The sequence below is a fragment of the Setaria viridis genome, chromosome 3 (genome assembly GCF_005286985.2).
Source record: "Setaria viridis chromosome 3, Setaria_viridis_v4.0, whole genome shotgun sequence".
NCBI classification, from domain to species: Eukaryota; Viridiplantae; Streptophyta; class Magnoliopsida; order Poales; family Poaceae; genus Setaria; species Setaria viridis.
The window spans coordinates 26,700,488-26,772,576 of record NC_048265.2 but is presented as its reverse complement, the minus strand read 5'-3'; the positions used below and the strand labels follow the sequence as shown (position 1 = coordinate 26,772,576).

General features: G+C 43.6%; 3 protein-coding genes and 1 pseudogene across 5 annotated transcripts; 2 read left to right on the top strand and 2 right to left on the bottom strand.

The window, feature by feature from the left end:
* Positions 1-25,211: 25,211 nt before the first annotated feature.
* LOC117851033 (uncharacterized) lies at positions 25,212-29,787 on the top strand. The gene is made up of 6 exons (XM_034732932.2): positions 25,212-25,616; positions 26,568-26,676; positions 27,321-27,412; positions 27,507-27,765; positions 28,492-28,635; positions 29,547-29,787. Exons 1-6 carry the CDS (start codon positions 25,270-25,272, stop codon positions 29,634-29,636), a joined length of 1,041 nt encoding a protein of 346 aa, XP_034588823.1. The 5' UTR covers positions 25,212-25,269; the 3' UTR covers positions 29,637-29,787.
* A 6,773-nt stretch (positions 29,788-36,560) lies between these two features.
* On the bottom strand, positions 36,561-40,217 carry LOC117849189 (putative MO25-like protein At5g47540). The gene is made up of 11 exons (XM_034730765.1): positions 40,059-40,217; positions 39,197-39,364; positions 38,936-39,054; positions 38,600-38,674; positions 38,222-38,315; positions 37,901-37,960; positions 37,441-37,509; positions 37,163-37,261; positions 36,895-36,939; positions 36,697-36,799; positions 36,561-36,619 (listed from the first exon to the last, which is right to left on the bottom strand). The coding sequence occupies exons 1-11, from the start codon at positions 40,215-40,217 to the stop codon at positions 36,561-36,563; spliced, it is 1,050 nt and encodes a 349-aa protein (XP_034586656.1).
* Positions 40,218-47,157: 6,940 nt separating this feature from the next.
* On the top strand, positions 47,158-50,036 carry LOC117849188 (uncharacterized; annotated as a pseudogene).
* Positions 50,037-50,191: 155 nt separating this feature from the next.
* LOC117847070 (uncharacterized) lies at positions 50,192-55,528 on the bottom strand. 3 transcript variants are annotated; one of them, XM_034728226.2, is made up of 5 exons: positions 52,621-55,528; positions 51,727-51,838; positions 51,009-51,188; positions 50,788-50,898; positions 50,192-50,712 (listed from the first exon to the last, which is right to left on the bottom strand). In XM_034728226.2, exon 1 carries the CDS (start codon positions 55,284-55,286, stop codon positions 52,794-52,796), a length of 2,493 nt encoding a protein of 830 aa, XP_034584117.1. In that variant the 5' UTR covers positions 55,287-55,528; the 3' UTR covers positions 50,192-50,712; positions 50,788-50,898; positions 51,009-51,188; positions 51,727-51,838; positions 52,621-52,793. The 3 variants fall into 3 exon arrangements, with proteins under 3 accessions (XP_034584117.1, XP_034584121.1, XP_034584120.1); XM_034728230.2 differs by having other exon boundaries at positions 50,192-50,676; XM_034728229.2 differs by lacking the exon at positions 51,727-51,838.
* Between the last annotated feature and the right edge of the window lie 16,561 nt (positions 55,529-72,089).

Genomic DNA, 72,089 nt, shown 5'->3' with positions numbered 1-72,089 from the left:
GTGCTGGTATATCGAAGGTGGAATGGCCTGATGCTGAGTGAAAGTAGGTGGCATCTGAGTGAAAGCCAGCTGTGTATTCAGGGTCGGCTATTTGAATGAGCCACTCGTCTCATCGTAGAGTACGAGCTCCGCTGCTTTGCTCATCTCTGGTGCGACAGGCTGGTACGGCGGCATGGTTGGTCAAGTGGCTGCTTGGAAAGATGCCTGGAATTGGGGACTTCCCTGACCGACCGATTGATCCTGAACGGCCGTAGCTGATGGTGCCCCCCAAGGCGCTGGGCTAACTGGAGGGAACGGCACAGAGGACAGCTGGATGGGGCGTGGCTGAAGGTGTTGTGTGCCACTATACCCCATAGGAACTGATGATGATGAAGCGCCTGAACCCCCAACAGGAAATTGGATCGGCTGAGAAGCCGAATTCAAATAACCCTTGTTCGGTGGAATCGGCTGAGTATAAGCCGGTCCCTTGTATCCTTGAGGTACCCCATTAGCGAAGGAGCTGATGACAGCATTGTACACCGTATTTGCAAGCACCGGGGATTGATCAATGAAGGCGTGGTAGACGGACTGTTGGACCATCTCGGCCATCCTGTCCGAGTCCTCGGTGATTGTGATCTGGCGGGGAGTTGGAAACGGAGATTTTTTGATAGTCTCCCCGCTTCTGGTGCGACTGAAGGACTGCAGGCAAACTTTCCGGTATTGTGCCATCTGTTTCTCGAGTTCTTCCTTCTGGTCGTCCCTGAGATCTGCCTCTGTTACTTCGATGACGTTATCTTCGGAGACTTCAGCAGCTTTCGACATGGTGGCGGTTGTATTGGTCCCACCGAGCGTGCCAAAATGTGTCGACGCAAAATCCCGATGGTGGTGGACCCTGCATCAGCACATGAGGACCTGGGAGATCTGCTTAACTCCAGTGCAAAATCCAAATCGGCGCGCGTGGTGTGCGCGGGCGTGCCAGTCAGTTTGACCATTCAACTGACAAGGTGGAGATAATTCTCTCGAAGTTCGATGGAGTCGGCCGATCGGGCCGATTTAATATAATTTACAATAACCATCAGCCATACGGCCGATAGGAAACACGATGCTGTTGAGTTGTTGCTCCACCGTAGCTAGAGCCACAAGCCGATGAGATCTAAACTAACATCACCACCAATATTTCTAGGTGAAACCACAGCGATGCGCTCGGTAGTTGCGGTCTAGAAATATTTAGCAGGACGTTAATCTGAACCCCGCCAGCCAATGAATCCAATCACAACAGAACTTACTCCCAACAGCACTCGAAGGGGTAACCAAGATTAAGATGCAACAGGCTATTAAATGATCTATCGTCTATGATGAACCGATCTAAAGCTAATTAAAGCAAATTGAACGGCAAGACAAAAGAACAAATAAATATCAGCCGATGCAAGCTTAATCAAGGCGGGATAACTGGTGAATACCGTAGATCGAGACAGAAGCGATGCGCCGTAAGTCAAAGATCCAAGATACTCGATAACTGGTAGATGAAACTAGACGAAACCACAGCGATGCGCCCGGTGGTTAAAGCCTAGAACACCAGGTGACGGAACTTGCAGCTCGCCGGAGATCGAGGTCGATGCAGCCCAGCTTGCTAGAAGGAACTCGTCGAGAATCTACATTACTCCTACTCCTAGGGCAATGGCGTCAAGCCGAAAGGTAAAGGTAAATATGTTGTATTATTGATCGTGTGATGATTCTTTACAATGGCCACGTCCCTTTATATTTATAGGGCGGACGTTACATAATTGATATCTAACCACGCACAAGGCAAGTCACGTACACAATCTTTTCTAATAAAAAACTCTATCTCTAACTAACCCAACTCTATCTCTAAAATATTTTATTCTATGAAACAACCTCCCGTACATGCACAGATCGGCCACATGCATAATTATTCTAGAAGCCTCCCACGCATGGCATGCAAAGTGCACCAGAATCCATGTTGTATATTCTAATCATTTTTATCCATACGTGCTGGCCTTTCTTTTATATCATCCTTGCCTCTTCTTGCCGATCAATCGAATGAAGCCGATTTTGACTCTGTGCCCATGTGCACGCATGCTAGCTTCTTATTGCTGTACGTGACTCCAATTATCTTGTACTCCGAATTTATAGGATTGGTCAAAATCCGGTGTCAACACAGGCCCCCCAGTTTCGGAGTATGAATGTTTCATGTTCCGAAACTAATTATAGAAGTCTGATACTTGTCTTCAGAGCTAATGACATCTGATTGCAATATCTAAAGCCACGTCGACTCCTCTTGAAATATAAAGAACCCCATCGGCTTGATGCCTTGATCCCATTGTGAGCCAATGAATTCGTTGGCAGTGGAAACAAAAGATCAAGTATGTTGACACCAAAACTTGGTGCAGTAACCAGCAAGCTTTTGTTGTCAACACATAGGCCCCCCTAATTTCGAAGTATGAATACTTCATGCTTCGAAATTAATATCCGATATATTCTATAAGCAGCCGATACTATCTTGTTTGAACCAATCAGCCGATGCAATTTTGCTTGAACCAATCGGCTGGAAGAGCTTTCATATCAGTAGCTGGAATTTGGCTTCATCGGCTGAAATATGGCAAGCAAGTAGTATTATCGGCTGAAAAAATGGCAAGTAGCAATCGGCTGAATTCCTTCCATCCGCTGACTTTTTTTTTTTGTTGCCGGTTGGTTGGAGTCTCCATCGGCTAGCTGCTTCCCCTTATTTTTTTCTTCTTTTATTTATTCCTTTGCCCATCGGCTGAACTCCTATCGGCTGCTCTCCTTTTCCTCTTTTATTTACTTCTCTTCAATATCCCATCGGCCATTATACCTGCCGATAATTGTTTTCTTTGGAAATTTTTTTTTTCATCGGCTCTTTCCATCGGCCAGCTGATGCATGCTTTCCTTTGAACTGGCCAATAACAAAAAAACTACATTAGCTATTTATATGGCCAGCCAATCGTTAGCAATTCCATGGGCTGAAAAATATTGCATCGGCTGAAAAATCTTCCATCTCCCCCATCAGCTGTGGGAGAATATTAAATAGGCAGCCGATGCTTGAGCAGCCGATTCAACTCCCCTTTTTTATCTAAATCGGCATATGCACTTTTTTCAATTAGCCGATACCCTTTTTTTTATATATCCCAATCGGCTGATGTATTTAATTAGCCGATGCTTCCCTTATCTCAATCGGCCGATGCATCTTTTGAACCAGTCAGCTGATGCTTTCCTTATTTCAATCAGCCGATGTGTATATATATATATATATATTTTAATTAGCTGATACAACTTTTGATCGGCCGATCCAATTTTCAATCGGCCGATTTTTTTATCAATAAGGATACGCACGAATGGCCGATGCCCCACTTTTTTCTTTCTTTCTTTCTTTTTTTTTCAATCGGCTGAACCAATTTTCCATCGGCCGATGCCACGCGGTCTCTTTTTTTTTTCCTTCAATCGGAAATACCAATTTTCCATCGGCCGATGCCACTTTTATTTTCTTCCAATTCCAACTGGCTGACGCTAATCGGCCGATGCCTTTCTCTACAATCGGCCGTTGTATTTTTTTTTAACCAATCCGCCGATGCTTCTCTTCAACCGGCCGATGCACTCGATACAGCTGCCGAATATACTCTTTTTATCTGAATAAACATGTGAGTCTTATAAACGTGTCCCACCAGGCGTGCCAAAAGTGTGTTGGCGCTAGAAATCGGTCAACCGAATCCCCAGCGTCCGACACACGACCCGGGAGAATCTGCTTAACTCCTGTTCGGGTGATTGCCCTGGTGCGGTTCGCGCGGCGTGCCAGCCAATCTGACCTGTTGATTGGCAAGGAAGAGTACGTGTCAGATTCAAAAGTCACGATCGGCTAAATTTCCGATCTCGAGGAAGCTTATCAGCGAATCGGCCGATTTGCTGTAATAAAGAAATCGGCTATGGAGCAGCCGACTATCAAGCAGCGTGAACGATGACTAGTCTGAAGTAATCGGTACAACGCTACAGTAGCAACCCTAGGAACAGATCTAATCGGCTATGCGTGGGATAAATAAGTTAAATAGCAGAATGTGAGAAAAGCCGAAACTGCCGATTCCTAATTGGATAACTGGTGATAAAAACTAGAAGAACAGGTAAAACCTACAATTCTAGTAAATATCGATAACTGGTGAATAAATCTAAACGAAATAACAGCGATGCGCCCGAAGTTAAAGCTTAGAATTTACTCGATAAACGGAACTTACAAGATCGGCCGGAGGTCAAGTTGATGCAGCCCTGCCAACCCGTACGAACTTGTAAAAAAGAAGAAAGTATTTGGCAAAGTCGCCTGCTTGAAAGTAAGTGCGAGGAAATAGTAATTGGTTGTATTGAATAGTTGATGATTACAGATCTACAAAGGTAGCTATTTATAGCCCTGTACAGACGACTCCTTATCTGACTAGAACTCTATCCCTAATTCAAATAGAAAAATGAATATTTACAAGTACGATTCGTACTAGGTTGGTTATTATACGCTTCTCGGGCTGATCTCCCCTTCATCCTTCTATTCCTTTCCAAGCCCATACCGGCCCAATTATTCCAACCTCCTAATCGGCCGATTCCTCATCGCAAAAGGGTAACCGATCAGGAACTTGGCGTGTCCGATCCGAACCCCAAGGGTTAAGCGAGGCAGAAGTCATCGGCCGATCCCGTACTGTAGCATCATTCAGCTGATTTCTAACTGTACTTTCCCATTTCCTCTTCTCCTGGCGCCGATTTCACTTGTGACGAAATCTGGCATCAACAAGTTCATAGCTCAAACTTAGCGGAGAAGTAAATGATAGTCTAACGTTGATACAATAGTACCATGGTGAACTCTGCCATGATATCAACCACCACGATCCTCGCCGAGTAAGGATGGGTCCCACTCAGAGTCCAACCTAGAGGGAGTTGAGATGGCTGAGTCACACTAGCAACCAAGTCAACAACAACACTTGAAAAACATAGCCACAAGCAAGGCTGAGTATACTAATACTCAACAAGGCTTACCCGTCAGGTGGTAACTACTCCACCGACTCCTAGACATGCAAGGTTTTTTAGCTGAGGGGTTTGTTTTGCTAAAAGCATCTAAATTGGATCCTTACTTTCAAGTTTAGCAGCAAGTTCTAGTTGATTATCCATTCTAGGAGCACCTATTCTAAGCAAGTATGGTAAACAAACAATTTAATTCAAGCATGAATATTGATCATCGTTCTTGTTCCTCTTCTTACTCAGTGCAGAAGTGCGGGCAAGCAGTCTCAAACTATGAGAGGCAGATGATTCGAATCGAGTTTTTAAACCTTGTTAGGTGAACCTAACCCCTGACATCCGCGTACCACAATAGGTCCACTTCACTTGTCAGCTGTCCCCATCAATCCCCGAGCACATGGATAGGGCCACTTCCCTTGGATACAAGGCCCCACAGTCTCGGACGACGCCGTATCATGACTGTCCTTGTACCCACATGCTGCAGCAAGGGAAACTCCGTTCTAGAGACAGTGGGGTAGTCTGCTCACGCCCCGGTTCAATCAGGTACTAGGCTTCCCTATCCCATACTAGGTATGAGATTAGTACTTTCAAACACTTTACCACAGCTCTAAACACATTTTGACCTTAGCAGCTTTCTTATAGACAGACAAGGCAATCCACCCATTCAGAACCAATTGCCTAGCCCCGCTCGTCATCCTTATGGTTTCAACATAAGTAAACAAGCAACTCCTATAACTCGTGAGTGATAGGAAATCACTCGACTTTTACCGAGTCCCTATTTAGCATTGCAACTACTTGTCTTAACATACTAGTATTCAGCACATAGGTACCTAGGATCATGCAACTAGGGTTTCAAGCAACTCCTATGAACTTAATTCACAAACATAACTAGTATAAGTAGTGCATAATTTTAGAAAACTAGGTTATGCTCTGGGGCATGCCTTCTTGCCTTAACTCAGCCTTGGGCTCTTCTGAACTTGATTCAGGCCTTCATTACGTTCAGCTCAGCAGACAACCTTCTACTTCGCGTTCCAGGCCGAGCTCGTACGTTCTGTCAGCACGGTTAGCTTCTACACGAGATGCACATGCAAGATTTCAAAAACAAGCTTTTATGTGTAGGTTGCATTTCATTAACATTGTAAAAGCTTAGGTGTGTTTTGGACCACATTTACTTAGACAAGTTTATAGACATTTCTTTGCTTTTGGTCACATTCACCTAGACTAGGTTATACCCATTCCTTTTCTTGTAAAGTAAGGTGTGATGTGAATAAAACTCGTGCTTTACTTTGGTGGTGATTGTGTACACATATAAGGTTTAAAAAACTTAAAATTCATAAAAGAAAGGAGGTGTCATTTAGTGTTTCTTGGAATTCATTTTGAAAGTTATCCTGTTACTGAATTTTTAAACAACTTAAACATGTTCCAGTTATTTTGCATTCACTGACTTGTTTATTTAAAAAGCTCTTAGCTTAAGTTGCTTCATGTGTTAACTTGTGAACTTTTGGTTGTTGCAACTTCTACACACTGCCCAATTCTTGTATCCAACATTACCAATTATGTTCATTTGTTTTAACAACATTAAAGAACCTTATTAGAAAAGGTGTTGATTAGCCTTGTTGGGATACGAGGTAGGCTACACTAGCGCAAATCAAAATTTCTACCGCGTATAACCAGGAAGAACTGCCGTATAAGGATCACGGGATTACCACTCGACGCACTACTGGTGCGGAAGATGTAGATATGCGTTGATGCAGTGAAGACGATCACGTAGTCGTACGTGGTCGATTAACGTAGTCGATCACGTCCAGCAGCTCCTCAGCAACTCGTCCACGTGCAGCAAGATCGCCTCCGGTACCGCGGCTCGTCGTCGGCTCGTCGTGGCTCGTCGGCGGCTCGTCGGCGGCTCGTCCAAGTGCTGCAGGCGCAACACCTCCAAGGTATCCACACGTGCAGGGAGGAAGCGTCGCAAGTCGGACTGCTAGATCCGCGAGTTGCAACAGGCGAGGGCATGGGAGGCGCGGCAGGTGTGTTTCGCCAAAGAGGTGTAAACCCTAGGGCGCCCCCACCCCTCTATTTATAGAGGTTCCTGATGGGCCTCTGGATCCGAGGCCCATTAGTACTCCTAAACCTAATCCAACTCGGATCAGATCCGAATTGGGCTTCCAGCCCCTTAAGTGTGTGACCCTATGGGTTCGGATACGTATAGACATGGCCCGAGTACTCCTACTCGGCCCAATAGTCGGTAGCGGCCTCTAGCAAGACGTGCCAACTCCTATACGCACACGAAGATCATATCAGACGAACCATCACAACATAATATACATGCTATTCCCTTTGCCTCACGATATTTGGTCTAGCTTCAAGCCGACCGCTCTTTCTCGATCCTGTGATTCGGAATCCCTTTGTAGGTTAACTCTTAACCGTACGTAGCATGGCCATGCATTTTCGGATCCGATCACTCGAGGGGCCCAGAGATATCACTCTCAATCAGAGAGGGGCAAATCCCATCTTGATTGACCATGTCTCATAGCATGCTTCTTGACAAACCCGAAAACTACCTTTATAACTACCCTGTTACAGTGTAGCGTTTGATAGCCCCTAAGTAGGTCGATCCACATCTAGAAAACATGCGACAATCTCAGGTCTAAGGACAAAGCGTATATGTTGTTTTAAAGAGAGAACTACTTCTCGTGTTGAGTCAGTCCTAACACATGTCTCCACATGTGTCCACATTATTAGTTCAACATCTCCATGTCCATGACTTGTGAAACATAGTCATCAACTAATACATGTGCTAGTCTAATATTCATGTGTGTCCTCACATGAACTCCGACTAGGGACAACTTTAGAATAACCATACAAGTAAAGAGTTTCACATACAATTCACATAATTGCAAATCAATTCAAGTAGCCTTTAATGGATATTCAATGAACACAATATACAAATCATGGATACAAATGGAATATCATCATCTCTATGATTGCCTCTAGGGCATACCTCCAACAAGCCTATGACCATTTCTTTTACTAAGTCATCATTTTATGACTAAGCATGACTATGCAAGATTAAGTTATTATGACCTAAAGCAATGCATAGTAACAACTTCGTTTTAAAAAGTAGGACACAAACATGTTTAGCGGCTTGCATTGGTTCTCTTTGGTTCCAAACTAGATTTCTATGCCAACCTCGGCTGTGGGTTCAAAGGTCACGTTCTCCGACAAATTGCTCTCTAACAGAATGAAATGCGTGCATGCATTAGAGATGATGCTATGAGTGCAAATGCTCATGAAATGCATGGAATGATAAATGAAACAGTAAGAAATCAATGAGTAACAAAACAACTTTGCTAACAACAATTCGAAATCACACAAGAATGACAAAAGAAACCATTTTGCACGAAATCAGGAACCAAACAACAGCAAAGATCTATATGTTGAAGATGAGCACAAATGGATTACCAAAGAAAACCCTGAGATAACATGGTTGGCATTATTTTTAAAAGACAGGACAAGCATAAAAAAAAATCGGGATTTGGTTCCACAATTAGCTAAGCACACACTAAGTTAGACATGCCTATGAGTCTTGTAGGAAAAAAAATCAACCACATCTCATGACCAAGTATATTTCTAACATAAAGAAAAAAGTTTTAGTGCAACACAGGACTAGTCTCAGGTAACTAGGAGGTATGCCTACTTAACTAAGGATTTCAATCATGCATGAAGACTAACACAAGTGAGTTCATAGTTTTCCTTTATATACCATTGTTTTAGTGTGATTAATTTGAGCATAAAGCCAAGTCACATTTGGTCATGAACAAAGATCCGATCATGCTAGTTAGAAAATTCTTAAGTGGGATGACAGGGCATAGTAGAGCTACAACACAAGCTCGAGAGCTTCTGAAATCTAGCTATAAACCATACCAAAACATGTCATAACGAAGAGACAAACTAATTGCATGATAAACTAGATAAGCATGAAATTACCTTCACTAACAGAAGATAATCAATACAAAATCATGAGAGTTGGATTCACTTCAAAATCAATTTTTAATGTGGAGATATAGATTAAATAAGTTAAACTACCATTAAGCATATTAAATCTAAAAAGGTTTGTAAATCAACCAGACAAGTATCAACAACACTTTACCTAGATTCTATGTGGAACACAAAGGCTAAAAGAGGTGGTATCATCATTTTATCAATTTTCCACTATTTATCATGCACTTAGCAATATTAACATAGCAAGTAAGCATTTAAATCTAAAACAGTAGGAACACCATGTATTCTACTAACACAAGTTATGGATCTGAAACATGCATGTTAAAAGGAGGCTAACAAAAGAGATTTCACAATTTTTAGAGCACTATGTGATTTATAAAAGATTTAATGGCTTTCACACAAAATAAATCATATCACAAAATCTAAAACAGCAACGTGCACAAAATAATTTTTGAAATAAACTAGCGCCTTGGGCTCCACCATCTTGCAGATGGCCTGGCGCGTCTGCCGCCTAACAAGAGCCGTGCCCCTAGCCTCTGTCCTGCTACCCTGGACTGGTACGTCCTCGCCAGAGTTGTCAAAATAGGAGTCTGACTCCGAGTCCAAGGCAGCAGGTAGCTGGTTGGTCTTAGTGGTTGGGCGAATCTTGGGTCGCTGTTGTTCGCCCCTTCTAGGAAGCTGTTAACACCAAAATTTGGAAATATGCTGTGAAAGGAAGGAATCGGCCGATGATGCAAAAAATGACAAAATCTCCTAACTAAGGCTATTTGCGAGCTGGCCGTAGAGATCAGGAACATGTGCATGAAGAAAGAGAAAGCAAGAAAGCTAGAAGATTAAAAGAAGTCAACGCACACATGTACACGGCAAGAGTTCCAACAGTTTGGCATCCAAGGGAAGCGCACGTACGGGAGGTTGTTTTATAGAATAAAATATTTTGGAGATAGAGTTGGTTAGGGATAAGCTTGATTAGAGATAGAGTTGGGTTAGTTAGAGATAGAGTTTTGATTAGAAAATATTATGTACGTGACTTGCCTTGTATGTGATTAAAATGCCAATTATGTAACGTCAAAGGCTATCCGCCCTATAAATAAATATAAAGGGTCCTGGCCATTGTAACTATCATCACACGATCAATAAACAAACATATTTACCTTTACCTTTCGGCTCCACGCCATTGCCCTAGGAGTAGGAGTAATGTAGTTTCTCGACGAGTTCCTTCTAGCAAGCTGGGCTGCATCGACCTCGATCTCTGGCGAGCTGCAAGTTCTATCACCAGGTGTTCTAGGCTTTAACCACCAGGCGCATCGCTGTGGTTTCGTCTAGTTTCATCTACCAGTTATCGAGTATCTTGGATCTTTGACTTACGGCGCATCGCTTCTGTCTCGATCTAAGGTATTCACCAGTTATCCCGCCTTGATTAAGCTTGCATCGGCTGATATTTGTCTGTTCTATTGTCTTGCCGTTTACGACATATTAATTGTTATTAATTCTGTCGGAATAGACGATAGATCTATTCTTAATAGCTTGTTGCATCTTAATCTTGGCTACCCTTTCGAGTGCTGTTGGGATTAAGTTTCGTTATGATTGGATTCATCGGCTGGCGAGGTTCAGATTAACATCCTGCTAAATATTTCTAGACTGCAACTACCGGGCGCATCGCTGTGGTTTCACCTAGAGATATTGGTGGAGAGTTTAGTTTAGATCTCATCGGCTTGTAGCTCTAGCTATGGTGGAGCAGCAGCTCAACAGCATCCTGTTTTCTATCAGCCGTCTGGCTGATGGTTATTGTAAATTATATTAAATCGGCCCGATCGGCCGACTCCATCGAACTTCGAGAGAATTATCTCCACCTTGTTAGTTGAATGGTCAAACTGACTGGCACGCCCGCGCACACCATGCACGCCGATTTGGATTCTGCACTGGAGTTAAGCAGATCTCCCAGGTCCTCATGTGGTGATGCAGGGTCCACCATCATTAGGATTGTCAATAGAAGCGGTGCCTGATAGAAAAACTCACACCCTTGGCTCTAAAAAGTAAAATAGTATCAAGCAAAAATAGATGCAAAAGCGAAGAAAATAAGCCAAATGATGAAATCAATAACTTACCAAATTGGCCAGCCTCAGGAGGGAGTACACCTTGGGGCAGTGTTTGTTCTTGGTGATGCCATCGAAGAACTCGCAAACCCAGCCGGTGACCTCTTCCGAGGTAACCTTCCGCTGTACTTCCCGGGTCGGATCCAGTGGTCCCGAGTATTCGTACGCTGGATGGACCTTGTCCTTGATTAGTTGTGTTAATCTTTGGGAGAAATTGATGCTCACAGCTCCTGCTATGAGCCCACATCTCTTCAGGTCGGCAATCTCCTTTAGCAGCTGGTTGAACTGGACCATCTCCTCAGAGGTTAGCTGGTTCGACCATTCCGGCCTTGTCACAAGTGCATACCCGACACGAGGCGGCAACTCGGGCTTCTGGTTGGCAACAAGGAACCACTCCTTGTGCCACCCCTTGTTTGAATCTTTGAGCTACAGGTCAAAATACTCGATGACCCTCTTCGGCCGCAGCAAAAATCCATAACCACCGATTACCCTTGGTTTCCCCTTCGTCGTCACCGGTTTCAATTGGTACATATATCTCCACATATTAAAATGGGGGGGGATTCCGAGAAATGCTTCGCACAAATGGATAAACACAATGATGTCGAGTATGGAGTTAGGGTTCAGATGCACTAACTCAATCTTGTCGTACTCCAGCAATCCACGGAAGAAATCCCCATCGTGATCCCGAATCCCCACTCGAAGAACGCCACAAAGATGACGGCCTCGGCCTTATCCTCGATTGGGAATTCCTAGCCCTCGATCACCTTCCAGTCCAGGAGGGATTTGGGTTCAAGCAGGCTAAGATCAACGAGGGCCTAGATCCGTTCCTCAGTCATCACGGACTTCATCCAGTAGGTGGATGGATACGGTGCCTGCTCCACCACCATTTCTTCGGTTTCTAACCCTTGCGATGCAGATCGAATGTAGGCAGGCCGCTTAGTTCACATACAGCGGGGAATAGCGGCGTGGTGGTAGTGATTATAGCCTTCGGGTGGAGGAGCGATGGATGTGGTTTACAGATGCAGCGGCGTGACTAGGGCTCTGTCACACCCTAAAATTTTTGAATTTCAGGATGTGATGAAAAGGAATAATTAAACAATGATTTTCTCAAAATTTTAAATTTTTCCCAACATTTATTTTCTTGACAGGAAATGTAGTATAGGAAAAATAATTGGTTGTTTTTCTGAATTAAATAAAATCTAGGTATTTCTTGAGTGAAAAAGGTTTTAATATGCATTTATATGATGTCCAGACCCTTCCGAGAATTTTCTAGCTTTTTCTAGAATTTATTCTCCTTTTTCTAAGAGCTAAATCTATTTATTAGAAGGCTCTATATTCCTTTCATAGATTCCAAGTATTTTATATGGATTCCTTGTGTCCCAATCCAACTCTGACATTTATCTCGGAATTTTTGGAAGTTTCTATATATTTTTCTCGCTTTACAAAATGAGTCCGGCTATTTCTGGAATTGTTTTCGTGCAGATAAATAAGTCCAAAAATTCAGAAAATAGAAAAGTCGACCCAAAAATAACTCTTTCTGAACCCGTCCTATATATGTGTGTGTGTGTGTGTGTGTGTGTGTGTGTGTGTGTGTGTGTCTCGCCGCGAGGATAACCTTTACGCGAGTTGGCTCTCCTAGCTCCGTAGATACTTCAAAGTTCAATCTTCGTCAAACTCCAGTGAGCTTTTCCGACGAAACCATGGACTTCCGGTGAAAACTGACACCACTATGGAGCTCCACTCTTCGAGCTCTACGCCATGGTGTGGTGGATTGTGCGAATCCGATGACGGCTCCGTCATCCTCCCCAACTCTGGTGAGCTCCTCTCCAACTCTGGCGACCAAATCCAGCAAAATCGTAAGTCTTCGGCCGAAGGTGAGCACACCATCACGTTCGTATCGTCGTTCTCGATCCATTTTGCCATTCAAGCACGAGTTTGAACTCCGTCCCTAGCAATCCCCTCTTTCTATATCTTCTTCCTATGCCGTTCACCGCCAGCCATGGCTTGGGCCCTGTGCGCCGCCGCCGCGAGCCGCGCACCACCGCCGCCTAGCGTCACCCCTGTCCCGGCCGCCGCCGCCAAGTGCCCCCCCTCTTGGCCCAAGCGCCGCTGGCAGACTAGCCGACCGAGTGGCTAGGGCCGGCCGGGGGTTGAAGATAAGCTATTTTTGCACTTAGCCCCCTAAAAGATCCTTTAATCTTTAGTAGTTTCTTTGTGTCTTGGCAAACCTACAAATAACCCCCTGAAGAAGTTAGATCTTTTCAACTGAACCCAAGTTGTGAACTTATGCAGATCTAACTCCGACCTTAGATCTATTCACAAGCACTGTGCCATGTGTCTTGTTAATCTTCCTTGCTAGACGCTGAAGTCTATAGTTAATCACATCTAGGTCCTTCCAATCCTGTTTAGCTCACAGAATCTATGTTTTAGCTTCGTTTTAATCCGTTCAAGTTGTGTTAGGCTCATGATAACATAAATTATATGATAGTGGTGATGTTTTTCATCATGCATGTCTTCAAAAATAAATTTAATATTAATTTTATTAATGCCTATTTGAATGCCTTTTCTTAATGAGAATTTAAGTAGTGTCTACATCGATTTTTCATAAACAATATTAACTGGACTAATACTATTTAATTGAGTTTTCTAAATCAAATTAATATAGAGTGTATCTCGGCTTTTCATAACCATACTTAATTTGATTAATGTTCAAATCAACTTTCCTAAATAAAAGATGATTAGGTTTTTACACCGGCTTTTATAAATAAATCTTAACATGATTAATACCAATGTGAATATGTTTTCAATAACAATTTGATCCACTAGAATCATAAAGCATACGTTAGATGTTTCATATAGTTTAGCCTTTCTAAACTATATGGTATAATCTATACTTCAATATTTGTAATTAAAATACGGTTAAGTTATAACTCAGTTTTTCTTAAGTATTGATAAAATGACTAATGTCAATATGAAATGTGTTTTCTAAATAAAGTTTGTTTAGCCAACACGACATATGTGTTTATTCGATTAGTTGTTCTCACCTTTCTAATGTTAAGTGTGCAATGGGTATAATTTATCACAGATATTTATGAATAAAACTTGACTATGGTTTACCTCGGTCTTTGCAAATAAAGTATAAATTGCATTAATTCCAACTTAGGGTATTTTCTTTCTGAAATATCCTTTACATATGTTTTGCAAAATTAAAATAAACCTAGCATCTAGTCTTTTGTGCTGTCATAAACATAAATCGTTCGATAGCCATTCTTTGTCAGCTTTAGCTCAGTATCACTTCTGAAGATCTAGTATTTTGTAAAGCTTTAGATCTTTTCAATTCCAGTTTCAGCTCAGACCCTGTTTCTTCTATACATCTAACCAAGCTTTTCCTTTTCAAGCATAGTTGCTTTAGTGATCCAAATAGTTTATCTTAGAGTTTTTGTTCTACCTAGTAGTCTGATCATGCTTGTCCCTATTTTTCCTATAATCCTATATCCATTTCATAGCTGTCCTATATCCTAGTTGTCTTGTTGTGAGTCAGCTATGTTCTTTATGGCTAAACCTTTTGCAACCATCTCTTTAGAGCCAATCTTGTTAGTTTGTTTCTCCTCTAACTAGTTCAGTTTAGCTTTGACTAGTTTGTTGCCCGTGCGGCCTAGTTGTTCTCTCCGTAGACTAGTCTTTCCTAAACTATAGTTTATGCTTTTCTTCTATGCTCTAGAGTAGTCTGTTTGTGTTGTTCTCATTTGTTTCACCTTAACTTATGCGCTAGCAGTGTGTGTTTACATGTTGCTTGATTTTAAAATCAAAGTTAAATGTGAACTTGACTAATTCTTATTCAATTAGTTTTCTAAATAAAAGTTGATTAGGTTCTATCCCGATTTTCATAAACTAAGATTTAAATGATTAATTCCTATTTATAACTAGCTCTTCTAAATAAAATATATCTAGTGTTATACATTGGTTTTCATAAATAAAGTTAATATGTTTAATGATATTATAAATGCCTTTTCCACATTAACATGTTTAGTTGAACACGAAATACTAAGTTGTTCAATTAGATGTCTTATATACATGCTCTGGGTTTCTAAAGTTAATTGTTAAATTGGCACAACTTATACTTGAGTATTTACAAATAAAATATGATTAAGTTTATCGTGTTTTCAATGATTAAATATAACTTGCTCAATTCCAAATAGGGTATTTCTCTGAAATAACCTATGTGCATGCTTTTATTTAATTAAAATGGATCAAGCATATAGTCTTTTTATTTCTTTTATAAATCAAACCTCTTGATAGTTTTGCCTTGTCGGCTATAGTTCCGTTCTCAGCGTTTCCAGCATTTGCATGATCCTAGAATTGAGCTCTATCCTTTAGTACGCTCTTTTAAAGCTTTTCTTTGAGTAGTGTATTGTTCTTAGTTGTACTTGTTTGTTTGCTTGTATGTTTGTGCCAGTGATTGCATCAAGTAGAAGGATCGTTGTTTGAAAGATTTGAAGATTAAGAGAGCAAGAGCTGAAGAGCAGTAAGAATAACTTTACGTTGGAGAAAGGAAAGTGTCCCTAACCATCCTTGTACCTATGCTTTGTTCATAATATCATGATAATTTTAATTGGAACATGGAGCGACCACCTTGGAAAACAGTGCAACCACGAGAACTATATGGCTCTTGTCTTGGCTAATTAATTAGAAACTCTAGTTCGTGGTAGTTTTACCCAAAAGGGGCAAGAGGGGGAGACAGTAGTAGGTGTATAACCCGGCCCTCTTGGCAAGGGACCTTTGCTAAGACCCTATGCCCACTAGAGAGGTTTATGCATTGCGCTGATCATGAAAACTTAGCGAGCTATCCTTACTAGGGAATCTTTGTAAAGGCCTCGTAGCGTCCCTATGCAGTCACACCTCGGTAGTGTGATGAGTGCCTGATCAGCACAACATGGTTGCGTCTAAAGTTCTTCTAAACTTTTACACGACTTGTGGTGAAAGTGTACAACCTCTGCAGAGTGTAATACTGATCGATCAGCCATGCTCACGGTCAAGAGTGGGCTGGACCCTCACATGATTAATCAAACTTGAAGATGGACTTAAATCGTTATTCTAGTTATTTCTTGTGGCCTTGCTGAGTACCAACCGTAAGTGTACTCACCCTTGCTTACTGCTGCTCAGAAGAGGAAGGTGTGTGAAGTTTTCTGAAGATGATGCTAAGTTCTAGGCGTACGCAGCCCCAGTCGATTGCCTGTGAAGTTTGGAGTCTCTGTTTTCAAGATTAAGCTATATTTCTCTGATAGACTTGTAAGTCTTTATTTATATTTCTTTATGTGATATTGTTGTTGTGATTCACTTATGATGTCACTATATGTATGAAACTAGATTCTGGCATACATATTGATAGCACTTGGTTTTGTTTTAAAACCGGGTGTGACAGGCTCTCAGGAGCGGCGGTGATGGTGTTGGCGGTGTTGGTGTTTGAGTGCGAGTGGAGTGGAAATGAAAATGGAACTGTGCCCCTTTGGCTTTTGAAGAAGTTGATGGTGTAAACCTAGCAACAAAATCCATGGATCCCTTGTTATGGTGCACGTGATAGACGGAATCCGTGGGTTTTCTGTTAAGTCTCACGGTGTGCCTCTGTGGCTCCTCCAGTCCTCGCACTCGGGGTCCTGTTAAGTCTCACGGTGTGCCTCTGTGGCTCCTCCAGTCCTCGCACTCGGGGGCTGGACGCCTATCTTAGGTCAGCGTGCCTCCATGGCTCTGCCAGTCCTCACGTTCAGGGGTTGGGTACCTATCTCTGATCAGGGTGCTTCCGTGGCTCTGCCAGTCCTCGTGCTCGGGGGCTGGGTGCCTAATTTCAGGTCAACGTGCCTCCGTGGCTCCGCTAGTCCACCTGCTCGGAGGCTAGGTGCCTAATTTCAGGTCAGCGTGCCTCTGAGGCTCCGCCAGCCCTCACGCTCAGGTGCTGGGCGCCTATCTTAGGTCGGCGTGCCTCCATGGCTCTAGCTCTACTAGTCCTCGCGCTCGAGGGCTGAGCACCTATCTCAGGTTGGCATGCCTCGGTGGCTTCGCCAGTCCTCGCACTCGGTGGTTGGGTGCCAATCTCAGGTTATCGTGCCTCCGTGGCTCTGCTAGTCCTCATGCTTTGGGGCTGGACGCTTAATTTTAGGTCAACGTGCCTCCGTGGCTCTGCCAATCCTCACGCTCAGGGGCTGGGTGCCTATCTCAAGTTAGCGTACCTCGGTGGCTCCGCCAGTCCTCCCTTTCTATGGCTAGGCGCCTATCTTAGGTTAGCGTGACTCTATGTCTCTGCTAATTCTCGTGTTCGGGGGCTGGACGCCTATCTTAGGTTGGCGTGCCTCCATAGCTCCCCTAGTCCTCGCGCTTGCGGGCTGGGTGCCTTCCGCCGACTAGGACAACTCAGACGGTCCAGCATCAATGTCGGCTCAGCAAAATTGGCCTCGAGGTGAGTCTTGACTCGATTCTCTTCATCAATATCCACCCATCACAACAACCAAGATGGAGCCAGACTGAAAGGACAACGACGATCATTCCACCTCGGCACGAATCAAGCTATGTCCTATTTTCAATTAAATATTGTATGGCTTCTATAAATCTTCATACTCCTTGGTTCTCCTATGTTTCTTTGACTTTCGTCGACCACCCTGGTCATACCCTAGTCATACCCTGACCGCTTATATAGCTTGGTCCATCAACTAAATGGGCAGTCGAGGTTGCGCCCAACAAATGCTCAGTGCATGCTTCCATTTTTCTGCACAGTTCCGACAGTTTTGCAGCTTGTCTATCTCTCTTAATAGTTGTTAAAGTACTCGGGTAGCACACGCTTTAATTCGTGAGATGGTGGAGAGGTATAGCTGCAATGTTTCTTGGTTTGCTCGGGCCGTCAGGACGGGAGGGGTAGAAAGGAATGTTTTGAGTTCCTCGAGGGCCTTGCGGGCCTCATCATCCTACTTGAACTTGTCTGCCTTCTTGAGCAACTTGAAGAGGGGAGTCCCTTTTCGCCGAGCTTGCTAATGAAGCGGCTAAGGGCCACCATCATGCCTATAAGCTTCATGAAGTCTTTCTTGCCAGCTACCTGCACCATGTTTCTGATGGTGTCCACCTTGCCAGGGTTGGCTTTGATGCTGTGTTGGCTGACCAAGAAGCCTAGGAGCTTTCTAGATGGGACACCAAAGATGCATTTGCCCGCGTAGAGTTCCCAACGATAGGCCCGAAGGCTATCGAAGGTTTGGGCAACGTCAGCGATGAAGTTTTGTTCATCTTTGGTCTTGACGACCACATCATCGACATAAGCCTCTATGTTTTTGCCAAGTTGATTCTTGAGGCAACCCTGGATTACCTTGTGGTAGGTGGCACCGGTGTTTTTTAACCCAAAGGTCATGGTGTTGTAGCACTAGATGTTGTAGGGCATTATGAACACAGTCCTATCTTGGTTGGCGGGGTTGAGGGCAATATGGTGATAGCCCAAGTAGCAATTGAGGAAGCATAGCAGGGTGCAACTAGCCGTGGAGTCCACAACTCTGGTCGATGTGAGGAAGAAGGAAGGCGTCTTTAGGGCAGTGCCTGTTGAGATCGGTGTAGTCGATACAAATTCTCCATTCACCGGTTTTATTTTTTATAAGGACTAGATTTGCTAACCAGTTGGGGTGCTTACATTCATGGATGAAACCAGCAGCTAAGAGCTTATTTATTTCTACCCTAATGGCCTCCTTGAGATCTTTAGCGAAATGGTGAAGCTTCTGCTTGACCGGCCTTTCTGTCTTGCTCAGGTCCAAGGAGTGCTCAGCCAGCTCCCGCGGGACACCGGGCATATCGACTGGTTTCCACGCGAATATGTCTGAGTTGTCCCAGAGCAAACTGGTGAGTGCGTCTTTCTATTTGGGGGTGAGGCCGGCCCCGATGAGGGCCGTCTTGGAGGGGTCTTCCAAGCCGAGGCTGATCTTCTTGACTTGCTGGTCAGGCTGCAGCGCCATGGGCATTGGGCTCACCTCTAGGATCGTCAACTAACTCTGGTCTACCTACTTGGACTCGGTGAGCATCATGGTTGCATTGGCTGAGTATTCTAGGGTCTCGGTGAGCTGCATGGCTTCTGTGTCACACTTGTAGGACGTTTCAGCATCGCCAAAGATGGAGAGGATGCCGTTTGGAGTCGGCTTCTTGAGGATGAGGTAGGTATGGTTGGGAATTTCCATGAACCTTGCTAGCATTTGCCTGCCAAAGATGGCATGGTAGGAGGTCTTGAAGTTGGCAACCTTGAAGGGGAGGTGCTCAGTGTGATAGTTGTCAGGGGTACCGAAAGTGACCAGCAGGATGACTCTCCCAATAGGATAGGATCCTTTGCCGTGTACTATGCCGTAGAACAAGTCTTCATAGGGAATGAGCCGCTCCAAGTTGAAGTCCATGCATTTTAGGGTCCTGATGAAGATGATGTTCAGGCCGCTGTCGACATCGATCAGCACCTTGGAGAGGAGGACTCTGTCTATGGTGGGACACACCACTAGCGAGTAAGACCTGGGGTCCTGGAGGTGCACCCAATGATCCTTCCTAAAGAAGGTTATGGGCATCTCCGACCAGCGCAGATACTGGACTGGTGTGACGGAAACGAAGTGCACTTCCCACCTTTGCAACTTGTGCTTGCGGTTGCTACAGAAAGCTTTAGGGCCACCGATGATGATGTTCACTTCCCGCTCGATGTGCTGGAACTCACCGTTGTTGTTTTCAGCGCCCTGATTGGCATCGGGGTTGGGCTGGTCATGGTGCTCTTCTCTGCGTTGGTCATCACGGTCATCACGATGGAGGTTGTCGCGGTCGTCGCGACGGTGATTGTCGCGGTAGTTATCTTCCTAGCAGTAGTCGTTCCGGCGAGGCCACTTATATTTCACCAGGGCACCGAGCTATTTCTTGAGGACCGTGCAATCCTGAAGATTGTGGCATGTGTCCTTGTGGAAGGGGCATAGGGCATTCAACGTATCATCAAACTCCTCCTGAAGGAAGGTTGTCTGCCTCACAGGGTCAGCTTCGGCGGCGAGGACCTCAAGGGCCATGTTCCGACGTCGAAAGGGCTCCGACCGGGGCTAGTGCTGGTGGTCTTGATGGGTCAGCGGTTCGTAGTCGTTGTTATGGTGATTCTTGTCATCCTCGAATTGGACGTTATCAGCCTTATCTGTGTCGGCTTGAAGGTTGACAATCTGCATCATGTGTCCGACCATCTTGGGAGCAGCCTGGAACATGGTGCAGAACATCGAGCGGTTCTTGATGCCGGTGCAGAAGTACTAGATGACATTGCGGTCTTCAACGCGCCTGTTGCAGTTGTCGAAGAAGCGGTTGAAATACTCGTGGAGAGTTTCGTTACTCTGCTGGTGGACTTGGGCGAGGTTTTCCGTGTTTCTAGGTCGGGTGTAAGTAGCCTGATAATTCTAGGTGAGGGATTTGGCGAGCTGACCCCAAGTGTTGATGCAGCCTTGTGAGAGGTTCTCGAGCCATAGGAGAGGTACGCTTCCTATCACCACCGGGAAGTAGGCGGCCATCTGGTCGTAGGTGCCATTAGCAGCCTTAATTGCGGTGCAGTGCATCTTTAGCCAGATCGTCAGGTCGGAATGACCATCGTACTTCTCATTGATGGCTTGTTTGAAGGTGGGTGGCCACTGGACAGCCCTAAGGCGAGGGGTGAACGCGACGAACCCGTCGATGTCCATGTCATCATCTTCCATGAGGTGGTATTGTACCAGCGTGGCCTTGGGGCGTGCACTGTTATCATGCTGGGTGGATTGTAGGCATTGCTAGGGGTGCCGTAGCAACAGTCGTACTCGTTAAGACGGCGTAGCTCTTCCTCCTGGCGGTTGCGGGCTTATCGCTCCACGTCATGATTTGGCTAGTTGCCGACCCTTGGAGCGCCAAAGTCATGGTCATACTGGGCACGCCGGTAGATCTCCGCCTCGTCCCGCTCCTAGTGATGGTTATTGAGCTCACCACGATGGTCACGGCGGTTGTCATGGAGGTCGCAGTCAGGTGGCTGACCAGGCCGGCCACGGCATTCGCCGTCTCCTCATCCATCGCGGCAACGGTTGTTGCGGTTGTGGTTATTTGGTCAGCGATCGTCATCATCGGGGTGGTGGTTGTTGCTTTGGGATTGGTCCACCTCCTCCTTCTGAATGGGTTCCAGCCAACCTTCCCTGCGGCTGCCGTGATCGGCTCGGCTGCGATCGGATCTACTCTGGGTAGATCAGCTTCGGGAGTGTCGGGTAGATGTAGATTTTGAGTGTGAAGATCGGCTTCTTGAGCATTATGGGGCCTAGGCCCTTTCCTCGATCTGGGTGTTGGCGACGCGGATGCATGTCCGGATCCACTGCAGTTGCTCCAAGTTTGGAAGGTTTTCCAGGTCAGAAAAAATAGCCCCCAGGTTGGCCTAGGTTTGGTGAATACGTCATGACCGGCCTGCTCGAGGTCGGCCTATAGATTGCGGGCACGTAAGGGACGCCTGCTTCAACCTCCAGCGTCATTGTAGCCACCATTGATGGCGCAGTGGGGTGCCGACGGGATGGGCGGTACGTTGACAGATGACGAACGTGCTCGGCTCATTCCTGTTAGTGGCGTCTGCGGCGGTCCTGGTTCCTCTCGTTGCGCCCTTCCTCCTAGGAGGAAGTTTCACCATCACGAGGAGGTTCGTCGGCAGAGACAGCGAAGACTTCCCAATCTTGTAACGTAGAGCTTCCATCATCACCCTCGCCGTAAGGGTTTGGGGTTAGGGCGAAGCGAGGGACCTGGAACTTGCCGCAGTCGAGAAACTAGGTGGGTTCGGGTGGGTCGTCAGATTGGATCTTGAAAGACTGCATGAGTTTTTTGAAAAATACAACATCTGAGTTCTTGATGCCAAAAGGGGCATGGGGAGAGCCCTATGCCAACTTTTGGGGGTGTAGTGCTACCTCAAAGAGATTGATGCACTCAGCAATGGTGTTGCTGATGCGATCGAGCCCCGCGATTAGATCGGAGGGTGTCGGTGGACGGGTTGCTGCGAGGATGTGTGGGACCCTCTCTGAGAGAGAGAAATCGCCAACCTTCTAGGCAAGCGGCGTGATGATCCTCGGGTGAAGACCTTGCTCCGTTGAAGTAGATCCAACGGATGCCGAGCTGGCGGCGGACGCTGAGTCGGCGAAGGAGGCCGTGGAGTCAAAGTCCACTGGCATGCTCCTGAAGCGGAGCTGGGTTGGATTGGCGAGGAAGTCCTTCATGCTCTTAGGGAAGATGACGCGCGGGGCGGGATGCCATCGAGTCATTGCAGAGGATCTCACGATCACCCCTACATGGCGCGCCAACTGTCAGATTTGGTGACCGGTAGTCCATCAGGGGGTTACCCAGGTGGTAGATTTGTAGGCGGGGGAGATCGTAAGACCAAGAACTCGAATGGTGATGTAGAGACGCAGGGTTTAGACAGGTTCAGGCCTCCGAAGAGTAATACCCTACGTCCCGTGTTCTGGTGGTTTGTATTGCTGATCGCAGGTGCGAAGAGTTAACATGAGGTGGGATAACCTACCCTCAGGAAGGTGCCCCTAGCCGCCTTATATAGGCTGATGACTTAGGCTTACAATCCGATAGGATCTAATCCTAGTCAGTTGTTACATGGAAAACAATTTGAGTCGATTTACAATAAGTATCTTGTGATATCCGGACTGAATTGATTCACCCGACCTGCTGGCTTGTGCTCCAAATGTCTTCATGCCTTGGTCCGCACGGCGTGGTCGGGTGGACACCCTTGTCAGGGCCGGCCAATATCCTGGTCAGTGGGACCTGTGGGTACTCTTATCCCTCAAAAATTTATCCTTTTTGTTTCTCCATGCACATGTGGAGTTTAAGTTAAAATTTTGGATGATGATAGTAGACATCATAGCACATGTTAGAAAAATTCATTGTGAAATTTTTATCAATATATTGATAGGATACGATATTTAATAATAAATTAATTCTTGGGATACAAAATTAAATAAAAATAATGATGAAAAATTCATAATATAATTTTTAACATACATTGTTGCGTCCACTACCACCCTACAAAATTTTAAATTGAAATTGAACTTGTGTATGAAGAAAAATATAAATTGTGTTAAGGGTAAATTGAACTGAGTAGCATAGTTTAGGGATATATTGAACTAAAGAATACTTTAGGGGTACGAAGAAGACATGCTCATTTCTATATTGAACTAAAGAATACTTTAGGGGGACGAAGAAGACATGCTCATTTCTTTTGGCCCGAGATGAGAACAGGCATGGGAGCATTTATTGCCCATTACACAATGTCAAAAGGCTAAATCACAACTTAATCCTTATAGTTTGCATATGCATATTCCTATTCCTAGTGCACCTAGGAAGGATATTTTTATAGACTTTGATTTCGGATTGCGTAGGGAGGGATAACATTTTGTTGTTATGCTGATTTGTTCTTTCATGAAATAGTTCACTTGCATTGAGTGCCCAGTACTATAGTTTCTTATTTGTGAAACTAAATTTCTTACCAATTTTGGAGCTTTACGGAGCAAATTGGAGCCTCATTTTTGTTCTATACTACTTTTCATCCCAAACTGATTGACAAACCGATTGACTATCTTTGTTTTTAAAGAGAACATATGTGATAGGAGCACATGGCCCATGTTGAGCTTTCTTATAATCGTTCACAACATTCTAATGCTAAGATGTGCCCTTTTGATATTTTTTATGATTTTGTGCCACGTGCTCCTACTGATTTGTTTCCTCTTTCATCTTTGAAAAGATTGAATTTTGATGCAAAACAATATGCTGGACTTATGTTAAATACAGCATGAGACCACTAAAGAGACCATAAAATGCATGAATGCTAAATAAAAACTTTCTGGTAGTAAGCACTTAAATGATATAATTTGACAATATGTCGGGTAAACCGCTGAATATCTCGATCAAAACATACACCACGAATCTCACGCGATGGTGCGCATATATAATTCAAACAACACAGAGTTAACAAAAATTAAGGTATAACACTTAGCTTTTACAAGAATGATACATAGCTTTAAAATGCACAGCGGAAAGAAAATTGAAATTAGGATAAATTAAGATAGAAGAAAGATAGAAACAATGACGAGTAGAGGACAACACATTGAGCCCATCAATGTGCCATCACAAGGAACCAACACCACCTGAAATAGGGTCACAAACAACAACTCTAAATATACTAATACTCAGCAAGGCTTACCCGACTAGGGACAAATAAGTTATGTACACAATTGAGAAGCAACATGATCACGATCAAAAAATTTTATTGATAAAAATTAAGAATTACTAATTGGATGAAAATTCACATGTCCATCTATTTTGCTTAATACGTTATAATTGTAATGTTTGGACTGTAGATGTACCAATTTAGCAAGTTATTGCATTAAATTCAGTATTTTACAAGTTGTTGGACCAATCTGCACCTAGTATCAAGTCGTTATATTAAATTGAGCATTTTATAAGTTGTTGGACTAATTTGTACTCATCTGCCAAATTACCGTATGGTGGATGCAATTTACTCTAGTCAAGCCATCAACATCCATCAAATTAAAGTTTTCCCCTCTCAGCAAAAGGCCGGAAACACACTAGTAACTACTCATAGTCAGCCAGACAATAAACATTTACAAATAGATTCACGCCACAACAAACAAAAACATGTTAATGGAACATGAAACATATGCTTGAAAGCATACTTGTACAATATTTCGTATTATGGATAGAAAAGTAGCTTAATCAGTTTGGCTAATTCAACTAATTCATTTTTAATGTTAGAAAGAGAAATGATATAGTAATTGGTTAAGCTGAATAAATTAGAATTTTGATTATATTAGTTTGATTTTATGGTTCATTTTTTCTAAACTTTTAAACAGAGAAAGTTCGGGCCTTCTTTTTTATTAAAAAAATATATAAAGTTTGCCTGAAGTTTCCGACTTGTAGTATCCAGGTGTTCAGAAAAGCGAGTTCCCAGTGTTATTCCTTGCAAAGACATGTGCATGACATGCGCACACGAAGTGCAAATGCGTTTATTTGATGTCTCGAATGCTGCTGTAGCTCCTCTGTTTTGCGTTTAAAGCAGAGAAACGTCCTCTGTTCTCGTTCAGTTCCAAATCCAACCGTCCAAGAGTCAGCCCCACGCCCAGGCGAGAAAATGGAGGCGCTCGTGGTGCGGCGGCTTGGTGAACCCACGGCGGCCCCCGGCGGCGAGGCCTCCCCGTTCGCCGCAGTATCCGGAGACCATCCGGTGCCGGAGCTCTCGTCGCCGACTGCCGTTCGGGTGCGTGTCGCGGCGACCAGCCTCAACTTCGCCACATTCCTCCAGGTGCAGGGCAGGTACCAGGAGCGGCCCCCGCTGCCGTTCGTGCCCGGCTCCGACTACGCCGGCGTCGTCGATGCCGTCGGGCCCGGCGTACGCGGGCTCCGCCCCGGCGACCGCGTCTGCTCCTTTGCGGGCCTCGGATCCTTCGCCGACTTCATTGTCGCCGAGGAGAAGCAGCTGTGAGTTTGTTTCTTCTGATATCTTTTGGCTTAGAAGCTTCGAGTTGCTGTTTGATGTTGCGGTGGTTCGATCAGAACCTCGATTCGGGGTCTCTAGGGATAGAGTTTTAATGGAACACGGGTCCTTGGAAGATTAGGTGCGGAAAGGGGATCTCAGGAGCATAGGCGATATTCACTGTCTTATTGAAACTGATCAATATCTTGGTACTTTGTGTAGTAGGTTCCATAAATTGCGGGCTTAACAGTGAACATGAACATGTATCTGTTGAGTTCACAATCCAAAGATGGTCCTCCTTGTTTGATACAGTATTAATTGTGTTAGCTTGGAACTTGCATTGCAAATATATAACTGAAGATCGGGGTTTGTGTTCTTGTAGATATTAGGTAGGCAATGTACAGATAAACAGATAATACCTTTCTTCACCATACTCTGCTGTTAAGAAATAATAACAATGCAAATTACTGTTTTTTTCGACGAACAATGGAGGAGAGTTGTGTGTCATTTCATTAAGAGAGAACATGTACAACAAGTCATGTTACCATAACCCAACCCGAATACAAAACCCACTCCAGTTAACTTGGTCAAGCTCAAGCATCAACATTGTTATGGTTTTCTCAAAAATGGATGCTGCTAATCTTGTAGTGGATGTTTGGTATCCCCATTTGTTTGGTGTTTATTTTTAGTTCAGAACTTCCAGCAGCTGAACCATATCACAAGGACGCTTCCTGTTAATAATCAAGGATATGGCTTTTATCTTAGTAATACTTAATATGCATAACGACTGACATAGTACATAACATAATCAGTTCAAACTGAATTACTGCTGTCACTTCTGTTTGATGTAAATGTGTGCATGGAATCGAAACAAATGTTGTGTCATTTATGTATTAGTTATTTTATTTCTTTTATGAGATCTGCTGCTCAATCGGTATCATGTTTTTGTGAATCAGATTTTTAGTGCCTGATGGATGTGACCTGGTCGCTGCTGGGGCTTTACCTGTTGCATTTGGTACATCACATTTGGCCCTCGTTCACAGAGCTCAACTGAAGGCTGGCCAGGTCTCCTTTCTTCCATGTGATATGATATCTTTTTTTCTCAATTACGCAAGAGAGCTGAATATCATTGCATTAAGAGGAGGAAAAGTACATAGAGAACATGTAATATGGCATATGTTTTGAACTGGTGGGATCTGTGATATGATATCTTTTGGGCATTTTGATATTAATTCTTAGTTGGAAATACATCTCGAAATGTATTACTAGATTAAATTCCTTCTACTGTCCATGTCCTAGACTAACATTTGGATCGCAGGGATTATAAGTCTGTGTACTATGATGTTTATTCTGTGAATTCTGTAGACACCAGAGTAACAGACTAGTCAAGGTGTGGAGTTTTTGCAGTGTAGACTTGAAGTTGCCCATACAGTATGCATCTGTTCATTATCACAATGCTTTGCTGTGGTTGATAGAAACTCACAGGATTTTTTCTCATGTAGTTCAGTGAACTAATGCCTTGCACATCACCTAATATTAGCTGATAAGAATATGAAGGTTGGTTGTGATGCTCATTGTGTGTTGCTTGTCTTAATACTTATGATACATGTAAATACCCTTGATAGATGTAAATGAAAAGCTAATATGTGACAATGTGACCTATGTATCCCAGTACTTCATTTATTCTCATTTGGTTGTTGTAATTTCAGGTGCTACTTGTTCTTGGTGCTGCTGGTGGTGTCGGGGTATCTGCTGTGCAAATAGGAAAAGTTTGTGGTGCTGTTGTTATTGCAGTTGCTAGGTGATTGCCCTAGTGTGATTATTATTTCGCAATTTGGAATCTTTGTCGACCGTGTAGTGTTTGATGTCTAACTATACCTTCTCGTTGACTTTAGGGGGGTTGAAAAATTGCAATATCTCAAGTCCATAGGAGCCGATCATGTAATTGACTCAAGCAAGGATAATGTTATAGAAAGTGCCAAGTTCTTCTTAAAGGCTAGAGGCCTGAAAGGTGTTGATGTTTTGTATGACCCTGTTGGGGGAAAACTTACTCAAGATAGCCTGAAACTTCTCAATTGGGGTGCGCACATTCTGGTCATTGGATTTGCCAGTGGTGATGTACCAGTTATTCGAGCGAATATTGCTCTTGTTAAGGTGCGCTTATGCTCTTGCTAAGGTGTGCTTATGCATCAAAATATCAAGAATGTGGTTTTTCAGATTATCTTTATACTGTATTTTGGCTATCAGCACTTCTGCTGTGCCCCCTGTTTAAATTCACTACATTCTTAGAACGTAGTGTTTCTGACACACAAATCTAGAATTTGTATGTTCTTTTTGTCTGTCTTTTCTTGGTAAATTAAAAGGAAAACTAGAAAAACCTAGGAGGAACTAGGTGGCTTTGTATTAAGAAGAGAATAGGCAACCTCAACCAACTGAGCTAGGCTCAGATTCGTTCTTTTATTGGTAAATTGAAAAGAGGGTTCTGAATATGGAAATTACTACAAGATAACATTTGAGCTAGTTGAAAACTAATCATGTAATCAGTAGCGAACTTAAAGTAATGCTGGTTGCACCAGAATGTTTGTGGCAAGAAATAAGAGAAACAGTGTAATCAGTTAGTTGATGGCACATATACTGAATTTGAAGTTGGTATAAGGGGTCATTGGTGCTGGTGAAGAGAAATGCTTAATATCTAAGCAGTAAAGGGAAATTTCTGGAATAAGGATACTTACTGAAGACACAATTATTTTATTCACAAAGCTTCTGAAATAAGGATACTTACTGATGATACAATTATTTTATTCACAAATTATCTGTATTAATCACTAATAACTGCTCTAAAAGAAGAAACAACAAACTAACTTGTGCTTGCTGCTTCAGAACTGGACAATTCATGGTCTGTACTGGGGAAGCTACTCAACTCATCAGCCACGAGTACTCATTGACTCCCTCAATGAACTCTTGTCATGGCTTTCAAAGGGTCTTATAACTGTTCAAATTTCACACTGCTACAGGCTTGCTGAGGTAAGCAACATTGAATGGTTATCATGTTTCACATCGCACGGCCCAAAGGCACCAAGTTAGTACTAGGGTGGTCTAACTTGTAAGCACACACTATATTGCTTTCTATATTGTTAGTTACTTACTCCATCCATCCCAAAAAACAAGTCATTCTGGGATCCAAAATTTGTTCCAAAAAACAAGTCATTTTACCTTGTTCATTATATGCATGTGCATGTGGCAGTCAATTAGTGCCAAATATGTCTAATAAATAGGAGGCAACCAAGGTCATTTTACTTCCTTGTTAATCCGTAATAAAATTCCTACAGTGACTTGTTTTGTTGGGATGGAGGGAGTAGGTAACATGTTGTTTCTGGTGTCAAAATTGCTCTTCAGTCTTCATTATACTTATCAAGCTACTACTTTGGGCAATGTTAACATGGTAATGCTATGCAGCTGGAGCATACTATCTAGACAACAGCCCTTCTCCAGCTGAATGAATAATTATGTGTTTTGTTAAATTTCTTCGAACAGAGTTTCAATGAATGTATGCCAATCATCTCGAATAAAGAATGTATGTGAAGGAAGGGGAATGGGGTATGGGAAAGAACGGGTGTGGGTGGTGCAGGAAGGAGAATCGGGTAAGGGAGAGAGGACAGAGGAGGTTGCAGGGTTTATACCAGTGGTGCGGGCGGGACCCTGAACTTGATAGGGAAGTACATACTTGGGATGGTGGGGAGCGGGTGCTGGAGCTGGGAGCGCTGCCAAACATGGTTTTAAGTCATTATGTTGGAGTGGGATATGGGGAGTACATGGCTTTATCATACTTAGTAATGATTATTATGCATTGGTTCATTATCTAAAATAGATTGTGGTTGAGCTTTGGAATATCTGTAATCTGAGCCAATTCTTTTCTGGGGTGTAATTTTCCACAGGCCCATCTCGCTTTTGCTGCCCTGAGGGATAGGAAGGCGGTTGGCAAAGTAATGATTGTAATGGCCTCGTCAGCAAAATCAAGGCTCTGATATCCTTCAGCACAAGATTATGAAGCATCTACTGTGTATCTCTTGTATCAATTGTAGAACACAAGATTATCTGAGACTGAAGTAGTTTCCCTGTCAATGCGTGTACAATATTGACAAAAGCAATCGAAGAAATAAACAGTTTACCTTCTCACATGTTTAGCTGCAGATACATCTGATGGGAAATAACTCTGCAATGCCATTGTTGTGAGTAGTGGCAAGTAAAATGAATACAATCTGAATAATCAGCATCTAGGTGGCAGCTGGAGAGGAAACTACACCTTTTACTATGGTCTGTCTGTCTGCCCGACTTGAGTTCTGGGCTTCTGGCAATGGGGGGAACCCATGACCAACAACAGAGGCATGTACCTGCTTTAATGCTTATGTTCAGTCATCGAAGTTGGAAGCTCGTTAGCTCATTTGTTATGCTGAAATTGAGGCTGTTCGCAATACTCTGGAGTTCCGATGGCAAATCTGAAACGCTACCATTATATGGCTCTTCCCAACTCGGTAATAGACAGATGCCATTATATGGCTCTTCCCAACTTGGTAATAGACAGAGTTGTGTTCTTGTTGCGAGAGAGCTAGGGTTAGGGAGAGGAGAGGAGAGGCTTAGATCCACTAAATCCATCCAATAGAAACTAAAATCCGTGACGGATTTTGAGCCTCCCTATTCTTGTTGGCTTCCACATCTTGTACTGCTTCTTCATATAGTGGGTTGCTCGCTGCCGCCCATGATTTTTCCACGCAAGAGGTTTCCACGTAAATCTTGGTGTCTACTCTTGATTTGGTATTTCCCTTGCCATATGTGTTGATTAAGTCATCATCTTGCTTGCTATTGATCCATATGTGAAGTGGTTGCTTGTATGGATGAGTCGGCATAAGAGGCATGTGTGTTCTTTGATATGTTGATATGAGATGATGGGGATTGATATTCTAGTGAGCTACCTGCTGCAAGTATTTTGTTATTGAATCATTGGACAGCTTGTGGTTTGAAAGTTTGAAGCATAGTTGCTATTTTGTTCATGCTTACGAGGTGTTCGGTGAAATGCTTGTGACAAGTTAGTTTGCTAATTTGATTATTCCGCTGCTCCATTGTTATCACAAGTGGTATCAGGGCTCTAATTATCAAAGTCACAAATTAATCTTGCTGATTTGGTTCAATATGTCAGCATTAGAAGTGAGCAAGTTTGATGGTAATGGTGACTTTAGGTTATGGCAAGTGAAAATGCAATCTGTCCTAGTTGACAAGAGTTTAGATATTACTTTGGAAGAAACTGATCTAGATTTGGCTAACACATCAAAAGATGAGTTGAAGAAGATAGATAAGAAGGCATTGGTAGTGTTCCGTTTAGCTCTTGCTGATAATGTTATGATGCAAGTTTGTGAGGAAAAATCTGCTATGGCACTTTGGAAGAAAATGGAATCTGTCTATTTGGATAAGTCACTCTCAAGTCGTTCCTACCTCATGATGCGCTTGTTTAGGATGTGTATGCAAAAAGACACTCCTATCAAGCAATATATTGATGAGTTTAACAAGGCAGTGCTTGATTATCAGAATGTTGCCAACTCTATGGATACAGATCATTTGTCTATTTTGTTCTTGTGTTCACTCCGAGATTCTTATGATAGCATCAAAGATCAGATCCTTCATGGCACAAATTCTGTTTCTATGGATGATATCACTTCTATACTTTTGTCTAAGGATTTGCTCAAGAAGTCTCATATGGAGAGTCATGGCCAAAGCGATGGTCTTGTTGTGAGTCGTGGGAGATCCATAGAGCGTTGTCATAGTAGTGGTAATGCTTCTGACAGTGGTAGGAGTAAATCTAAGGGCCATTCAAAGTCACGTCCGGGCAGCAAAGGCATTGCAAGGAATTTGGTCATTCAAGTGGGATTGTTCCATATTGAAGAAAAAGAGGGACAAGCAAGGTGATGGCAACAAGGGTGAGAATTCTTTAGCAGCTAGTGTGGTAGTAGAAGATGGTGATTCGGTTGGTTCTAGTGAGTTACTTGTTGTCAGTGCAGATATTTCTTTAATTGGGCAGTGTGCTTCTAGTGTTCAGCTGGTTGTGATATGAGCTTCAACACTAGTTGAATTTTTTATTCTGCTTGTTCTTACCATATGTGTCCATAGAGGGAGTGGTTTGCTACCTATGAGCCATTGAATGATGGCTCAGTTTCTATGGGCAATGACACAAAGTGCAGACTTGTTGGTATTGGCACAATCAGATTCAGGATGTTTGATGGTATTGTTCGTACACTCATAGATGTTCACCATGTGGTTGGGATGAAGAAGAATTTGATCTCTTTCAAGGTACTTGATCGGAAAGGCTACAAGTTTGTGATTCATAGCTATCAGATCAAGATTTTTAGGGGTTCCTTATGTGTGATGAAGGCTCTTACTACTTCAGATACAGATGACTTGTATTTCTTGTAGGGCAATTTGCTTACTAGGTCAGCAGCAGTGCCTTGTAGTTCCCAGGTTGATGATGACACTATGGCTGCATTGTGGTATATGAGATTGGGGTACATGTTAGAGCGTGGTATGGCAGAGTTGAGTCGCCATGGTCTGTTGGGCAGTCGAAAGACAGGTAGTTTGCAGTTCTATGAGCATTGTGTTTTTGAGAAGCAAACTCGTTTGAGCTTCAGTAGGTCAGTCCACATGACGAGGGCCATTCTTGACTATGTGCATAAAGATTTGTGGGGTGATGCACCGGTAACATCTATTGGAGGTGGAAAATATTTGCTAACCTTTGGTGCTGAAATGATTTCAGCGGGAAGGTTTGGGTCTACATCTTGAAGTCCAAAGATGAGACATTTGCTCATTTCCATCAGTGGAAGGCTATGGTGGAAACACAAATAGAAAGAAAGGTCAAATATTTGAGATTAGATAATGGTACTGAGTTCCGCTTGGAAAAATTTGAGAAGTATTGTCGAGACGTTGGCATTATTCGACACTACACCACAGTTGGCACTCCACAGCAAAATGGAGTAGCGGAACGTATGAACAAGACACTGTTATAGAGGACTTGTTGCATGCTCTCTCATGCCGGGTTACCACAGAGTCTTTGGGTAGAGGCAGTTACCACATTATGCTACTTGGTTAATTGCTTGGCTTCGAAACTATCGAGTGTAAGACACCAGAGGAGGTGTGGTCTAGCAAGCCACCTCCGTATGATCACTTGAGGGTATTTGGTTGTCCGGCATATGCACACATTCGTTAGAACAAGTTGGAACCTTGAGCTTTGAAGTGTGTCTTTCTTGGTTATGGTGATGGAGTTAAGGGGTATCGTTTGTGATGTAAAGATTCTAGACCCCCTAAGGTGATCGTCAGTAGAGATGTGACCTTTGATGAGATGGTGATTGTTACTCCAGCTTGTCGGTAGTCGGAAGAGACTTCTACTTCAGGTGGAACTTCTTCAGGTGGTGGTTCAGGAGCAGAGCAGGTAGCACAGAGGGTAACATTTGAGGTGAAGACTCCAGTGACTGAGTCTACTATAATTAACAGTCAGCAGCAGCAACCATTATTGTCAGAGTCTGCAAATGGTGTTCAAGGTGACACAAATGAGGCAGATTTGAGTTAGATGTAGCTGATGGTCAGTTAGTGGATACAGTTTCAAGTGGAGCTTCATATGCTCCAGACTCTCCCATGGTACATCATTCATAGAGACAGAGGAACCCAACAAATTTCTATGGAGAGTGGGTCACACCAGTAGCGAGAGGCAGAGGTACAGCTGCCTTCACTTTGATAGTTGTTGAGGATATTGTTCATGATGAGCCTAGCACTTACAGAGAGGCACTTAGTAGTCCTCAGGCAGCTAGTTGGGTCCAGGCTATGACAAAGGAGATGGAATCATTGCATAAAAATAATACTTGGGACATGGTGTTGCCGCCCAAGGGGCGCAAGATTGTTGGTTGTAAATAGGTGTTTAAGCTCAAAGATGCTTCTCCAGATGTTATTGCTCCAAGGTACAAAGCTAGATTGGTGGCTAAGGGCTTCAGTCAGAAGGAGGGAATTTATTACCATGAGGTATTTTCTCCAGTTGTGAAGCATACTTCAATTTGTGCTTTGCTACCTTTGGTTGCTCTATTTGATTTGGAATTAGAGCAAATGGATGTGAAGACAATATTTCTTCATGGTGAGCTGAAGGCAAAGAAAACCATGTTTGTTTTCTAAAGAAGTCATTGTATGGCTTGAAGCGGTCTCCAAGGCAATGGTACTATCATTTTGATTCTTATGTTAGTAGCCATGGTTTAAGTTCATATGATGCGTGTATGTTTTAGCAGGTGCTTGCAGATGGCTCAAGGGTGTACATATTGCTTTATGTTGATGACATCCTTATTGTAGGAAAGAATTGTTCTGCTATTGATGAAAGAAAAGCCATGCTCAAGAGTGAGTTTGAGATGAAGGATTTGGGTGCAGCCAGGAGGTTGTTGAGATGGATATTCGCTGTGACAGGTCTATGGGAAGACTTTGGCTTCACATGTCACAAGCGAAACCTGTTGCTACTCCTTTGCCAGCACATTTCAGGTTGTCTACTTCATTAGGGCCATTAGATACAGAGGAGGAAAGGTACATGTCTAGAGTTCCTTATGCTTGTGTCATTGGCAGTTTGATATATGCAATGGTTTGCACACATCCGGATATTGCACATGCAGTTAGTATTGTGAGCCATTTTATGTCAAATCCAAGCAAAGAACATTGGAAGCCAGCACAGTGGATCCTCAGGTATCTTAGAGGCAGAAGCAAATATGGTTTGATGTTTAATAAGAGGACAACAAATCTGGGACAAGTTGTTGGTTATTCTTATTTTGATTTTGCTGGGGATCTTAATGAGAGGTGCTCCCTCACTGGTTATGTATTTCAGCTTTGTGGGTCTTGTGTTACCTGGAGGGCAACCTTGCAGCATACAATGCTCAACTTGGGAGCTAACTTGGGAAAGAACAAATACCAACCAAGTTCAAGCAATGCTCAAACTTGGCCTTTGGGACCACCTTGGTTAACATATGAGCTGGTTGTCTTTTGTGCCAATTTTCTCAACATACAAAACTTTCTTTTTCACATGAAACCGAATAAAGAAATTTCGCACATCAATATGCTTAGTCCTCTCATGAAACTTTTCATCATTTGCAAGGTGAATCACACTTTGATTATCACAAAAGACAACACGATCAACTTGCTCAATGTCAAATCACCAAGAAAATTATGCAACCAAATAGCCTCCTTCACTTCCTAAGTTAAAGACATAAACTCAGCTTCTATGGTAGATAAACTAACTGGTGGCGATGAGTTTGTTACATGTTGATTTACTCACTTGAAGATGAAGCATTTGAAGATTGAACTTTTTGGCATCAAGAAGCTTGATGTGTTTGCTCTATAGTTCATTTGTCGCTGAGGTGGAGAATTGTAATGTGCAGCTCCTAATTCACCAAATTTGGAACACATTAGCTCATTTGTTATGCAAAACAAAACCTGTACATGTTGTATGCTGAAATTAGGGCTGTTCGTAATATTCTGGAGCTCCGACGGCAAATCTAAAAAGCTACCATTATATGGCTCTTCCCAACTCAGGAATAGACAGAGAGTTGTGTTCTTCTTGTTAGGAGAGAGCTAGGGTTATGGAGAGGAGAGGAGAGGCTTAGATCTACCAAATCCATCCAATAGAAATTGAAATCCGTGGGGGATTTTGAGCCTCCCCATTTTTGTTGGCTCCCACCTCTTGTATTGCTTCTTCATATAGTGGATTGCTCGCCGCCGCCTGTGGTTTTTCTCCGCAAGGGGTTTCCACATAAATCTTGGTATCTACTCTTGATTTGGTATTTCCCTTGCTATATGTGTTGATTAAATCACCATCTTGCTTACTATTGATGCATATGTGATGTGGTTGCTTGTATAGATGAGTTGGCATGAGAGGCATATGTGTGTTCTTCGGTATGTTGATATGAGATGATGGGGATTGATATTCTAGTGAGCTAGCTGCTACAAGTATTTTGTTATTGAATCATTGGACAACTTGTGGTTTGAAAGTTTGAAGCATAGTTGCTATTTTGTTCATGCTCAAGAGGTGTTCGGTGAAATGCTTGTGCTAATTTGATTATTCCGTTGCTCCATTGTTATCACACTTAATCATATATCATTGCTTTGACTAATAAAATAAAATAATGGAATGTCATAAACTCCTAATGAACTCTTCTTTCTTCTTTCTTCTATTATAAAAAAGCGAACTTTTCTTCTAGTTTGTTGAAGTGAATATTTCTCAAACCAAGGTTACATTTGTACATAGGCTTTTCTTCCAGCAACTGCACTGTTCTTGAAATTGGTCTTTTACAATTTATAGCGAATGGCTTTGCTCCTTGTCCCTATATGCAATTTAAACTAGCTGGGTAGATAGTGCAATAAGTAGTAGGTGTGGTGACTCATGAGTGAACAATACGGGTTACCATTGACACAAGAGTTCACAACACTGAACTACTTCTGTCCAAAATCAAACTTAGTTCTTTGCAAACAACATGAATCATGTACTTTGCCAATTTGGAGCTTCTTGAGGAGCTTTATCAAAAATACGTATTACTTGTGGGGTAGATTGTAACCACATACATGCGAGTCACATGTCAATTGCAAGAGACAAGTGGGTCCTAAGTATGAAATTTGTACCCATCCAAAGAAATCCCACATCGATAAATCTAATCAAGATGTTTGGTGCTGAATTACTTCTTCTCCTAAGTATGAAGCTAATTTTAAGATTGCTTTTAAATCAGCATAAGTTAGGGAAATTTACTCTTAACTTCATAGGTGAAGATCCATGTGCCACATCATGTTCCTCGTGGCCCAAAATGAGCAGGGAAGAACAACTTTACACTAATTTAGTTTGACACCAACAAAAACAGACACCACTACACATGTCCAGTTCTCCAATTCTTCAGTTATAGCATCGAGATCTCTGCAATGACCTTAGCTTTGTCGATCTCAAATTGTTGATCCTCTAGTAAAACATGAGAAATTTATCTTAGGAGACCAACTTCTTTATGACTATAGAAATAATTATGGTATAACTTTTACCTTTGTCTAGAGAGAAGTCTGCTAAAAACCTAATAAGCTTGGTTTTGTTGGCGGACAGTATGCCGACAATCTCAGGTGGCTTGTCTTGATTGGCGGCAAACAACTAATTTGTAGGCAAACAGATGTTTAATTACTTCTCTAATTGAAGAAAAATAAAGTTATCATGTTTATGGAAAGATGGTTGATGGGATACTATACTTTGAAGACATGAAAAGCCTCGAGTTGAATAGCCTTGCTTTGTTCCTGGTAGTAGTAGAAAATAAAAATGAGAGCACAGTGAAAACATATTTCCATACATTGACATTTCTAACTGAACACACTAAGGATTTTTAGAGGAAAAACAACACACATAAGGGATATAGCACACAGAGTTCACAGACAGCAAAAGCACGTGCTTTTGGTTTAGCAGCGTAACAGTTTAGCAGCATTATCCATGTATACTTAAGATGAAGAAACAATATCTTACCCTTAGAAGGTTCATTAGAATTATAAGGTTCTCCTTTGAACTAACATAGCAAATCATCACTGGAATGTTTGACCTATCCAGAAGAATGTCTCCCAAGAGCTGAAAAAGATGCAAAATGGCATAGGACAAATCAGCTAATACCAGCAATCATCTAGAAATTACTGTTGTGGATGAGAGCATAACTAAAAGTTCACCCCCAAGAGTTTGCTAATACTTTATATCTACCAAGCTCCAAAAAAATGACTTTACAAAATGAGAAAAGAAGATAAATAACGTACCTGAGTAGCTTGCCTTCGGATGATATAGTTGGGAGATGATAACAATTTGAAGTTAAATTCTGAAAAGAACTGATACGTAACATCAATTAGAAATGATGAATGTCCATAATGATAATTAATTGTATCGAGAAGGCCTTAGAAGGCTATCAAAGCATCCTCGTGCTAATAACTGAATACAGTTCCTTATGTGCAGATTCGCACAAAAATAACACAAATGGTTTAGCTCATGACAGGATAAATATCAAGTCGTCAACTCCTTAATTTAATATTAAGGCTGCATGGACTATTATTGGTATGTAGATCTCCATATCTATGATGAGAAAGCTTTGAATATGCAAATTACCGGCTATGTCTTGTTGCTACACACGTGTCTTGTGTTAACATCACACAAAGAAACATGCCAAGCACATAAGTTAGCAGTGATGGGTAAATATTCAAATAATCAGCTAAAAATATTTACCCAATCATAATTTCTGGAAAAGAACTCAGCGGCGCTTGATTTATGCCTTGTCAGTAGTTCCTGTTACAAGTTAAACAGATATCGATTGGTATTACTTACACACCACAACAATATTTCACCTTGGAATCTACTATATTCTTTGTCTATAGTGATGTGCCATAGATCAATGGTTTTACTTAAGTAAATTTTGAAATTCTTAGAAAATGCAGAACAGAATGAATAGAATGAATAGACAAATGCTATATGTGTCATATGAATTTACTTTGCAAACTTGTTCCCTTTTTCTACTTGACATGTTGAATTTGACAACCACATAGTCACCTTAAAAGTCCTGAAGGCATCTGATGCTATGTTGAAGTCAGGAAGCTGTATGTAATCAAAGAACTTCTTCATGTGTTGAGAGTCTAATATATATCTACAAAAGTTAAAATGTCTAAATTAGACATCCTAAAACAAAAATTAATCCCTAGCAAGTAGAGAGGTAGCCAACTTCGGTCAAAAAAGTAGAGAGGTAGCCATGAATGAAAATGATTGTGTTTTGAATAAATAGGATAGATAATGGTATCAAAATAATTGTTAGGATTTTATACTATGTTCAATGTTCTACCCACAATAAAACTAGATAATTTTGGTAAATATGTTTGTAGGGACATATCTCCCTTTTTTGAATGAGACGACATTGAAAAAAGGTGGTAATACCGAGCAGCAACTTGGTGGCGTAGGCAGTCCCTCAATATAGTGCTATAATGTATTGCAATCTCCACATTGTCATATCTGCATACATACATGTTAGAATAGTACAAAACTTATTTTTGCTAATTCCAAATAATAAATTAGCATAAGATGCCAAAAGTATGTCAAAATATCATATTCTTCAATAGAAAAGATAATTGAGGTCCTCAATGGTTTAACCAATATAGCACACAACTTAGTGTAAGTGCACAAAAACAGTTTAGAACAAAGTACATGGAAAGATACATGAAGAAAACTTGAAATAAATAGATGCGAGTATTAGCTGGCTAGCTAATTACTTACCCAGACATTAGAATGTCCAAAAGGTCTTTGTTTGCTTCCAAATAGTTGGATGCAATAATCCTCGAATCAACCTTTTGCCTTTGTAGATTTGCAATAATTTGAGTAACATCCTTTTGAGTCTATACAAGCAAAAGAATGAGAACATCTAAATTCATGTATAGTATAAATAGCTCCTGACATATGTCATGCTATTATGCATTGTTCAAATTGGATACAAAGCAAGTTATTCAACAAAGATGAACATGAAATTCCTTAACATACTTCTAAGTCCAAATAGGGAAGGCAAACAATTAGTAGACGCATGGTGTTCATATTCTCTTTGAAGAATTCCTTGGTCAAGTTTGTGCAAGCTTCAGTGACAGGCTCCGCATCACCATTGCCATAGAGAATACACTTCATCTCCCTTATGCTTTTTCTTAGATCTGCCATCTGCAAAGCAATGCAACTATGGATTTAAAGCACAAGGGGGTAAGTAGAACAAGCATACAAACATATACTTTTAATTCAAGGAATTACACATCGTTTATGATGTAGCATACAGCAGGAAATTGCAGCTTTGAATCATGCAAGAAACTGTTGAATTGGGATAAGAGATTCACCATACCAAGTGAATTACCATGAATCATTAACAATGGCATTTTCATAGTAATATCAAATCCTAGGCCTCGACTTGTCATTGATTATTCTGTAATCCAAATCTGAAACACCCATTGAGCAGTTGATCACCCCCACTCATTGGTTTCATGATTACTTGTTTGAACATATATAAAGATCATATATTTAATCTCAATGTAGATGGTGTTTCAGTTGACAGATCTGCACACTGAAAAATAGAATAAAAAGTAGCACTGTAATAGCTGCAATTTTTCCAACAACTATCATGAACAATCGCATGAAAAATGTGCCTGAGCCTGGGCAAACAAACAAATATAAAGAGAAAAGGAAGAATCACACACTGGACAGAATGAGTGTAAACTCAAATAAAGTAATGAAACCCACATCACACAATAAAACGTCCCTAGAGAAAATGTTGATGAAAAGTCACATTACATACGGCTTCTTTAGGACAAAATTTGATAAATAGAAAAGAGAGACATAGAGAACAACAGATGAAATGGCATACCACTTTTTGTTCACGCTTGGGGTCATGATTGTTGCTGCAAGCTTCTCGATCTTCTAAAACATTGCTAAGCAAGTCCCTTGAATGACGCACCACATCCACTGGGCACCTCACCTTTGATCGGAACAGCCACCATCCCCTCCTTCCTGTTCCACTCCCCATCGCAGCGGCTGTAGTTGTGGCAATGGTGGCAGCGGCACAAGGCCACAGGCACCCCGTCATCTTCCCCAATTAGACTTCCCTTCTTCTAGATTTTGGTCTCCGGTGAGGCCCTCGCCAAAGGCGATGTCGGCCCCACTGGACCTTCTCAACGCCTATGATCCACGGTCATTTTCTGATTTTTTTTATTTATTCTTCTCCTATCTATGTATGCATGCATGCTGTGCTTGCCTTATTTTTGTCCCATCCACACCTTGTCAAGGATCAATCCATAATTAGGGGTGAGGTGAGGAAATTTTAGCTACCTGGCTATTTTTTTCGGTTTGATTGATTCTATTTTTGTCATCTTCCTATATCTGGCTCATTTTTTATATAATTTTTGCATGGTGGCCATTGAATAGCATGTGCTGTAACATTACCTTTGTTACCATATACCTTTATAATTTTCACATGCCGTGATTCCATTTTGGTAGGTTCAAGTGGCATTTTGATTGGTACTTGTAGCATCATGATTTTCTCCAGTTATCTAATTCTTTGGTAGCAATTGTATTTCTTGCAATTGGCCTATCCTAAATAACCCAAATAGGGATCACTAAAAAGCATCCATTGAAGTGTTGGTTCCCCTTGACATGTTCAATCGGAATGTTATCTACCCAGAACTGGGTATTTTGCAAATGACACAATGGATTCTTCTAATCATCCTTATAGTTCAGCAATCAAGATACCACAGAATTAAATCTCCAAAATTGTATCATAAACACACTAAAAGTACTGGGAGTCAGACTGAAACCATCACTACTGGCCATTGTTGGTATAATTACAATGCGAATAAATCCTCAAGTGCACCAATACCGTTGTAACTTTCACCTCAGAGTATTCCAAGGGTATCGAATCCAAGGGAACATGTGTGTATACCTATGACTCTAGTATCCAAGGACAACAATGATAAAGGTAGGCGAAGGGTACAGAGGATTCCTAAGGATAGCACTTCAGCTAAGTTAGTGGTCGATCTCTTGGTTAAAGATACTTGTTTCGAGCACCAGCTTACCTACATCAAGTTAGTGGTCGATCTCTTGGTTAAAGGCTTTTTAAATTTTCAAATAAATTTTCCATGCATTTAAACATCAAGAGCGAAGATCATGTCATCAAACCATATCACAAACATCAACAACTTAGATGGGCATGCTGTCCTAAATATTTTTGTTCCCAAGCATCAAGATGATAAGCATGGAATAAAACATATGCAAGCCAACCATAAGAAGCATGAAGAGTAGGTGGAACATGTTGATTAATTTTTGTCCAATCAGATTCAAAATTCATTCAAACTCATGAATCAGGGAGATCAGGGAGTTAGAGACACAAACTGACGTGGTGGACGAAGATGAGCTTGAGTGGGCCACCCTCTAGGTTAGCCAAACCATGGGTTCGGCCGAACCCTTATGGGCTCGGCTCTAGTTCCCCTTTCACGTACGTGCTGGTGCAGCATGGTTTGCTCTATTTGTGGGTGTTTGGTGCATCGTGTCAGCACTGGAGAGTCTGTGGTTCTCCCCCACACCTGTTTGTACCTATGTGCTTCTTCCAACAAAGACAAGCAAGTGATGCAAAGGACTGTACCGAGTTGGATGACTGGTGAGCTAAAACTTTATTGAATTCAAAATTGAGGCTCTTGCAAATCTGATTGGAAAATAAATGAAAGAAAATAAACCTAACTAAAAGCACCTAACGGAAAGATACTAGGGGCACATCTATGGTGCGGCATCGTAAAGATCGTCGTGCCCCATGGTCTTGTACAAGCACTTCATCTTAGTGCAAAGACCGTGGTGGAGGGTTCAAAACTCATCCTTAAGTTCCTCCATTTCTAATTTCCTCTCCACTAAGCCTCCTATTTTCTAAGGGCAAATCTACGATCATGGAGGATAGATGCTTAACTATGTGGGCCTTGGAGATTTCTCATCACTACCCTAAAAGTGGCCCTCTAGCCTTCTGATTGGCGGCGGTGAAAGGTGCCACCTGACCTTGCCACCTCTCGGAGATGACTTGAAGAACTCAGCCAGCTCCTTGTCCTTGGGTGTGAGGGCCAGCTTGAGCCCTTTCCCGTACCCGCCGTTTGGGGTTCGCACCCCAAACACCTCAAAGCAAAATGCTAGAGGTGGTGTCTCCGGGGAGTAGGATGCTGATCCCATGCTGTTGCATCCTCCTGACTTTGACGGCCCTAGGATGTCAATTCCGTGGAACAGCTGGATAATCGCCAGCTCCTTGGGGCGAAGATCACCATTGTTGGCCTTCTGTAGGGACTCAACCCACGTGTCCTCTATTTCTACATCTTCCTGGGCGAGGGTGAGCACGCGGTCGAGCAGGAGGTCGAGGCGGCGCGGCCCTGGGTTGGCTGAATCCCCAGTGGCACCTCTTGCGCCCCCGCTACTCCCCTCAGGCAGTAGGATAGCTAGAGGTTGAACATCAACTGCCCAGACTTCCTCCATCAACAGATCACCAACGAGGATGATGGCATTCTCTGAAGAGATGTCCCCATCAACATCGAAGGTTGTGCCCGGCTTGATGAAGGGGATGAGGCCTTTGCCAACCATGGTGGTGAGCAGGGTCTAATGGTGGAAGTGGATCTTGGTGGGTTTGAGTGGAGTGAAGAGGAGAGGAGAAGGATGAGTTTTCAAAGAAGGAACTCCTCTCTCTCGGGACACCGAGGGACGAGTCAAGGAACATTGGAGGAGTGTCTGCGCGAAGGCTGGGAGGCGACGATGCTAAGACTGGTTCAGCCAAACCCTTCTGGGCTTTGTTGGGCTTCCCGTTGCTTGTGTGCGTGCATAGCAAAGGGAAAGAAGAGAGGGAACCAACCACTATATGTGCCGGGACTTTGGTAAAAGCTAGGATAGAGCTAGGGTCAATGACATTGACCTTTGGTTAACTTTACTTTTATCTAAGCTGACTTATATAACTATAAAGATCATGGTGGTGGACTTACCTCAACAGCATACCTTAGTCATCACGACGTATGATTACCCCATGTGATGATGATGCAATGATGATGTCCATGTGCTTGGGGTGGTGATGTCATCCTCTTGATGCCTTTGTTCCCTTGCTTCTCTCCGTCCTTGATGTAGCCTCCCATAACCTAAAAGGTTAGCGTCCCAAGAATACCCAAAGGATAAACCTTCCTTATAGAAATAGATCTTTTAAATAAAAGGAAGTTTATGATCTTGGGCATCTCATGGTGATCCTATGCTCAAAATCATACGTACGTCCACCTTGCTTCGCCTCTTGAAATGGATCAATAATGTCTTGGCTGCAAGGTTAGTGCACAAATACAACTACGAGCCATGCATAAATATTATGATAAAGCAGAACCATATACAACCATTCTAAAGGGCATTTACAAAGGAAACCCCTAAGATGATCATACGACTCGTAGTGCCTTAGCACAATGGACGACAGATCTCAAAGATATCAAGGATAAGCATGCTCTTTGTGATGAATCGGGATGACTCTTCATGGTCATGGAGTGGGTGGCTTGATCTCCAGATAAGACAAGTCAAGAACGTCCATGGCCCCATAATGAAAGAGGATGTGCAACTCTGTGGGCCAAAGGAATGATCCGAGCTCAGATCATGAGGGAAATAAGTTTCTTTCAATTCATCCCCTTAGGTAAAAGGCTTCGCATTCATAAAAGATGAATGTGGTGGCAAAGCAATTGAACCTAAGCTTCCAATAGAAGTTTATTTAATATGAAGTGTGAATATAACTTCTATTGGACATCAATCAAAATCAAGTATGGATGTAGGAGTTTGAGTTGGCATTGATCGGTAATCGAGGATAAGAATATGAGTTTAGTTCACTCGATTCGATTGGTATGGACCCTATGATCCCATGACCTAAAAGGATAAGCCCTACGGACTATGATACGGTGGTCAATGTCAGAGCCTATTCCTTGGTGTATACGAAACATCTTGGATGTTACCATGATAATGGAACGTGATGTGCTTCCTACGGTACCTCTTTCGGGAAGTTATGGTTGAAACAGACGAGTCATTAAGAATGATCCTCTTCTTTCAACCACTCCTTCAACTTTCCTCAAGATATGATCTCAAGTGAAATTCAAAAGAAAAAACCGTAAGGGGATTGGGGGGTAGGTTCGCACATGGCGCTCCATCCCCTAGAATCCTGTGGTTCAAGAGAGGTATCGTCAGCAAAGGTTTAAAAATAGTTGAGATAAAATCTTGAACTCTGCTTATGAAAGACCTCGGTTGCTTAATGCGCTCTCCTTCTGACGGGGCATCGTTGTGCAGATCGATCGGGGGAGTAGTCTCTCGGATATGATCCAAGATTTCCTTCCCTTCTATTGAATCCTTAAGCAAAAATGAGCCTTTGGAGAGGGCGTTGAGCTGCAGGCCAGCGTCCTCGGAAAGTGCAAACCAAAAGTGTTGAAGCAACACGTGATCGGGTATGGACAGGACTAGGCAAATCTACGTAAGGGCAACGAAACAAGCCCATGTTGTTCCTAGCGATTCCTCCTCTTGTTGCTTGAAGCAGAGGACCTTCACTCGCAAAGAAGCGATGCAGATAGAGGAAAAATGGAGAAGCATAATCTAGCCCTCAGCTCTTCCCAATTATCAATCACACTTTCCTCTAAACAAAGGTACCATTTTCTTACTCTCCCTAAGAGAGAGAACAGGAAAAGCTTCTATTTGAGAGCATCTTGTGTCGAGCCGGAGATTCTCTGGCAAGAACAGAGGCGCTCAAACTCTCGCAGGTGATGGTAGGGGTTCTCATAGCTCAACCCTGAGAAGGAATTTTCCTGAACCAACTCTATGAGCACGGGATGAATCTCGTAGCCGGATGATGAATTGGGTTCTAGAAGGTATGGCTCTGAAGACTCACCCCAAAGGGTCGAAAGGTGTGTACGAGGATAACCTTCCATGGGTAGCGGGGCCGTGGGGGTAAAAGGTAGAAATAAAGAAAAGCAAAAGATATGAGGACAACTAGGTTCATAGATAAATAACAACCATTACCTGGCAACGGCGTCAGAAAGTTTGTTGGTATAATTACGATGCGAATAAATTCGCAAGCACACGGATACCGTTGTAGCTTTCACCTTAGAGTATTCCAAGGGTATCAAATCCAAGGGAACGTATGTGTATACCTACGACTCTAGTATCCAAGGACAACCACGATAAAGATAGGCAAAAGATAGAGAGGATTCCTATGGATAGCACTTGAGTTAAGTTAGAGGTCAATCTCTTGGTTAAAGATACTTGCTTCGGGCATCGGCTTACCCCTGGTCTGCCAGGCGACTCCAGCTAACGGCTCTACGCTATATCTGAATGTGGAGGATTACAAAGGACCAATAGGGCTGTCACCACCTACGGCCTACCTCTAGCAATCCGTGGGATATAAGGCAAACGAAAGATAACCCCTAGCCTAGACACCATGTCTACGCTATTGATTACTACCGTAATCTAACTACGTATGTCAACCTGTAGCAAACTATGGCACTCTGTATAAATACAAAGTGACGAACCTGCAAGTAAAGAGAACTGATCTCACCTAGATATAAGTACTAAACTAGAAGAAGGAATCACGAATACTTACTTACTTTACTTAGAAGGAAGACATGATACTCCCTCTCTCTCCCCTATTCTAAGCACTAACCTAAGCAGGGCTTCGCCATGGAGTGGAGCACTAATTCTTCAGGTGGTGTTGTGTGGTACTTGAAGTGGTGGTGCGGTGCATTTTGAGGTGAGCTCTCGTCCTCCTTATATAGGCTCTTAGGGTCGGTTCCCGAGGGGAATATCCGGAAAATCTTCCTAACCACCATTGCATCATCGGTAACTGGTGACACGTGGCGGCGGGAGGCGACCGAGGCCACTAGGGCTTCGGCCGAACGCCTAGGCAACCGCCTTTGGATGGAACACTGCTCTGTGGGTCCATGCTTGGGTGCGAGGCGCTTAGCAGTGAATGGAGTCGGTTTACTCCCGTTTGTGGGCCCATGGATCCACGTGCTTTCTTCTGATTGGTCGAGAGTGTGTTTCTTCCTCTTGAGGTGTGGTTTCTCCCTTAATGAACCTGCATACAAATATTCACCACACTTATGGAATTCGTTAGTAATAACTTCTACCACTACTGTTGATGCTCATCTTTTAGGTGTTCATGCAAGAGTTGATGGCCTAGATTCAGGGGCGGAGCTACAGGGTATGCTGCATATGCTGCAGCATACCTTGTTTTTCCACCAAGGTAATTACTATACATACATATTTTATATAAAGAAAAAAGAAAATGGAAGCGAGAGAGCAGGTTGCAGGACAGCAGAGGAGGCCGACTCGTGCAGACTTGCGATTCCACCGTCAGGCCCACGCGGCCCACACGGATTGCGACCTCCTCACGCAACGGACTCCAGGTCTCCAGCACACGGCAGTTCGGCTTTGTCTCTTCGTGCGGCTTGCGGCGCGGCGTACAGCGTGCCCTACCCGGAATCTGCAGACCGCCGACTGCTGAGACGGAGAGATGAGACGGAGACGCCATCACACGACGGCAATACTACTTAGTCGATTGCCAGCCGCACTGCCGGAAGCAGGCAGCAGCGAGCCAGCGGCCAGTCCAGGCATCCAGCAGCAGGGCGCAGGCCAATAATCGTTCAAGATCTCGAGAAACACTGGCATCTGGTGAATTATTTGTTCTACGTTCTTTGGCTTTTATAAAAACATCTTTATTCGTGTATGATTTAATTACTAATTGCTTAGCCCTAAATTATAGATTCATCTAGCACGCAACAAGGTGGAGGATTTTACCCTACAGAAAAGTCGATCTAGATTGATCTTTTGTTCTGGACTCGTATCATGTGAGTGATCCATAATCACTTGTGTCAGTTCAATCGTGTACAAGCACAATTTATTTAATTGTTTGGTGTTGTGTTCTTTGTAATATTTAAACAGTTATGAAGAGAGATGGGAACATTGCATCTCTTTTTCAGAAGCATGAAGCAAAGAGGAAGGCAGCAGCAGCTGCTGCTACTTCTAATCGTTCTTCTGATCCGGTTGTACCTGTGGTGGAAGAGCAAACTCGTGAGAGAGTAGTTGAGGAAATTGAAACTCATATCCTAGCGCCACCACCACCGCCCCCACCGCAGCCGTCTTCTGTGCCACCAGTTTATGACATCAATCGCCTTCCACAAGATCCAGGTGAAAGACGTCCCATTCTTAGTTATCCTACTAATGATCAAGATGCAATTCGAAGAGCATATATTACTAAAGGTCCATTCAAGCCTTTTGCACATGATTTTTCGAAAACAAAGATTTTAGGAATAAATCGTCAATTCAATTATTGTTGGATGTACAATCATGAATGGATTGAATATAGTATTAAAAAGGATGCTGTATTTTGCTTTATATGCTACTTGTTCAAGAAGGGCACAGGGTCAGAGGCATTTACTGTTGATGGCTGGAATAATTGGAATATAGGAGAGAAGGCACTTCTCAAACATTTGGGTTCCAAGTCACATATCGCAGCTCAAGAGAGATATATTGGCTTTACAAATCCCAAGGTAGCAATTGATTATAATATTCAGAAGTGGAGTGATGAGGATCTTCGACTTTATAAGAAAAGGTTGACTTATTCACTTAGGTGTATCAAGTTTCTTTTGCATCAAGGGTTGGCGTTTCGTGGACATGATGAAAGTAAAGAATCTAGCAACAGAGGGAACTTCATTGAACTTTTGAAATTTCTTGCCGGAAATAGTGAAGAAGTGAATAAGTATGTTTTGGAGAATGCTCCAGGTAACTGTACCTTAACTAGCCCAGACATACAAAAGCAAATTATTCACTGCTGTGCCCTAGAAACTAGAAAGAAAATAATTGAAGAACTTGGTGATGAGCCTTATGCAATTTTAGCTGATGAGTCTAGTGATATATCACATAAAGAACAACTAGCTCTTTGCTTGCGTTATGTTGATAAATTGGGAAGGCCATGTGAGCATTTTATTGGAGTTGTTCATGTAGATGATACTACCTCTTTATCACTGAAGAATGCAATTGAAGCTTTACTTTTAAGTCATGGCTTGAGTTTGACTCAAATCCGTGGTCAAGGATATGATGGGGCTAGCAACATGAAAGGAGATATTAAAGGGTTGAAAACATTGATCATGCAAGAATCACCTTCTGCTTATTATATTCATTGTTTTGCTCATCAACTCCAATTGGTTCTTGTTGCTGTTGCTAAAGGAAATACTGATTGTAGCTTCTTTTTTGATCAAGTATCTATCTTGTTGAATATTGTTGGAGTTTCTTGTAAGCGCCATGACATGCTTAGAAATGCAAGGCTTGAGAATGTCAAGAAAGCACTTGACTGTGGTGAAATTGAATCTGGAACTGGATTACATCAAGAGATGGGTTTGCCTAGACCTGGAGATACTCGATGGGGATCTCATTACAAAACCATATGCAGCATCATTACTATGTATGAATCAATCCACGATGTACTGGTTGATCTTGGGGATGATTCGACATATAAGGATGATTGGACCAAAATACATTTTGTGACGGGAGCATTTGAGACCTTTGAGTTTGTTTTCTTTGCACACTTAATGTATATTATTCTTGGATACACAAATGAGTTATCTGAGTGTTTGCAAAGAAGGGAGCAAGACATTCTTAATGCAGTATCACTTGTTAATGTGGCAAAGAAAAGAATGCAAGAATTGAGGTCAAATGGCTGGGATAATTTTCTTGAGAGGGTCACCTCGTTTTGTGATAAACATGGTGTTGATGTTCCTGCTATGGATGGTGATTATGTTCCTTATGGAAAATCAGCAAGGAAATCTCGTGCTCGAAAGCAAACCAATGATGACCACTTTAGAAGAGAAGTATATATTGGCGTCATTGATCAAATAAGTCAAGAACTTGATAATCGGTTTGATGAGATTAACATGGAGTTGATGTCTTGTATGGCAGCCTTCAATCCTTCTAATTCATTTGAGTCTTTTGATGCACAGAAGCTACGCAGACTAGCTAAGTTCTACCCAAAGGACTTCTCAAATAATAATTTGCTCAGACTTGAATTGTAGCTAGATAATTATATTGATGACATCAGGAAGGATGATAGATTCAAAGGTCTAGACAATATTGTTGACCTCTCATTTAAGCTTGTCCAAACAAAGAGGCATAAAGTGTATGATATGGTCTATGAGCTTCTTAAATTGGTATTGCTTCTACCTGTGGCAACAGCAAGTGTTGAAAGGGTGTTTTCTGCAATGGTTTTAGTGAAAACAAAGTTACGAAATAAGATGGGAGATAGTCTTTTGGATGATTGTCTAGTCACTTTTATTGAGCGAGATATTTTCTTTGAAGTTGATGAAGATGATATAATTGAGACATTTATGTCCCTTCGGAAGCGTCGAATAAAAACGTCATTATAGTAACGTTGTAAGTCTCTGGTACTCTATGCATATATTTCAATTATCAGTTTGGCTTTGAAACTATTTATATTGTATTTAATGGATATGGTTTCTACTTTATCCATGAATTTAAACCTTATTACCGAATTGGTAAATGGATTTACCGAATTGTGTATCATTTTTTTGGATGCATACCTTGACCTAAAATCCTAGATTCGCCACTGCCTAGATTTAGTACTTAAGAGCCGTCAACAGCCACAGGTCCACCAGACACCACCCAAATTTTAAAGCCAGGATGTACTTAGGATGCAGGCGGGGCAGGTCATTAAACGAGCCCGCTTGCCTGCCCCGCTAAATCGCGCTTCGCGGCACATGTGGCGCAGCGGCAACTCCCCCCATTGTAGCAGGCTAACTCTTTGTAGAACCCGTGACGCGGTAGAGGAAAGTTACTAAAAAAACGTCCCCCATTGTAGCAGGCTAACTCTTTGTAGAACCCGTGACGCGGTAGAGGAAAGTTACGCACCATCTTCATTATTGTTGACGAAAACATATACTAGAACACTTGTGATGGACATGCAGGTGTGTCAACTGAACAACCGAGCATGTATAAGCCAAACAAACAATGGCGAACACCAAGTATCCTCATGCACTCACACAGTATACTTTACGGAAACTTGACCATGGGAGAATCTGTAAGAAGGTACTGTGCTTCGAACCCGGATTGGGACAGGAGTTTCAACGACTCCCTGTGTTTAACGCTCTAACCGGTCCGCCGCCGCGAGAAACTTGGCCACATAATGAACTATACGCAGTTAAGGATACTAAACATGGATTGTACTGCTTCAGCAGAGCTGTTTCTGCCTTCTGATTTCTAAGATCTACCACGCATAGCATCTTGGACAAGCTTGATATCTATAATCATCCTCACTAGAACCTCACACCATGATGGATTGATCAATTATTCTTTCTTTCAGAAGAACTGTTTTCTCCTGTCTAGCCTCTCTTCTCTTCTCTTCTTTTCTTTTCGTTTCTTTTCTTTTTGGCATAAACCACCTCCCACGCTAGCTTTGAAATCACACAATAAATCAGTAATCATAAAACCTGAATGAAAGAGAGAATATGTCAAATAAACATGAAAGGAAACAATAGGTGTATATCCGATCGTGCAATATTTACCTTTTAATTAAAAATAACACTATAGAAGCATCCTTCACATGCACACTCCAGGTTCTTTCACACCGCTGTCACCGTGCAGATGGTTCTTACCTTCTGCATCGCATAATCTTCCTGCCCATGCATAGGTCAAGAAATTGAAACTAACATGTCAGAAACTCATAGTATCACAAGTTTAACCAATGTTTTATCTTATTCGATGGTAAACAAGCTAAGCCACTTACATATTCTTTATTAAGAAAGGCACTTGTATATCCTCTTCCTCTATTCCTACAGTATGGTCAAAAGAACATATAGTATTTCTTTCGACTTGTGTTTGCAATTTGCCATAATATCACATGCCCAACCCTCAACATCACCATATGATGAGCATGCCCTACACAAAATGATGATACACCATCTTCCTACAAGACAAATAAGTCTCAATCAACATCAAAAACATCACGAATCACCTGAAGACAATTGAAGAGGATTGCTGATTCAATCCAAACAGCTAATAAGAACTTTGAACGATTTATTTGTGTTTTTGTAAAATTATATGCTTCCCAATTTATAACTGAAAACAATTAATGATGTTCCTATGAACTCTTACTTCAACCTTTTTATTTGAGTAACTCTTACTCCAACTGAATAGTGCTGCCCGTGGGTTGGACGTCTATGTAGTTAAGAATTTTTAAAAAGCAAAAGCAATTTAATTGCATTCAACTCTACACAAGCCTGTCAATGATCATCTAATTCCACATAAGAGATTATCTAATTTCATCACGTAGTACAGACCGGAATAAACATGACTTGCAAAAGAAAGTTGTCTACAAAGCATCATCTAATTCAACATAAGAGATTATCTTAGTTTCTCGGCCGGCCCCAGACTGGTTTCCCCAGTGGGCTAGCAGCGGATTCCAACTGTGAACCTTAAATAGAAACATTTCAGATGGTTTATACCTCCAACCTTTCCCAGTACTGGTATGATGGTTGAATTATGATAAGCTGACTCTGATATAGCATCAAAATAGCACTTCTGAATGGAACCCAGAAATACACAAAGAAGCAACATCTGGCAAATATTTGCAGGATAAAAATAAAGAATTAATCATATAAGATACTAAAATGCTGTTCTGTCTGGGGTAACAGGAGAGACTTTGTACTCTGCATTTATAAAGCAATCAGAAGAGAAAGGATGAATACGTAGTATTGCCATTCTAACTGATACATGTTCATTACAATTTGGACACAAGCATCAAGGGACACAAAATAGCAAGCTGAACCATGATGAACTAAAAGGGGCACCATTCAAGTTTTACTTACTTAAAACCAACTCAAGCCAAAGTAAAAGAGGTGTAACATTACATAGTATTTCAAAGCAGGATTGTAATTCTCAGATACAATACGGTCAAAACATGATATTTGGTCCAATCTAATTAGAATGTACCCATCAAATTGAGAAACACTTATTTAGATACATACCTATTTACATATTAGATAAACTATTTTGTTAAGGAGTACAGTAAGCTCATTTCTTTTTTTCTCGAATATGCAGGAGATTTACGTATCATTGTATTAAGAGGCAAGGAGACCAAAATAGCCATGTAAAATTACAGAAACACTACCGCACATGACCTTGCCAAAGACATCGACCAAGAATGACCAGTGCAATCTTATACAGTAAGCTCATCAGTAGCGAGAAATAGGAAGAGGAGAACATTCTCTTTAACTATTATATGCTCAAAGTGAAAAAATATCATAAGATGCACCATTTTTATGTGACAAGCAAAATATTTATTGTGCTGATATAACACAAGGAATGATGCCAGAAAAGTGTTTTAGGATTGAGCATACCTTGAAAGTAGATTATGTAAGGTCTTCCCACATAAAGATGTTGCATGAAGCAGCAACATGTGTAGGCAAAAACAAAGTACAATATACACAAGTTGGAATCTCACAGCTGACACCATTACTCTTTGGTTAGAGACAGACTTGAGGACACACAAAGCGCATGCCAGCAACAGGTCTCATTTGCTTCCATCTTCATTATGTATAGTTTGATCCCCTGAAAGTAAATATTTATCTACAAGTATCTTGATATCTGAATATGTCCTTCCATCATTAGACAGCTCCTCAACTGCTTTATTTATAAAGCCTATCATTTTCATATTATTACTGTGCACCACATCTTTTTGGAGAACTTCTTTTAAAAGATCACATCCTTTGCTGGCATGCCCATGTGATATCAAAAAATTTGTGAAATGTAATAGGGAAAAAATATCTAAGTCATAACCATTCATCTTCATCTCTTCATAATAGCTCAGTGCAGTCTCTATTCGACCACACCTGCACAATCCATTTATTAAAGCAGTATATGCTATCTCACTTGGAGCACAACTGTTTTCCCTCATTTTGCACCACAAAACAATGGCTTCATCAGGTCTTCCAGCACTACAGAGTCCATCTATCAAGCTTGTATATGTAACAACCGTTGGTAGCTTCTCTTCATCACTCATTTTATTAAAGCAAGCTATTGCTTTGTCAATCCTGCCAGACTTGGTCCAAATATCAATCATAAGATTGTAGGTAACTACAGAAGGAAACAGCCCCTTACTCAACATTTCTTCCATTATTTCTTGTGCCTCGTTAAATTTACCTGATTTTCGGAATCCATTCAGCAAGATATTATGTGCCACCACATCAGGAAGATAATATTTGGATGAAATGTCACGGAAAAGCTCTAGTGCATTGTCTATATCTCCTGTTTTGCACATTCCATTCATGGCTGCAGAGTATGTGACAATGTCAGGAAGAAAACCCATTTTAAGCATTTCATCAAGAAATTGCAAGGCTTCTGTTATCCTGCCACCGAAACAAAGCTGTTGCACCATCTCTGTGCAGTTCTTAATCCATGGTTTGTGTCCATTTGTCCGCATATCCCTCAGTAGATCAATGGCAGCATTAATGTCTTTTCTTCTACAAATGCCATAAAACAATGAATTGTATGTGAACTCTGAGGGTTTCAAACCAAGATCCTTCATTTTGTTAAACATCTCATATGCTTCATCAAGTCTATCTGAATTGCAAAACTCAAGTATCAAATTATTGAACATCAAAAGCTTTCCCTTGCAATCGAGCACAATCATTTCCTTTGTGAGAGCCAAGGCCAGATCCAGTTTCTTAAACTTACAAAGGCCACACACAACAATGTTAAATGAATCAGAGTTTGGTTTAACACCTTCACTGATAACAAACAGATGCAAACCGCCGGTGTTACCATTACTAACCCTTTGACCACCATGCACCATGGACCTGAGCAACTGATAGGCTGCTTCTATGTCTCCACTATTAACAAGCCCTTCTAGAACTACGTTATATAATGAGACGACACCGCTAGGTTTCAGATGCTCTGCATTTTCATTGATGAATGGAACAGCAGTAGTGAAATGTCCTTTGCTACAGAATGTCTCAATTATCTTTTTGAGTAAGCGGACATCAGGAGCAACCCCATTCCTCTTCATTTCCTTGAACAAGTGAACTGCCTTCCCGATCAAGTTTCCCTGACACAGACCCTCAATTAACACACTGTACATCACCAAATCCACACAGAATCCATATCTGGCCATCTTGTCAAACACCTCCATGGCCATGTCGACCCTGCCCTGCTTGGCAAACCCATGGACAAGAACACTCAATGTCTTCTCGCTTGGCCTCATCCCCAGTGCCTCCATCCTCCCCACCAGCTCAACTGCTCTGTCTACCTTCCCCCACTTGCTGAACGCCACTACAAGCGTCGTCAGCACGTGTTCATCGACCCATCCCTTCTCACTCATCCTCTGGAACACGGTGTTTGCGTCGTCAGGACGGCCCGCGTTGCAATAGCACTGCAGGAGTGAGGTGAGCGTGTACCTGTCGACACTCTCGTCACCACAACTCTCTACCATCTCGCGCAACCTCACCTCAGCTTCGTCCGCACGACCAGCCTTGGCGAGCGCGTCGAGGAGGCAGTTGTACGTGTATGAGTTGGGGATGCAGCTGAGAGTAGTCCTCGACGCATCAAAGACGCGGGCGGCCGTGTCCGGGAGGCCAGCGGCACCGAGGCGGCGTAGGAGGAACCCAAGTGCCCCAGGTGTCATGGAGCAGCGCGATGCGACCGCGTCTCCAGCGAGGCGGTCAAGGTGCGCGCGCTGGTGTGGGGGCAGGAGGGATACCATGGCGTTGAGGGAGTAGCAGGAGTGGCAGAAACCCGGCTGCTCGGCGGCCCACTGGAAGAAGTCGAGAGCGTGACGCCAGGAAGGGAGGCGTAGGATGACGGACTCCGCGGCGGGCGGCGAGAGGTACGCGGCCAGGCGGCGGAGGCGGGCCGCGTCGCGGGTGGAGCGCGGGCGGGAGAATTCGTCGAGCAGGTTGTGGGCGAGGAAGGCCGCGGGTGGGGAGACTGCTGCTGTGGTGGTGGTGGTGGTGAAGGGCCGGAGCAGGGAGAGCGACGCGCGTGCGCGGCCGAGGCGGCCGAGAGACATGGGAATGGCCGGCGGCGAGCTTGGCCTGCGCCTTGGGCGGTGGCGTCGGGGCGGGAGCCGGGGAGAGCTCGGGCGCGTTCCAATTTGATTTTCCAGCAGCGCGATGCGACAAGCGGACAAGTTAGGGGAGATCTTTCAAAACTGGGAACAAAACTCGATTGCTTGCTTTGCTGCAGTAATAAAGACCATGTTCACGGCTTAAAATTAATTTTAAACAGCTTCTTGGTGTTGGCACAAATTGTTTTTCTACCATATTTTTATTTGCAGGATCCATATGTCAGCGAAATGCGGAAGGCACCATAGCAAAAGCTGCCGCAGTATCACCGGAGCGGCCCTCAGCATTTTGCCATCGCCTCCCATGGCCAATGGCTATATGTTGCATATGCGACATATAACTAGCTATCACCTACGTGCGATATGTAGTCGCTACCAGGTGGGACCCATATGCCAGCGTTGTCCTTTTCCTTCCCTTCGGCTCCTCTTGTTCATTTCTCGCGTCTGTGTTGCTCGCTGCTTGGGATTAGGGTTCAGGGCTAGCAATCCTCCACTGTAGAGGGAGGCCCTGGGGTGGCAACGACAGGTTGAGGGGGGATGCGAGGCGCCGCTAGCTGTTGGTGGCGGAGAACAACCGGTGCGCAGAGGAGGTGGCAAGAGAGTGACGACGAGCTTCGGATTAGGATGGTGGTGGGTGGTGGATGCGGATTCGGCGGCTCTAGCGGCGAAGATGATGGAGGATGGTAGTTTGGGGGCGAGGACGGTTCCTCGCCAGGTTAAGGTGCGAGAGCTGCTGGAGATATAGTATCGGTGTTTAGATCCGGCAACCTATCGAGGAGATACCCAAGGTAGTGTTTTATGCGTGGGGTTCGCCAAGATCAGAAACTCGAAGGTGAACTCAAACGTACGATTTAGACAGGTTCGGGCCGCTTATGTCGCATAATACCCTACGTCCTATGTGTTGGTTGGATTGTATTGATTGATGTTGTTTGGAGAGGGTCCCTGCCTCACCTTATATTGTCGAGGGTAGGGCTACAGGTCGGTTGTTTTATAAGAGTACTAGTAGGATTCGACTAGATAGTCCTACTCTAATTGCTACGAGTAGTGTCCTAATTCTTGACTAGTTCTTATCCTCCACGTAGACCACGTCGTCCTGCATTGTAGTCTCCATGTCTGATACGTCTCGGTGTACAACCCCGTATTTTAGGACTGTCCAAGCCTGCTGGTGGGCCTATAGATGTATGGCAACAAGCCCCCGAGTACTTTTTAGTCAAATGCAGCAGTCCCGAGTACTTCTGTAGACGTCTTCGACTAATTTGTGGTGCTCTTTTTGAGTACTCCATTGGATTGAGTCTTCGAATGTACTCGAGTACTACCATGCACGAGTACTACCATGCGCTTAGAAGGTGCTCAAGCCTCATTTAACTTGGTCTTAAATCTTTAATCTTTAGTCTTGAATTTTATATGGAAGTGCGATGAAAATCGCACTCCATATGAAATAGCCCCCGAGCCTTAGGTTGAATCGAAGAATTAGGCTGAGGGTCAATCTTGTAATTTCACATCTTTTTCTCTTAAAACCCAAAGAAAAAACTTTTTATCCAACGGGCATGTGGCACACAGCTCCCGAGCTATTACACAACTAGCTTGGGTATAAGGGTTGACAACTAGTCAATGTGACCGTTTGCCTTCAGAAATCTTATCTCTTTCAAAGAAATTGGAAATCATTCCAGCGATAACCAAGGGCTTTAAAAATGGAGTGTTCCTCATAATTCTCGCCTCTCGGTTAACTGTGCTGCGGTTATAAATATCGAAGGGACTAATCCTTTCCATTTCACCTGAATCCTTGCGCTCGTTCATCTTTTGCACTCTTGCCCTAACGTCGCCGCTTGCCATTCCCGAGCTCGAGCACCGCCACCCCCCACTATCTAGCCCTCCAACTCATGCGCCAGAAGACCATCGGAGCAATGGCACCCCCTCAAGCAAGCCGGCGGAGACCAAGAAGCGCAAGGCCGCGAAGAAGGAAAAGGAGATCCAATTGCCAGCGCCCAAGTATGGAAGACCGACCAGACAGCACCGCTGAATCAGACCTGCGCCTGGAAGAAATACGTCCTGAAAGAGGCAAACATTCAGGTATTGGTGGGTGCGAATCTTCTCCAGGAAAAAGAGTTCACCGATTGGAGGGAAGCAACCGGCAATTTGTGGCCTCTGGAGAGCTACCCATATGAGACAGTTATCTTCGTGCACTTCGTTGAGCGCAAGCTGGCTCTGCCGTCATCTGACTTCTTCTAGGGTCTGCTGAGGTACTACAATCTGGAGCTAGTCCACCTCAACCCTAATTCCATTTTGCACATTGCTATCTTCATGCACCTCTGCGAAGCCTTCCTGGGCATTCAGCCCCACTTCTAGTTGTTTAGGAAGTTCTTCAGAGTGAAGCCCCAACCCCGGATGGACCACACAGAAGTAGTCGGAGAGGTAGGGATCCAGCTTCGGGAGAAGTTCAAGAGCTAGTACAATGAGTATGAACTCATAGACTCCCATTCTAGTTGGAAGCAATGGTGGTTCTACATTGCAAATCATGAGCCCCGTCTTCCCAAGGTCACCGACCACCATCCAGTGTGGAACAACCACTGGCAGAACAAGCGAAGTACTGCCGATAGCTTTCAGCTGCCGGATTTGATTGCAAAGATCACCCACCTCAAGAGGATTGGCCTGATCGGTGTCGGTGTGGGCTTGAGCTTCATGAGGAGGCGCGTATAGCCCCTGCAGCTGTGTTGCACGTGTTGGAGGTATGCCCTAGAGGCAATCATAGAGATGATGATATCTTATTGTATCCATGATTTGTATATTGTGTTCATTGAATATCCATGAAAGGCTACTTGAATTGATCTGCAATTATGTGAATTGTATGTGGAACTCTTTACTTGTATGGTTATTCTAAAAGTTGTCCCTAGTCGGAGTTCATGTATGGACACACATGAATATTAGACTAGTACATGTATTAGTTGATGACTATGCTTCATAAGTCATGGACATGGAGATGTCAAACTAATAATGTAGGCATACTAGTTTCAACAGCTCAACGATCTTCGTATAAGCTGCCATGATTAGTAGAAAACAAGAAACACAAAAATAATATGTATACTCCTGTCAACTACTATGATGTGTCTTTTGTAATTCTCTCTAACTCAACTTGTTTAAAACAAGCCCTTACAAAATCTTACCAAGCCAAACAGGAGGTGACGGCAACCAACAAGTCTACAACCATGGAGTGAAGTGTATCGGTGTCGCAGCAACAAATACCTGTCAAGCTGTAGTCGAATATGTGGAGCTGTAGGTGGGCTTAAGCAAGGAAATATACTAGCACCACATTAGTCACAAAAGTAAGTTGAGTAATCATTCAATGGCGGTACTGTGCTGGTCCTAGGCTAAACCATGCAAGAGACGTGAGCCTAGGCACAAAGGTAGTCACCGAAAAGAGCAACTAGCACAGCACAAAGAAAACAACAGATTCAGCCACTTCTTTCTTCTCCTTGTCTTGTCTTTTTTTTTCTTCTTCTTCTTTTTTTCTTTCTTTGTTTATCTTTCTTTTTATTTCAGAGGCCTAAATCTTTTATTTGGTACTATAACAACCCAAACAATAAGGTTATTGCACACAGCCCCTTCGAATTTTAAATTTAACAACTCTTGTTAATACAGCAGATGTGGAAATCTCTAAGACGATTGTGGAGCGCTCAGACCGAATTTTGCTGCAAGGTCAGATCCGTTGGAAAGAAGACAACTTCAACTTTCCAGATTATATTTAAACTCCCAAATCGGACATCATATGAAACCGTGGTGGCAGAAAAGAAGCGATGATGTATATGGTGATGGTGGGTCTCGTGGTGACCAAAACGTGATAGAACTCAAAACTCTAAAGGAATAGACACTAAGACCAGCAACTCAACACAACCGATGCAACCAAAAACTCAACAAGCCCTAACTAAGCAATGCTAGCAAAGGCTCAAAGGGTTTATAGGATTACATGTAAACTAATCTACTATCTTTTTTGTGCTTTTCTGGACTATAGGTAATTAAAAACAGCAAGGAACTGGAAGTCTCTCACCGATAAACCTTGCTCTGATACCAACTGATATGCACCCGCTAGGGTTGATTCCCGATCTTTCGATAAGAGGCGTGGGATAACTCGATTGGTGGATGGAGACGACGTTCACGGCCCGACTACAGCCTTCCAAACTGCGCCTTAGCAACTGATACGTCACCTCCAATGGCTGTCACGATCTTGTAGCGCGTCACCCGGCCACTAGGGCACTCGTCCTGCAAGCAATCGAAGAACAAGTAAGAACAAGTAGAACAAGAAACTCAATTGCAAATATGGAGATGAAAACCAATCTGAAATCACAAAGTTGGGGTTCTGAATCGAGTAGAACGGATGGTCTAGTCGACACACACGTCTACAAGGAAGTAGCAATGGCTAAACTTTGAACAAAACAAAACCCAATCTGTTCGTGGAGGCTCTAATCCTTATTAATACCTAGGAGGACGACCAGGGGGGTGTTGGGGTCGTGCTTCAACCCTAGTACATGTCTCTAATGGACCCAACTTGATACACGGCCCATTGGGCCAAAATAAGGCGACACAGCACCTCTGGATAGAAAACCTCTCGGTAGTATTTCGATGCTTGCGGCCGCCTCAGAATAGATATAGATATGAGTCTAGATCCATATGAAAATAGACTTCATAAGGATTCCAATAAGTACTTGAACGCTCAAAACGGAGTCCATATGTGGTCGTGGTAGCTGTTGCAAGTTGGCATAGAGTTGCAGTCCGAATCCAGCCCCAAAACGTGTTGGATTGGAACTCTTTCTTTCCTTGGGCCAAAAGTGACGTGGTGGTCTGGTGGAGGACGTTGGGAATACTTGGACTTGGCCTCCAATCTACTTCTTTGATCCTCCATGCCTTCCATGTGTGTTTAACACTATTTTTGATCCATGTATGTATTTCTGAAATTGACAACGAACACACATCATGGTGCAACATCGATTCATCAAATGTATCAAATACAATCATGGTAAAGAATTGTTTCACCTATGAATCAAAAGTTACTAATGTGGATGTATCCGAGCAGGTTATGTCCTCATCATATACCCGGGAGGGCAGGGTTAGAAGTTTGAGTCCTAATCAGGTACTATTACAGAGTTCTACTCGGTATCGTCCGAGTAGTTTTCCATAAACATACAAGACTAGTCCGAGTAGGATACGCCCAACCTTGTTCTGATCACGTAAGAGTACGTCCCTTAGTGGGCCGCCCAAGGCCTACTCGTGGGTCCGGGGAGTAGTCCCGACACATGCTACGTACGGTTAAGAGTTAACCTACAAAGGGATTCCGAATCACAGGATCGAGAAAGAGCGATCGGCTTGAAGCTAGACCAAATATTGTGAGGCAAATGGAATAGCATGTACGTGATGTTGTGACGGTTCATCTGATATGATCTTCGTGTGGGTATAGGAGTTGCACGTCTTGCTAGAGGCCGCTACCGACTATTGGGCCGAGTAGGAGTACTCGGGCCATGTTTATACGTATCCAAACCCATAGGGTGACACACTTAAGGGGCTGGAAGCCCAATTCGGATATGATCCGAGTTGGATCAGGTTTAGAAGTACTAATGGGCCTCGGACCCAGAGGCCCGTCCGGAACCTCTATATATAAAGGGGTGGGGCGCCCTAGGGTTTGATCCCTTTTGCCGAAAACACATCTGCCGCGCCTCCCACGCCCTCGCCCTGTTGCAACCCGCGGACCTAGCAGTCCGACTTGCGATACTTCCTTCCTGCACGTGTGGATACCTTGAAGGTGTTGCACCTGCAACACTTGGACGAGCTGTCGACGAGCCACGACGAGCCGACGACGAGCCGCGGCACGAGGACAACCTTGCTGTACGTGGACGAGCTGTTCGACGTTGATGTGATCGACTACGTGTTCAACTACGCTGATCGACTTCGCTGCCCCGACGCGATTCTACATCTTCCGTACTAGTGCGTCGAGTGGTAATCTCGTGATCCATATAAGGCAGTTTTCCTTGGTTTACGTGGTAGAAAAATTTTGTTTTGCGTTAGTGTAGCCTACCTTGTATCCCAACAGCACGGTAGGTACGACTACTCAGGCTCCAATGACCCGTCGCGAATGACGTCGGAGGAGTTGTCCCCTAACGAAGTGATGTCACGTCTGAAACGCTTCTTCCAATGCGTCAAGGGTATCCCGACAATCATGCGAGAGCACTGTTGGAGGTATGCCCTAGAGGCAATCATAGAGATGATGATATTCCATTTGTATCCATGATTTGTATATTGTGTTCATTGAATATCCATTAAAGGCTACTTGAATTGATTTGCAATTATGTGAATTGTATGTGAAACTCTTTACTTGTATGGTTATTCTAAAGTTGTCCCTAGTCGGAGTTCATGTGAGGACACACATGAATATTAGACTAGCACATGTATTAGTTGATGACTATGTTTCACAAGTCATGGACATGGAGATGTTGAACTAATAATGTGGACACATGTGGAGACATGTGCTAGGACTGACCCAACACGAGAAGTAGTTCTCTCTTTAAACAATATATACGCTTTGTCCTTAGACCTGAGATTGTCGCATGTATTCTAGATGTGGATCGACCTACTTAGGGGCTATCAAACGCTACGCCGTAACAGGGTAGTTATAAAGGTAGCTTTCGGGTTTGTCAAGAAGCATGCTATGAGACATGGTCAATCAAGATGGGATTTACCCCTCTGATTGAGAGTGATATCTCTGGGCCCCTCGAGTGATCGGATCTGAAAATGCATGGCCATGCTACGTACGGTTAAGAGTTAACCTACAAAGGGATTCCGAATCACAGGATCGAGAAAGAGCGGTCGGCTTGAAGCTAGACCAAATATCGTGAGGTAAAGGGAATAGCATGTATATTATGTTGTGATGGTTCGTCTGATATGATCTTCGTGTGCGTATAGGAGTTGGCACGTCTTGCTAGAGGCCGCTACCGACTATTGGGCCGAGTAGGAGTACTCGGGCCATGTCTATACGTATCCGAACCCATAGGGTCACACACTTAAGGGGCTGGAAGCCCAATTCGGATCAGATCCGAGTTGGATTAGGTTTAGAAGTTCAAATGGGTCTCGGATCCAGAGGCCCGTCAGGAACCTCTATAAATAGAGGGGTGGGGGCGCCCTAGGGTTTGCACCTTTTTTGGCGAAACACACCTCCGCGCCTCCCACGCCCTCGCCTGTTGCAACTCGCGAATCTAGTAGTCCGGCTTGCGACGCTTCCTCCCTGCACGTGTGGATACCTTGGAGGTGTTGCGCCTGTAGCACTTGGACGAGCCGCCGACGAGCCGCCGACGAGCCACGATGAGCCGCGGCACCGGAGGCGATCTTGCTGCACGTGGACGAGCTGCTGAGGAGCTGCTGGACGTTGACGTGATCGACTACGTACGACTACGTTGATCGACTACGTACGACTACGTTGATCGACTACGTACGACTACGTGATCATCTTCACTGCATCGACGCATATCTACATCTTCCGCACCAGTAGTGCATCGAGTGGTAATCCCGTGATCCTTATACGGCATTTCTTCCTGGTTTTACGTGGTAGAAATTTTGATTTCCGCTAGTGTAGCCTACCCTGTAAACCAACAGTGGTATCAGAGCCGTAGCTGCTTAGTTTTGGATTCGGGATGTGTGCATATGGAGATATGCGAGTTTTCCGTTTGATCTATGTCCTGGTTTCGTGCTCTTGATGCAATGGTAGTGTAACGACATACTCCTACCGGTCGGTTTCCGCCATCGAAGTTAAGTGATACACGTAAATCCAGTTGCAGTGAGCGAAGATCAATATGATTGGTCGAATCGAAATCCAGGGTCATACGCCAGGCGCATTAGATTTGCAATAGTAGATGAGATCTACTGCCGGGGTCGGGATTTTTGCCGTATGCGTATGCTTCGGTAAATCAGCCGTAACTTTTTGGTACGATCTCAGATCGGGGCGAATTTTATATGAAAATTGATCTACAGAAAAATTTACACATGAAATTCAATGGCTTTGCCATTTTCGGCGAAATTAGATTTCCCAATTTCGGCTTGGAAGATGGAGTTTCGGGCATCCAAAGTTTGGAACGTTAGGACGCCTAACTCTATTTTGCAGGATGTATGTATGTATCTTGTGATCAGTATGGCCCCCTTGTGTATGTGATGCATGTGTGTAACTCATTCGTGACCTGCGTGTCGCGCGTACGGCAACACGGCAGGAGCCATATGTGTTGTCACTTTATTGTATTTAATGGTCTGCGTACCAATCTGTGATGATCCAAGCAACTATGTAATCTTCATTACTAGATTCTTTATTAGCTATTAGGCGTAATAGCATGTTCTAGTTCTTGGAGGACTCATCACCAGGAGGATGGCGCACATGGAACATGGAGATGGAGATCACCATATGAAAACGGGCCATACTGTGTCACAACTGTGTGAATGCTATTCTATTTATGTTTTACTTTCTGCATGCTGTGATGTTAGAAGTAGAACGATCCCTCACAAAGTTTAAGTTAGTATGCCCTCCCAACTAAAACTTGCACTGTCCCATGTCTTGTACAATTAGTGGTGGGTCTATGAAATTAGGGTACCACTAGTTTTCCTTGACTAGACGGGTTTGTGTCGGACACTTACACGCATAAGGGTTGGTTTGCTTAACGAGGTCATCTTAACGGTTAAGTACCTTGGGGCATAACGGTTGGGCGCCGAGACATGGAGATGTCACCCAACAACAGGAGTCATATGTGATATGATTAGCAAAAGTTGCTTACCGATCTATCTTGTTTGCTAGCGGTGATGCTAAAGCTCACTAGTGGACTTGTTAGTTGTGGATCCTGAATCACTAAGTTTCAATAGAGGGATATTGATTTTAGTGGGAGTAGATTCTGTTAAAATAGTTTAATGTGATTTTCTCTATCATGGATACGTTTGTCTTAGTGTATTTTGCATTACTTTGTTGTAGATTAAATGGCACCTAGCAGCACTACACCGTTTGCTTTGCGTTCGGTCCTTGAGAAGGACAAGTTGAATGGAACGAATTACTCGGATTGGATCCGTAACCTGAGAATCGTTCTCAGGGCTGAGAAAAAGGAAGATGTTCTAGACAACCCACTACCAGAAGAACCTGCTGATGATGCACCCGCTGCTGCTAAGAATGCTTATAAGAAAGCATGTGATGCTAACCTCGAAGTAAGCTGTCTTATGTTTGCTTGCATGGAACCCGAGCTGCAGATGCAGTTTGAAACAAACCATGAGGCGCATGATATAATCGTGGTGCTTAGAGACATGTTCCAAACACAGGCCAGGACTGAAAGGTTCAATGTGTCTAAGGCCTTTGTTGAGAGCAAGCTAGCAGAAGGCGCAACAGTAGGACCACACGTAATCAAGATGGTTGGTTACACTCAACGGTTGGAGAAGCTAGGCTTCCCACTGGGCCAAGAGTTGGCCACTGATTTCATTCTTTCGTCTCTTCCGCCTAGCTATGGGAACTTCATCTCGAACTACCATATGCATGGGACGGAGAAGGGTTTGAATGAGCTGTGTGGCATGCTTAAATAGCAGAGGCTGACATCAAGAAAAGCGCTAGTACCAGCCATGTGATGGCTATACAGAACAAGCCTAGCTTTAAGAAGAAGGGCAATTCTTGGAAGAAGAAGGGCAAGGCTGGAACGTCCAAGCCAAACCCAGCGCCCAAGGTTAAACCTGGACCTGGACCTGGACCTGCTCCAGACAAAGAGTGCTTTTACTGTCAAGAACTTGGTCACTGGAAGAGAAACTGCAAGCAGTACCTAGCTTCCTTGAAGAATGGCGGAAGTAAGAGTACTTCTACCTCAGGTACGCTTGTTGTTAATGTTATAGACAACATATTTCTCGCTGATACAATTATTAATTCTTGGGTATTTGATACCGGATCGGTTGCTCATATTTGCAATTCAATGCAGGGAATGATAAGAAGTAGAAGCGTGGAAAGAGGAGAAGTTGATTTCCGCGTGGGCAATAATGCAAGAGTTGCTGCGTTGACCGTTGGGACGATGCAACTCCACCTCCCGTCAGGATTGATTATGGAGTTGAATAATTGTTATTTTGTTCCTAGTTTAAGTCGAAACATTTTATCTCCTTCATGCTTGATGAAGGATGGTTATTCATTTGCGAGTGAAAACAATGGTTGTGTGATCTCTAAGAATAATATGTTTATGGCTTTTGCACCCATTGTGAATGGATTATTTGTTTTAAATCTTGATGGTTCACCTGTCTGTAATGTAAGTGCTAAAAGGCCTCGGCCTAATGATTTGAGTCCTACCTACCTTTGGCATTGTCGTTTGGGTCATATAAGTGAAAAGCGCATGAAGAAGCTCCATTCTGATGGACTTCTAACTTCGTTTGATTTTGAATCATACGAGACATGTGAGGCTTGCTTGCTAGGCAAGATGACCAAGACGCCTTTCACAGGATTTCCTGAGAGAGCAGTAGACTTGTTGGAACTCGTACATAGTGATGTATGCGGACCAATGAGCACGACGGCTAGAGGAGGATTCCAATACTTCATAACTTTCACCGATGATTTTAGTAGATATGGCTATGTCTACTTGATGAGGCACAAGTCTGAAACCTTTGAAAAGTTCAAGGAATTTCAGAATGAAGTTGAAAATCAGCGTGGCAAGAAAATTAAGGCCTTACGATGTGATCGTGGAGGCGAGTATTTGAGCCACGAGTTTAGCAATCATCTAAAGAGTTGCGGAATTGTTCCACAACTTACGCCGCCTGGAACACCTCAGAGAAATGGTGTGTCCGAGTGACGTAATCGAACTTTGTTAGACATGGTTCGATCAATGATGAGCCAGTCGGACCTACCGTTGTCATTTTGGGGATACGCTCTAGAAACAGCAGCTTTCACACTTAATAGGGTACCATCTAAATCCGTAGTTAAGACACCATATGAGATATGGACTGGAAAGGTTCCTAGTTTGTCTTTTCTAAAGATTTGAGGATGTGAAGTGTTTGTCAAGCGACTTCAGTCGGACAAGATCACACCCAAGTCAGATAAGTGCATTTTTGTGGGATATCCAAAGGAAACTTTGGGATATTATTTCTACAACCGATCAGAAGGCAAAGTGTTTGTCGCTCGGAACGGGGTTTTCCTAGAGAAAGAGTTTCTCAAAGGAGAAAAGAGTGGAAAGACAGTGCATCTTGAAGAAGTTCAAGATGAGCCGATCGGGCAAGAATCAATGAGTGATGCTAACGTAGCAGAACAAGTTGAGATACCCATGGCAAGAGAAGCACCGCCACAACCACGAAGGTCGGCAAGGCTCCGCGAAATGCGGGAAATATTATTGTTGGACAATGACGAGCCTGCGACATATGCAGAAGCAATGATGGACCCAGACTCCGAAAAATGGCAGAATGCCATGCAATCCGAAATAGAATCCATGGGAGACAATCAAGTTTGGAACTTGGTTGACCCGCCTGATGGTGTTAAAGCCATAGAGTGCAAGTGGATCTATAAGAAGAAAAAGGACATGGATGGAAATGTTCACATCTATAAAGCACGACTTGTCGCAAAAGGTTTTCGACAAGTTCAAGGAGTTGACTACGACGAGACCTTCTCGCCCATAGTGATGCTTAAGTCCATTCGGATTATTCTAGCTATAGCTGCATATTTCGATTATGAGATATGGCAGATGGATGTCAAGATAGCTTTCCTGAATGGAAACCTAGCTGAGGACGTGTATATGATACAGCCCGAGGGTTTTGTCGATCCGAAAAATGCTGGAAAGGTATGCAAGCTTCAGAGATCCATTTATGGATTGAAGCAAGCATCTAGGAGTTGGAACATTCGTTTTGATGAAGTGGTCAAAGGGTTTGACTTCACCAAGAACGAAGAAGAGTCTTGTGTTTACAAGAAGGTTACTGGGAGCTCTGTAGTATATTTCTAATTTTATATGTGGATGACATATTACTGATTGGAAATAACATTCCTATGCTTGAGTCCGTAAAGACTTCACTGAAAAATAGTTTTTCGATGAAGGACTTAGGGGAAGCGGCATATATTCTGGGCATTAAGATCTATAGAGATAGATCGAGAAGGCTTATAGGTTTAAGCCAAGATACTTACATTGACAAAGTGTTGAAGCGGTTCAGCATGGAAGATGCAAAGAAAGGATTCTTGCCTATGTCACATGGCATACATCTCAGCAAGACTGAGTGTCCTTCGACTGCTGATGAGCGGGATCGCATGAGTAGAGTGTCATATGCCTCGGCTATTGGATCTATCATGTATGCAATGATAAGTACTCGCCCAGATGTTTCATATGCGCTAAGTATGACAAGCAGACACCAATCTGATCCAGGTGAGAGTCACTAGACAGTGGTGAAAAACATTCTTAAGTACTTGAGAAGGACTAAAGATATGTTCCTCGTCTATGGAGGTGAGGAGGAGCTCATTGTAACAGGTTACACCGATGCTAGTTTCCAAACCGACAGAGATGATTCAAAGTCACAATCAGGATTTGTGTTCACGCTAAATGGTGGTGCTGTTAGTTCGAAGAGTTCCAAGCAGGAGACGGTGGCCGATTCTACGACAGAAGCCGAGTACATCGCGGCTTCGGAAGCCGCGAAGGAAGGTGTTTGGATAAGGAATTTCCTCATTGAGCTTGGTGTGTTCCCGAATGCGTCCAGCCCATTGAATCTCTACTGTGATAACAATGGGGCAATTGCGCAAGCAAAGGAGCCAAGGAACCACCAGAAGAACAAACACGTAATGCGGCCATTTGATCTCATTCGAGACTTCGTTAATCGGGGTGACATCAAGATATGCAACATACACACGGATCTGAACATTTCTGATCCGTTGACAAAACCACTCCCGCAGGCTAAGCATGATGCGCATGTAAGAGCTATGGGTATTAGGTACCTTCTAGATTGACTCTAGTGCAAGTGGGAGACTGTTGGAGGTATGCCCTAGAGGCAATCATAGAGATGATTATATTCCATTTGTATCCATGATTTGTATATTGTGTTCATTGAATATCCATTGAAGGCTACTTGAATTGATTTGCAATTATGTGAATTGTATGTGAAACTCTTTACTTGTATGGTTATTCTAAAGTTGTCCCTAGTCGGAGTTTATGTGAGGACACACATGAATATTAGACTAGCACATGCATTAGTTGATGACTATGTTTCACAAGTCATGGACATGGAGATGTTGAACTAATAATGTGGCCACATGTGGAGACATGTGCTAGGACTGACCCAACACGAGAAGTAGTTCTCTCTTTAAACAACATATACGCTTTGTCCTTAGACCTGAGATTGTCGCATGTATTCTAGATGTGGATCGACCTACTTAGGGGCTATCAAACGCTACGCCGTAACAGGGTAGTTATAAAGGTAGCTTTCGGGTTTGTCAAGAAGCATGCTATGAGACATGGTCAATCAAGATGGGATTTGCCCTTCTCTGATTGAGAGTGATATCTCTGGGCCCCTCGAGTGATCGGATCCGAAAATGCATGGCCATGCTACGTACGGTTAAGAGTTAACCTACAAAGGGATTCCGAATCACAGGATCGAGAAAGAGCGGTCGGCTTGAAGCTAGACCAAATATCATGAGGCAAAGGGAATAGCATGTATATTATATTGTGATGGTTCGTCTGATATGATCTTCGTGTGCGTATAGGAGTTGGCACTTCTTGCTAGAGGCCGCTACCGACTATTGGGCCGAGTACGAGTACTCGGGCCATGTCTATACGTATCCGAACCCATAGGGTCACACACTTAAGGGGCTGGAAGCCCAATTCGGATCTGATCTGAGTTGGATTAGGTTTAGAAGTACTAATGGGCCTCGGACCCAGAGGCCCGTCAGGAACCTCTATAAATAGAGGGGTAGGGGCGCCCTAGGGTTTGCACCTTTTGGCGAAACACATCTGCCGCGCTTCCCACGCCCTCGCCTGTTGCAACTCGCGGATCTAGTAGTCCGGCTTGCGACGCTTCCTTCTTGCACGTGTGGATACCTTGGAGGTGTTGCGCCTGCAGCACTCGGACGAGCCGCCGATGAGCCACGACGACAATGGTGACAACGCTGATCAGGACGGTGCCCGGGGCAGACACAGGCGCCGTATACACGCCCGCAATTTACAAGCCAACCTCGAGGAGGTTGGCCACTACGTTTCCACCACACCCTAGGCTAACCTGGGGGCTGCCTTCGCCGACCTTGAAAACCTTCTAGATTCAGAGCCACTCCGGAGGATCCGAGCACATATCTGCGTCGCCAACGCCCAGATCGAAGAATGGGCCTGGAGCCGGTTAACACGCTCCTGGTCCATGTCTACCTAGCACTCTCAAAGTTGATCCGCTTATAGCAGATCAAGTCTCCACCGAGACGACCATGGTAACCGCACGGAAGGTCGGCTGGAGCCCGTCCGCAAAGAGGAGGTGGAGTCCTCCAGACATCAAAAAAGGGCCCCCGAGGTCCTCACTGCCGAAGCCAATCCCGCCAGACCAACCACCTTCCTCCGGGAAGAGTTTGATGACACCATGCATGCTCTGTGCCCCTTCCATATGCACATCACAATCTCTGGGATTGCATAGTCATCAAGAAAGAGCTCGGTGCCCCGGTGAAGTACAAGCGACCTCGCTGCAACAACTATCGCAAGGATGACAATCATCGCGACAACCGCCACCGCGATGATCGTGATGCCCCTTCATTGTCTAAGAAGTCATCCAGCCAGGCACCTATCATCTCCAATGGGCGGACGGCTCAGGCATCCCCAATCCATGGAACATCAAGCACCTACGGTGCTTCTACCCTTAGAGATTAAAAGCTATGTATTCTATTTTCTCATTTTTACTGAATGAATAAAACCTCTGAGGTTCTTTGCGTACCTACTGCCTTCCTGTTCATTTGCCCGAGTAGTTCTTGATGCTCGGGAGCTATCCAACCTATTCAACAGACCACTCACTCTTAGGCTCAGGGTCTTCTCTCATCCTGCTCCTCCCCATCTCAAGGCAATACGACTAACTCGTGTGGTCAGCATCCTAGCTCGCGGAACCTATGCAACCTTGCGTTCACCCCTCCTACAAGCTCAAGATCCGCTCTCGGCAGGACGCTGGTCAGGGAAGGCTAGGCGCTTAGCGGCTATAGGCCTTGGCTACACACTGTCCTGTCATATACACCAAGGGAGGGATGGAGCCTTTTCTTTCCGCATATGCTAAATTCATTACATCACTTGTTTTATCATACAGATTGATATATAGAAATTTTCATTTTACAGGTCTAGCTCATTAACAACATTTTCCGCTACATCATCAAACTGGTCGGCCAGTTCTGGAAGCTTCTCTACGTTGAAGTCGGCCACGACCCCTGCACCAGCACGCTCCAAGGGAATTCGCGGGAAGTGTGTTTTCAACACTGCCAGGACATTCTTTACGCACTCCACCGTGGTATCCTTTAACAACTCCTTCAGCCGACCAGGTGCAGCCTTCAGAGGATCAAGAATTAGCGTCGGCATGGTTGGGTTGGTCTCCGGTTGGACCATGTCCATCACATAGCTGGCTGCCTTACACAGATCTTCCAACTCCACTTCTAGCCTACAATCACGAATTAGTCATGCTGAAGACTATGCATTGCAGCCTGTAAGCAGCGCTCAGTATCTTTGTGCGCACCGGCCTCGTAAGCCAGCTTCTGCGACACAGCGTACTCACAATGGACCACCACATCATGCTCTTGTTGGAGATGAGCATTGGAATCCTTGCACTCTTTGACGTGTCGCTTGAGCCTCTGCTCCCTGACCTCAGCATCTGTTCATTCGAACCAGCACACATCTGCATCAAGACTTCAAAGATAGAACCGAGTCAACAAGTTGGCACAACGTACCTTTCAAGTGTGCACCAAGAATCTGTTGCTGCAAGGCATGATCTAGGTCTTTCTACATGGCGTCCACTTTGGCCTTCTTGAAGCAACTGCACTCGAAGCGGGAATATCCCCGACTATGCCCTCCGGCGCGACTATCTTGATCCCCGCTGGTCTCCGGAAGCGAGGACTGCTCATCGATGCGGCCGCTTGCCCCTTCAGCATGGAATGAGAAACCAGTCAGCTGCGCACCAGATTCATCATCTAGTACAACATTCCTGCATTGTCAGTACGAGAAGCAATTTAAGCAAGATAGGCAGCAAAACAACCACAAGACAGACATTATAACCAGATTGCACTTAAATGGTGCTCTGCTTTACCCGGAACTTGGGACGCAAGGGCGGTGGCAGTGATGCCACATCTTCGATAGACCCCCCACGGATCTTTCCCTTCAACATCTCCTAGACCCACTTTGCGTTAGCCACGGTCGTCTCAAGGAGCTCGAACTTCTTCTTCTTGGTGGCCGGGCTCAGCGTGTCCGATTCTTCATCTACTTCACTGGCCGACCTGGCTGCTAATGCTGCGCTCAGGGCAACCATCTCTTTCTTACCGACCATCTTCTTCCTCTTGCCGCGTGGCTTCTGAGCTTTGGAGGTCGGAAGATTCTTCACGGTCTGCCGTGTTCGGCACCCGACTAGTGCGGCGTCCGCGGCCTGGCTGACCTCATCCGACACATTCTTCTCTGGCCCAACGGAGGAGTCCGACTCCGAATCAAGGCTAGTAGGCAGCTCGTCAGACTTAGAGGTCAGGCGGACCTTGGGCTGCTATTGCTCGGCCCCTCAAGGAAGTGGCGCCGGGCAAAAGAACTCAAATTCACC

Coding starts and splice junctions, on each gene's coding strand:
- LOC117851033 (XM_034732932.2), top strand. CDS start 25,270: ATGGAGGCGCTCGTGGTGCGGCGGCTTGGTGAACCCACGGCGGCCCCC. Junction 26,677..27,320: donor CTCAACTGAAGGCTGGCCAG/GTCTCCTTTCTT, acceptor TTGTAATTTCAG/GTGCTACTTGTTCTTGGTGC. Junction 28,636..29,546: donor ACTGCTACAGGCTTGCTGAG/GTAAGCAACATT, acceptor AATTTTCCACAG/GCCCATCTCGCTTTTGCTGC.
- LOC117849189 (XM_034730765.1), bottom strand. CDS start 40,217: ATGGGGAGTGGAACAGGAAGGAGGGGATGGTGGCTGTTCCGATCAAAG. Junction 37,961..38,221: donor ATGCCTTCAGGACTTTTAAG/GTGACTATGTGG, acceptor AACTTGTAACAG/GAACTACTGACAAGGCATAA. Junction 37,262..37,440: donor TCCGAAGGCAAGCTACTCAG/GTACGTTATTTA, acceptor CATCTTTTTCAG/CTCTTGGGAGACATTCTTCT.
- LOC117847070 (XM_034728226.2), bottom strand. CDS start 55,286: ATGTCTCTCGGCCGCCTCGGCCGCGCACGCGCGTCGCTCTCCCTGCTC.